This window comes from Zea mays, chromosome 5 (genome assembly GCF_902167145.1).
Source record: "Zea mays cultivar B73 chromosome 5, Zm-B73-REFERENCE-NAM-5.0, whole genome shotgun sequence".
Taxonomy (NCBI): Eukaryota; Viridiplantae; Streptophyta; class Magnoliopsida; order Poales; family Poaceae; genus Zea; species Zea mays.
Genome location: NC_050100.1, coordinates 224,295,951 through 224,365,144, shown reverse-complemented (window position 1 = coordinate 224,365,144; position 69,194 = coordinate 224,295,951). Strand labels below are relative to the sequence as shown.

General features: G+C 47.4%; 5 protein-coding genes across 7 annotated transcripts; 1 reads left to right on the top strand and 4 right to left on the bottom strand.

The window, feature by feature from the left end:
- The first annotated feature begins 21,850 nt into the window (after positions 1-21,850).
- On the top strand, positions 21,851-26,921 carry LOC100193323 (P-loop NTPase domain-containing protein LPA1 homolog 1). 2 transcript variants are annotated; one of them, XM_008682914.4, is made up of 8 exons: positions 21,851-22,068; positions 22,382-22,543; positions 23,504-23,787; positions 24,046-24,127; positions 24,609-25,028; positions 25,167-25,907; positions 26,107-26,211; positions 26,336-26,921. In XM_008682914.4, the coding sequence occupies exons 1-8, from the start codon at positions 21,895-21,897 to the stop codon at positions 26,600-26,602; spliced, it is 2,235 nt and encodes a 744-aa protein (XP_008681136.3). In that variant the 5' UTR covers positions 21,851-21,894; the 3' UTR covers positions 26,603-26,921. The 2 variants fall into 2 exon arrangements, with proteins under 2 accessions (XP_008681136.3, NP_001345634.1); NM_001358705.1 differs by lacking the exon at positions 21,851-22,068 and adding an exon at positions 22,080-22,303 and having other exon boundaries at positions 26,336-26,830.
- A 323-nt stretch (positions 26,922-27,244) lies between these two features.
- On the bottom strand, positions 27,245-39,965 carry LOC103627898 (pumilio homolog 1). Its single transcript, NM_001358704.1, has 11 exons — positions 39,664-39,965; positions 38,681-39,378; positions 37,433-38,267; positions 36,788-37,340; positions 36,564-36,705; positions 36,342-36,449; positions 36,020-36,232; positions 35,835-35,945; positions 28,148-28,342; positions 27,841-28,015; positions 27,245-27,728 (listed from the first exon to the last, which is right to left on the bottom strand). The coding sequence occupies exons 2-11, from the start codon at positions 39,317-39,319 to the stop codon at positions 27,697-27,699; spliced, it is 3,003 nt and encodes a 1,000-aa protein (NP_001345633.1). The 5' UTR covers positions 39,320-39,378; positions 39,664-39,965; the 3' UTR covers positions 27,245-27,696.
- Positions 39,966-40,827: 862 nt separating this feature from the next.
- LOC100193002 (uncharacterized) lies at positions 40,828-43,447 on the bottom strand. Its single transcript, NM_001366986.1, has 5 exons — positions 43,069-43,447; positions 42,149-42,223; positions 41,981-42,047; positions 41,522-41,539; positions 40,828-41,438 (listed from the first exon to the last, which is right to left on the bottom strand). The coding sequence occupies exons 1-5, from the start codon at positions 43,389-43,391 to the stop codon at positions 41,337-41,339; spliced, it is 585 nt and encodes a 194-aa protein (NP_001353915.1). The 5' UTR covers positions 43,392-43,447; the 3' UTR covers positions 40,828-41,336.
- Positions 43,448-43,829: 382 nt separating this feature from the next.
- On the bottom strand, positions 43,830-46,684 carry LOC100217160 (putative protein S-acyltransferase 15). Of its 2 annotated transcripts, none has more exons than NM_001359649.1 (7): positions 46,361-46,684; positions 45,781-45,873; positions 45,583-45,684; positions 45,437-45,505; positions 44,587-44,685; positions 44,407-44,502; positions 43,830-44,238 (listed from the first exon to the last, which is right to left on the bottom strand). In NM_001359649.1, the coding sequence occupies exons 1-7, from the start codon at positions 46,634-46,636 to the stop codon at positions 44,149-44,151; spliced, it is 825 nt and encodes a 274-aa protein (NP_001346578.1). In that variant the 5' UTR covers positions 46,637-46,684; the 3' UTR covers positions 43,830-44,148. The 2 variants fall into 2 exon arrangements, with proteins under 2 accessions (NP_001346578.1, NP_001136997.1); NM_001143525.1 differs by having other exon boundaries at positions 45,349-45,505; positions 46,361-46,655.
- A 12,497-nt stretch (positions 46,685-59,181) lies between these two features.
- Positions 59,182-60,768, bottom strand: LOC103627897 (cell number regulator 13-like). Its single transcript, XM_035959344.1, has 2 exons — positions 60,346-60,768; positions 59,182-59,812 (listed from the first exon to the last, which is right to left on the bottom strand). The coding sequence occupies exons 1-2, from the start codon at positions 60,751-60,753 to the stop codon at positions 59,600-59,602; spliced, it is 621 nt and encodes a 206-aa protein (XP_035815237.1). The 5' UTR covers positions 60,754-60,768; the 3' UTR covers positions 59,182-59,599.
- Between the last annotated feature and the right edge of the window lie 8,426 nt (positions 60,769-69,194).

Genomic DNA, 69,194 nt, shown 5'->3' with positions numbered 1-69,194 from the left:
TCCTCAACAACTGACGGCGGGAGCGGAACGAGGTGGAGCAGTCACGCATACCCGAGGGAAGACACGAACAAAACCCTAGTCCAATTGGACCGAGACCGCGTGCTTTCGGGCGCACGATCTGGAAGGTGCCTTTTCCCGTTAGGGTGTGCGCACCCTCCAACATCACCAAATAAGATGGGATGACCATATCCCGATGTTTGGTTGGAAGACTACTGCCTTACCTATTGCATGACATGAATCAAGGATAATCCCCTAATCATTCAATTCCTGCCCATCCACCTCACGGAGGGGGCAAGGGCATGGCTCGAGCACTTACCGAGCAACACCATCAACGACTCAGCCAACCTCAAAAAGGCCTGTGTCGATAACTTCCAGGGCACATACAAACACACTGAGAGCTCTTGGGACCTCAAGCGGTGTGTCGAGACGAGTGGGGAGACTCTCCGAGACTACATCCATAGATTTTCCTAGAAAAGGAACGAATTTCCCGACGCCACCGACGCCGACGTTGTAAGTTCCTTCACCTATGGCACCATGATCGAGGCACTCGTACACAAGTTCGGTTGCGATCGACCAAAACCACCACCGACCTCCTTGACATCACCACCAAGTTTGTCGCTGAGGAGGACACTGTAGGGGCATTTTCCGCAAGGGAAAGACCCTACGTGACACCGACGAGCCAAGCGACGCAAAGAAAGAATGACGAGAGCACGACGAGAAGCGTTGAAAGGGCAACCACGCCCATCACAAATGAGCAAGAGGTCGCCACCGCTGATCGCACGTCCAAGCAACAGGCAAAAATAGGCGGCGACCACTTCCAAAAGCTGATGGATGCATCGTGGTAGAACCAATGTTACCTAGTCCCCCACAAAACTCAGAGGGTGCGAGCTCCTTAAGCGCTTCATCACCAATCCTCCACACAAGAAGACGAAGTTGGAGAAAGCCACCTGTTGGAACTTGCTCTCAACTGCAAGGAGGCCAACAAGGGTGAACAATGGTGACAACAGGGTTACGGGCTAGGAGGCAATAGCTCTGTTAATCTAGCCTCTCACGGGCACTGTGCGGGGGTATTTATAGGTATCTGAGTGCCCAGCGCCTTGTGTTAAGGACGCATGTGCCCTCAGACACCTAGTTTATCCCAAGAATATTCCCATAAAGCAGGGTTACAAGCTGTAATTACAAGAATGCCTTTACAAATTAGGCCCATAACACAAAGGCGGCCCCGCAGGGCCCGTTACAATGGGCCAGATCACACGTGGGCCTCAGAGCTGGACGAGGCCGCGCTGCGGGATGACGTCGCCGCACGCCTTCGTCTGGTGCCGAATGGAGCGAAGGGTGTCCCTGCCCGTTTTGTCTCTGTCAGACCAGCGACTGCAGCGAAGGCCTCGAGCGAAGGGTGGCGTCTTTGCCTTCGCCCCAACATTTGCCCTCCGAGGGACCAGTTCGACAAAGTCACCTGGTGCCGAAGACGTCGCTAGATGGCGGAGACGCTGCCCTCGCTCGAAGTGGTTCCGCGGGGGTTTTCGATGTGACCGTTGATGGACGGCGTACTGTTGGATTGCGGGTTTCCCGAAGCGCCGTGCCCTGTCGGATTGCGGGTTTCCCGAAGAGCCGCGCCCTGCCTATAAAAGGGGGCGGGGGTCGGCGCTTTTTGAACTTTGCCTTCCGCGCTCCGCGAAAACCCTAGCCGCCCGCCGTCTTGCTGCTCGTCTGCCCGCCGTGCTCTTGCTCGCCGGAGATCTGGCTCGAGTGAAGCAGACCGCCCGCCGCCGCCGACGGTACGTAGCAATGCCGTCCTCTTCTTCTTCCGCTGCCACTACGCCGCCGGCCGCCGCCTCGTCTGAGGAGACGTTGAGTAGCTTGATGGTGGAGGAGTTGCGCGCCGACGACTCTGTTGATTTTGGTGTGTTGCGAATGACGTCAGCCCGCGTTGAAGATATGCAGCAGTTGGGCTACTTTAGCGGCGGAGTTGCTCGTGCTCCGGGGACGGAGGAAGTCCCCGAGCCGGAGGGTGAGTTGGTCGTTTTCGAGGCGTTCTTCGTCGCCGGTCTCCGCTTGCCTGCGCACCGGTTTGCTGGCGAAGTCCTGCGTAGATTCAACGTTCAAATACATCAGCTGACACCGAATGTCGTGGTGGCACTGTCGAAGTATGTCTGGGCGACGACTTCGTACGGCGGACAGCCGTCGGTTGAGGTTTTTGCGAAGTATTATTGTTTGCATTGGCAGAAGAGGATGATTGGGGACGAAGTTGCCTAGTTCGGATCATGCACATCCACGCCGAAGACCGGCAAGACCACAATGCAAGTAGTGGAGTTGGTTCCGTGCGCCCGCAACAAGTGGGGCAATTGGAATGAATTTTGGTTTTACGTTGTTGAGGGTACTGTCGAAGGCCATGAGGGACTCCCCGTGTCTGAGATGTGCTCTCATTATTACTCTGCGTATCCGCCCTTTGAAGTGGCAGAGGAGGATGCAGACGAAGGGGCCCTTCGGTGCGCCGCCGGTCAGAGCAGTGGGCGTGATTTAGTTGAAGAGTTCGTGGCGTACGGGGTGTGGCCCTTGGCGCATGGCTGGGCGCTGGGCGAAGTGTGCCCTCGCCAGATGCCTTTTCACGGAGGAAGGGTGGTGCGAAGTCCTGCCTTCGCACTGAATCTGCGAAACCGCGACCCGACCGCCTTTGTGCGCGATGCGGAGGACGGGGCGGTGTGGCTCGTGGGACGTTACGTGCCGAGGACGGAAGGCCAGCGTAGCTTTGATATCCGCGGGTCAAATGACCGTTTGAACAGGGTCTTCGAATTAAATCAATTACCGTACGACGGCTATCCTGGTCAAGACGAAGCAGACCGCCGTGGGAAGAAGCCGGCGGTGGAGACTGGAGACGACCCTGCGCCGGCGGCCGCCCCTTCCTCAAAAAAGAGAAAATTAGGTACTGCGATGGGAGGACTTGGGGTGTCTGATAGTTTTGCTAGAGAGTTGATGAGGACGTGTGCGGCCTCGGGGGAAAGGATGTCTTCGCCCGAGCTCCGGGAGTCTTCGGCTCGGATGCTGAGGGTTACCGGGGGTTGCTGGCCTAGGAATGTTCCTATCCCCTGCGCGGCTGACGAGGACTGTTTTACATCTCGTATGGTTCGTCAGTGGAGAGTTTTTCCTTACGGGCGGAATATCAGTGTTGTTGTGTGGGCAGTGATGGACAAGGATCGCCAAGGGGCGGCGCAAAAACGCCAGGCGGCTGTCAGGCTGCATGAAGCTAGGCCGAAGCGGCAGCGGGGGGCTGCGAAGGCTGCGGCCTCCGGCGGCGAAGGCGGGCGCCTCTGCACCTAGCAAGGCACCGGAGGCAACGACGGGCGCCGGAGGCTCCAAGTCAACGAAGGTGGTGCCGCCGGCCAGCGGAGTGGCGGAGGCTTCGAAGGCGGCCCGAGCGTTGCCGTTGTCGGGCAAACGTGTTGCCGACTTCGGCACCGATATTACTGTGGACGACTATCTTGGTGGTAAGTCGTTGGCCTATTATTATTATTATTATTATTATTTATTTTTTTAAATTCGTTGATGCGTTGCAGGGTCGGACGAGGGCCAGCTTGCTATAGTTGCGCCTGGCGCGGCGATCGCGACGGCTGCCATAGTGCCGAAGGCGAGGGGCGAGGCTCTTGGCGCCGGAGGCGAGGTGTCGGCCCTCGCGGTGGTCAGGGACGAGGCGGGCGCAGCTGAAAGGGAATTAGGCTTACACCTAGTCCCTAATTAATTTTGGTGGTTGAATTGCACAACACAAACAATTGGGACTAACTAGTTTGCCCAAGTGTATAGATCATACAGGTGTAAGAGGTTCACACTCAGCCAATAAAAAAGATCAAGTTTTGGATTCAACAAAGGAGCAAAGTGGCAACCGAAGGCCCTCTGGTCTGGGAGCACCGGACTGTCCGGTGTGCACCACCGGACAGTGTCCGGTGCACCAGAGGACTTCAACGCGAACTCGTCACCTTCGGGAATTTTCCAGGCCGGCACGCTATAATTCACCGGACTGTCCGGTGTACACCGGACAGTGTCCGGTGCTCCAAGGAAGCGCGGCCTCAGGAACTCGCCAGCCTCGGGATTTCACTTCAGTCGCTCCGCTATAATTCACCGGACTGTCCGGTGTGCACTGGACTGTCCGGTGTACCAGCGGAGCAACGGCTACCTCCGCGCCAACGGCTCTCTGCCGCGCATTCAATGCGCGCTCTGCGCGCGCAGATGTCAGGCGCGCCCATTCCGGCACACCGGACAAGGAACAGTAGATGTCCGGTGTGCACCGGACACCCAGGCGGGCCCACAAGACAGAAGCTCAAACGGCTAGAATCCAACGGCAGTGATGACGTGGCAGGGGGCACCGGACTGTCCGGTGTGCACCGGACTGTCCGGTGCGCCATCGAACAGACAACCCAGCCAACGGTCAAGTTTGGTGGTTGGGACTATAAATACCCCAACCACCCCACCATTCATTGCATCCAAGTTTTCCACTTCCCAACTACTACAAGAGCTCTAGCATTCAATTCTAGACACACCAAAGAAATCAAATCCTCTCCAATCTCCACACAACGCCATAGTGACTAGAGAGAGTGATTTGCTTGTGTTCTTTCGAGCTCTTGCGCTTGGATTGCTTTCTTCTTTCTTGATCCATTCTTTGCAATCAAACTCACTTGTAATTGAGGCAAGAGACACCAATCCTGTGGTGGTCCTTGTGGGAACTTTGTGTTCCAAGTGATTGGAAAAAAGAAAGCTCACTCGATCCGTGGATCGTTTGAGAGAGGGAAGGGTTGAAAGAGACCCGGCCTTTGTGGCCTCCTCAACGGGGAGTAGGTTTGCAAGAACCGAACCTCGGTAAAACAAATCACCGTGTCTCACTTGCTCATTCGCTTGGGATTTGTTTTGCGCCCTCTCTCGCGGACTCGTTTCTTTATTACTAACGCTAACCCGGCTTGTAGTTGTGTTTATATTTGTAAATTTCAGTTTTGCCCTATTCACCCCCCCTCTAGGCGACTTTCAGCAGCGACCCGCCGGCTGAAGGGAGTGACGGAGGCGCTGAGTCAGGCGACGGAGGCGCTGAGTCAGGTCCGCTGAGCTATACTCTCTCCCCCCTTTTTTTTCAAAGGCGACGGCCTTACGTGTGCTCTACAGGTGGCTGACTTCACCAGCCGTACTGCGTCGGGGGCCCTTACGGCAGCTTTGTCTGCCGAAGTCGAGAGACTTCGGACGCAACATGCTGACGCTGTCCGTGAAAAATCGGCCTCCGACAGCAAGTGCCGCAAACTGGCGGACAAGGTGGCCACCCTGGAGAAGGAGAAGGCTGACCTCCGGCGCCAGCTGGCGGGGGAGAGGAGGGAGGCCAACGAAGCCATCGCCAAAGAGCAGGCTGCGCAGGCGGAGGCCAAGCTGGCGCGGGCGGAAGGCAATATTGCCAAGGAGCTCGCCGGACATCTGCAGGAGCGGCTCACCGCCCTGGAGAGCCGCGCGAAGGGGGCCGAGGCCGCGATGCGTGCGGAGGCCGAACAGACGCGCACACAGCTTATGGATACATATCGTGAGCTGGGTGCGCGGACCGGTGACTTCGAGGTGCCGGACCGAGAGCCCGGGCTTCGCTGTCTGGAATGGGTGCAGGAGGAGCTGCGAACTCCCCGCTGTCGTGGGCGGGTTTATGTCGTACGCCTCCCTGGTCACCTGCGAGGGGGCGGTGAACGCACTCTCCCGCGAAGGGTGCCGACACTTCGAGGTCTTCGACCAGGCAGATGAAGATTTTGAGCGAGATGTCTATAAGGTCGAAGACCCCGTTGTGAAGGAATCCGTCGGGGCCCTCTACGACCGGATGTGGGGTCCGCACGGTCGTGAGGTGGTCAGGGAGCGGGCCGAGACTGCGAGGGCTCAGGTAACGTTGTTGTTTGTTTGGCGTTTGCTGTATGTAGGGTGTGCTTGTGTTTGCTGAATTTTGTGTGTTTTGTCTTAGGCGGCGCGTGGCGAGCGGGTGGACGACTTCGGGGCTCTGAACAGCGCGCTGCCAGACCCGGAGCCGACCCCTGCGGAGGCTGTGACTGGGGTCGCCCTGGAGCCAACCCCGGAGACCGCAGCGATCGCGACGGCTGCCCCCACATCTGCTGCGGCCGGCGAAGACCTGCCCCCAAAGGTGGCCGAAGGCGCCCCTGATGCCCCCGCAGCTGCTGTGCCGAGTGTTGAAGATCCCGCGGCGGTGGCGGTGGAAACAACGGCGGAAGCAGCGGCGGAGCCAACGGCGGAGGCTCCCGCAGCGTCAGGGCCTTCGCAGGTGGCGTAGTGGGTGTTTAGGGTTGGGGAATTTTGGATGTTGTGCTGAATTTTGGTTGCTGCGCAGGTTCAAGATTTTGGGCCTGCGCACGCAACCGCTACTACTGAGTTTTTGGCGGCTTCGACCGCGGAAGGTGGTAATGAATATGGTGGGTCTGCATCTGAGTTTTTTGATTTTACTGACTCTGGGAGCTCGGTTGAGTGGACTGGGGAGTCGTCGGAGGAGGACTTGGATTATTTTGCGGCCTTGGACGTGGCTGCGGCGGAGGCTTCGCCACACGCCGCGGACGCGCCAGACGTGCTAGGCCCTAGCACCGGGCGCCGACGACGAAGGGCGGTTGCAAAGCGTAGGGTTAGTACGGAGGAAGGGGCTCGGCTTCGCGTGAGTAGGGCTGGTCGGCAGGAGCTGTTGTCTTTGCCGGCCGCCGCGAGTACAGGGGAAGGGGAACTGCGAAGTCTTTTTGCGGGTGAGGAGCTTAGGATAATGTTGTTTAATTATAGGGAGATGGGAATTATTCCTAAGGTTGAGCCGATGTAGAGCGTGACACCCTCGCTTGTATATGTGTAAAGGCTTGTAAGATGAAGTTGTGTGCCCTCGCGTGCCTGTGCCTGCGAGGGCGTTGTGTACTTTGTCTGGTATGGTTGGTTATGCTGTGCTGGTGTGATTATAGTCGGTCTTAGCGCGGATGGTTTGATGCTGTCGTTTCTGCTTTTGTTGTACTAGTTCGGCTGCGCCCTTAGGCGGCTTCTGCGTGGATAGCCTTCGCGGTAAACTTCGGTTTTTTTCGCACTTGTTGTGCTAGTCCGGCTGCACCCTTAGGTGATTTCTGCGCGGAGTCTTTGCGATAGACTTCGGGTTTTTTCGCACTTGTTGTGCTAGTCCGGCTGCACCCTTAGGCGACTTCTGCGCGGAGTCTTTTGCGATAGACTTCGGGTTTCTTCGCACTTGTTGTGCTAGTCCGGCTGCACCCTTAGGCGACTTCTGCGCGGATAGTCTTCGCGATAGACATCGGATTTTTTCGCACTTGTTGTGCTAGTCCGGCTGCACCCTTAGGCGACTTCTGCGCGGATAGTCTTCGCGATAGACATCGGATTTTTTCGCACTTGTTGTGCTAGTCCGGCTGCACCCTTAGGCGACTTCTGCGCGGATAGTCTTCGCGATAGACATCGGATTTTTTCGCACTTGTTGTGCTAGTCCGGCTGCACCCTTAGGCGACTTCTGCGCGGATTTGTCGCACGCGAGGGTGGCTAGCGCTTAGCCTCGCGGTGACCTTGAATTGGTCGAATGTCGAAGGCCGTCGTCGCGGTCTGTTTTCGACGCATGTTTTTGCGGGGGATTTTTCACACATATATTACATGGCTCCGCCTCGTTAAAAACCTCACCCCCCCGGGAGGAAAAGAGTGCGGGCCGGTACAGGATTGTTTTTGGCGAATTACAAGGGCAAGATCAGCCCCGATGAGTCAGACAAAAAATTTGCGGGGGTTGTCGATATTCCAGGAGTGCTCCAGGTCCTCGCCGTTTGGCGTTGTGAGCCTGTAGGCGCTGGGGGATGCTTTCGTCTTGACTATGAAGGGGCCCTCCCACTTGGGCTCCAGCTTTCCCCTGGACTCCGTCCGAGCTGTTCGGACGAGTACGAGGTCACCTTCGCTGAACTCCCTCGGGATGACTGCGTGGTCGCGCCATGCTTTGGTCTGGGCTTGGTATTTGTTTAGGGCCTGTAGGGCGAAGACCCGGTCTCCGTCAATGAGATCTTTTGAAGTTGGCTCGTCCACGTCGGGGACGGCTGACGGAACTGTACGCGGGGACCCATGCTTTATTTCTTGCGGGGTCATGGCCTCCGATCCGTATAGAAGGCGGAAAGGAGTGAACCCAGTCGCCCTGCACTCAGTTGTGTTTAGCGCCCAGACTGCCTCAGGTAATAAATCGGTCCATCTGCCTTTTTTTCATCGAGGAGCATCTTCTTGACAGCTGTGAAGATTTTCCCATTGGCGCGCTCCACGACCCCGTTGGACTGCGGATGATAGACTAAAGCGAAGGCAAGCTTGGTGCCAGTGGAAAAACAAAAATCTTTGAAATCTTGGCTGTCAAACTGCTTGCCGTTGTCAACTGTTAGCTCGGACGGTACTCCGAAGCGGCAAACAATGTTTTGCCAGAAGAATTTCTGGGCAGTCTTTGATGTTATTGTAGAAACAGCCCTCGCTTCGATCCATTTGGTGAAGTATTCGACGGCTACGAAGGCGAACTTAAGGTTCCCCTGAGCGGTGGGCAGGGGCCCGACAATGTCCAGGCCCCAGCGCTGGAGAGGCCATGTATGGGCAATCAACTTTGTATACTGCGAGGGGTTGCCTGACCGAGGAGAAAACTTTTGGTAGGCTTCGCAGGACCTTGTGACCCGATTTGCGGCGCAGATCATTGCGGGCCAGTAAAACCCTTGGTGGATCACCTTGGCAGCTAGGGCCCTTGGCCCTGCGTGCGAGCCGCACGTGCCACTGTGGACTTCACGTAGGATCTGCATGCCTTCGGTTTCGGTGACGCACTTAAGCATTGGCTGACTGACCCCTTTCTTGTAGAGTTGGCCCTCGATCAGTGCGAAGTCCCGGCTTCGATGTCTGAGGCGCTTGGCCTCGCTGACGTCGGTTGGATGATAGTACCCCTGTAGGAACAGGGTTATTGGTGCCCGCCAGTCTTCGGTCATGATTAGGTTGACTATGCGGTGGCCCTCGCTATCATTAGTTATTTGGAGCCCTTCGGGGCTCCGGACGGCTGGCGTGCCGATGGTGTGAAAGAACACGTCGGAGGGCAAGGGCTCGCCCCTGGCGGCAGCCTTGGCCAATGCATCGGCCTCCTCGTTCTTGGCCCTATCCACATGCTGCAAGGTGAATCCCTTGAACTGTCTCTCGAGACTTCGGATAGCCGCGAGGTATTGCATGAGCGCGGGGTCTTTTGCTGCATAATCTTTCTCGACCTGGCCGGCAACTATCTTGGAGTCTGTCTTGATGATACATGTGGTGACTCCGAGGGCCCTTAGCTTGCGGAGGCCGAGGATAACCGCTTCATACTCTGCTATATTGTTTGTGCATCTGTCGGATTCCAGAGCGAAGCTGAGGCGTGCTGCATATCTGTGTTTGACTCCGGCTGGTGAGGTGACGACTGCAGCGACGCCTGCCCCCGCATGGCACCATGCGCCGTCGCAATGGATGGTCCAAACCTTCTCTGTGGACGGGTCCGGCTGTGTTATTGGCCCAGTCCAGTCGACGACGAAGTCTGCCAGGACTTGTGACTTGATGGCTGTCCTGGGTTCAAAGCTGATGTGGTAGCCGGAGAGTTCGGCTGCCCACTTGGCAATCCTCACTGATGCCTCCGGGTTTCTGAATAGTTCGCCGAGCCCCCTGTCTGAGGTGACTCGGACCTTGAATGCTTCAAAGTAATGGCGCAGTTTGCGCGAGGACATAACAACTGTGTAGGCGATCTTCTCCAGCTCTGTCATGTTGCATTTGGACGGTGTCAGGACCTCGGAGACATAGTAAACAGGGCACTGTCTAACTGCGCCCTCAACTGTCTGCTCCTGCACTAGTGCCGCGCTGACCGCGTGCGGCGAAGCCGTGACATAGAGCAATAGGGGGAGCGAGGAGTCGGGGCTTGTGAGGATGGCCAGCTCCGACAGGTACTGTTTTAGTGAGGCGAAGGCCGCTGCTTGCTCCGGTCCCCAGGCGAAGTCTTTCGCACCGCGGAGTGTTTTGAGGAAGGGGAGACTTCGCTCGGCGGACCTGGAGATGAATCTGTTGAGAGCGGCCAATCTGCCTGTCAGACGCTGGACGTCCCTGGCGGACTGCGAAGGCGACATGTCGACGATGGCCTAGATCTTGGTTGGGTTGGCCTCGATGCCGCGGTGTGACACCAGGTAGCCCAATATCTTGCCCTGGCGAACACCGAAGACGCACTTTTCCGGGTTTAGGCGGAGTCGTGCATCTCGCATGTTCGCGAATGTCTCGGCGAGGTCGGCGAGATGGTCCTCCTTATTCTTGCTGGCGACGACGATGTCGTCCACATATGTAAATATATTTCTGCCAACCTGCCCTTCGAGTACTGTTTTGGTGAGTCTGGAGAAGGTGGACCCGACATTCTTGAGTCCCTCCGGCATCCTGATGAAGCAATAAGTGCCGAAGGGTGTTATAAAGCTGGTGCTAGCCTTGTCTTCCTCCTTCATGTATATCTGGTGATAGCCGGAGAAGCAGTCGAGGAGTGACATGACCTCGCATCCGGCCGCGCTATCGACTATTTTGTCGATCCGCGGTAACGGGAAATTGTCCTTTGGGCAGGCCTTATTGAGACTGGTGAAGTCTATGCACATCCGCCATTTCCCGCTTTTTTTCTGCACCATTACGACATTGGAGAGCCACGTGGGGTAAGCCACTGGCTCGATGAATTTAGCCTCTAGGAGGCGGTGCACCTCCGCCTTGGCGGCCTCTGTCTTTTCGTCGGACATTTTGCGGAGCCTTTGCTTTTTTGGTCGCACCGAAGGGTCAATTCCCAAGCTGTGCTCAATTATGGATCGGCTGACTCCGACCAGGTCTAGGGCGGACCAGGCGAAGACATCTTTATTCTTGGCCAGGCAGTAGAGAAGCTTCTCTTCTTCATGTGAAGTAAGGTCTTCGCTGATAGTGACTGTCTGCTTGGGCGTGGCCTGATCAAGGGGGACAGTCTTGGTCCCGTCTTGGCTCTGCAACTGTGCCTTGTCGTGCTGCTTATCGGTTGGGCTGGCGGGCGCAGGGACCTCGCGCTGGGTCGTGAGACAGTGTACGTTCCTCTGACCAGGCACGAAGTCCCGCTCTATGTTGCGCGCCGTCTGCTGGTTGCCGTAGATCGTGATAGCGCCTAGCGGACCTGGTATCTTCATACATAGGTACAGTCCGTGGATGGCAGCTTCGAACTTATTGATGGAGCCCCGGCCCATGATGGCGTTGTATGGATATACCATGTCGACAATATCGAAGGTTACTTGCTCACTTCGGGCATTGGGTGCTACACCGAAGGAGAGGGGCAACTCTATTTTGCCAACGGGAAAGGTGCCTTTGCCGCCGAAGCCATACAACGGGTTGTCCGAAGGCTTGAGCAGGCTGTGGCTTATACCCATGCGGTCGAAGGCGTGGAGGAAGATGATGTCCGCCTGACTGCCGTTGTCGACTAGGACTTTGTGTAAGTCCCAGCCTGCCACGCTGCAATTGATGACCATAGCGTCGATGTGGGGGGCGCTGCGCAGGTCGACGTCTCGTGCGTCGAAGGTTAGCGGTATGTGGGACCACTTCGTCTGCACGACTGGGCCAGTGACGGCGACATGGTTGATGCTGCGGTAGTGGTCCCGCTTCTGCCGCTTGGTGTCGAAGTCAGTGCTGGACCCCCCTGTTATCATGTGAATGACTCCGCGATATGGTTGATCGGCGAAGTCTTCCTGCTTTGGGGCATGGGGGATGTTTTGATGTTGCTGGTGTGGTGGTGGGGGTGGAGGAGGTACGATTTGTACTTCCTGATGGTGTTGGTAAGCGTGGTGCGGTGGATGCGGAGCGGGGGCGTGGATATATGGTGGAGGGGGTGGCTGGTAATTATGCGCGACAATTCTGGGATTGTCGGCTGGCTGCGCCCGCGCCATTCTGTCTCTGGTGGCCTTCGTTTCGGGGCAGTCTTTGGTTTGGTGGGCGCAGTCTTTGCCGTGGAAAAGGCAGTAGAACCGGCGCGGCGGCTGCGCGCGCCCTCGGCCCCTGCCACGAGTTCCGTTTCCGCGGCCCTGGGGGGATATTCCTGGTGACGAGGGGGGTCAGCAGCAGACTGCTGGTTGGCGATGTTGTGCACTTGCTGCTGACTGCGGCCATCTCGACCGGAGTCTGGCTGCGGAGTCCTCGTCCACGTGCGGCTGGACTGCGGGGCATCTTTGGGCTTCCGCTGTGACTCAACCTTGCGCTGGTGGAGCTCTTCGGATTTGGCATATTTTTCAAAGAGCTGATATAGCTCCTGGAGGTTCTTGGGTGGATCTCTGATACAGTGGCTGTAGAGGACGCCGGCCCGAAGGCCACTGATGGCGTAGTGGATAGCGATCTGATCATCGACGGAGGGCTGCTGTGACTTGAGTGTTAAGAATTTGCGGTAATACTCCCGCAGAGTCTCCTTTTCCAGCTGTTTGCAAAGCGAGAGCTCGGCCAAAGCGTCGGTGTCTGGACGGTACCCTTGGAAGTTGAGAAGGAACTTGTCCCTGAGACTTCTCCACGAATCAATGGACAACGGAGGCAATCTGGTGAACCAGGTGAGTGCTGGGCCCTCTAGGGCGATGATGAAAGACTTCGCCATTGTGGCGTCGTCCCCTCCGGCGGATGCAACGGCGACCTGATAACTCATTATGTATTGCGCCGGGTCGGTGCTGCCGTTGTACTTGGGATATGCCCCTGCTCGGAAGTTGGCTGGCCAAGGCGTCACTTGCAGGTGTGGCGCCAGGGGACTTCGCTCGTCGAGGTAGTTGACCCCTTGGAACGGCGCGCCGTGCTGGAAGGTGTAGTCACGCTGGGGGAAACGCGGGTTCTCCGGCTGTGCTCGGTGTTGCAGGGGTGGTCCATGCTGCAGGCCGAGGTGGCCTTCGCGCGTGTCTTCCGGTTGTGCGCGCTGCTGGCTGGGTGGCTCTTGCTGCAGGCCAAGGTGGCCTTCGCGCTGCATCAGCGCGATCTCGCGCTCGAGGTCTTGGGCCTTCTGTTCCTCGTCGCGTATCATTTGCCGCACTTTGGCTAGTGCGGACACACGCTGGCGCTTGGCCTCCAGTATCTCTTCCTGCCTCTGGAGATTGCGGTTCTTGAGGCGCAGGGCGCGCAGCTGTAGCTGTTCTTCTGTTGAGACGCCGAGGACCTCGCCGTCCTCGGTGAGGTCCGCGCCTTCCAGTGGGGCGAAGCCTGGGGGCGGCTGCGATTGTCCTTTGGGCCCGCAGGTGCGGAAGGTGTCGTCTTCGCAGGTGTGGGGAACATTGTCTTCAGTGGGCTCTTGGTGGGTGGATTGGGTGAGGACGAGGGCCTTGCCCTTTCTTGCGGCCAGCAGTGCTGCCTTCGCAGCCTCGTCAGCCTTCGGGTTAGCTCTCTTGGGTGCCATCGCGGGTGGTTTGGTCGTAGCGCCCCACGGTGGGCGCCAAATGTTGGAACTTGCTCTCAACTGCAAGGAGGCCAACAAGGGTGAACAGTGGTGACAGCAGGGTTACGGGCTAGGAGGCAATAGCTCTGTTAATCTAGCCTCTCACGGGCACTGTGCGGGGGTATTTATAGGTATCTGAGTGCCCAGCGCCTTGTGTTAAGGACGCATGTGCCCTCAGACACCTAGTTTATCCCCAAAATATTCCCATAAAGCAGGGTTACAAGCTGGAATTACAAGAATGTCTTTACAAATTAGGCCCGTAACACAAAGGCGGCCCCGCAGGGCCCGTTACAATGGGCCAGATCACACGTGGGCCTCAGAGCTGGACGAGGCCGCGCTGCGGGATGACGTCGCCGCAAGCCTTCGTCTGGTGCCGAATGGAGCGAAGGGTGTCCCTGCCCTTTTTGTCTCTGTCAGACCAGCGACTGCAGCGAAGGCCTCGAGCGAAGGGTGGCGTCTTTGCCTTCGCCCCAACACCACCAAGGTGGCGGAGCAAGACACCACCACCGAAGACTTCCCCGAGCTGACGAGATGTCTCATGATCTTCGATGGCCCTAAGGCGTACGACGACAAGCGTCGCCTCAATATGGCATGCCAAGAGGTACACGTCGTGGATCCCGTCGTCCCCAAGTACCTCCGGTGGTCAGAAACACCGATCACCTTCGATTATTCCTTGTAACACATGTAAGCGTTACAACAATAGTATTATCATGGTTTGATTATCACAACCCATAGAAATAGCCAGTATAAGGTTTTCAATTATTAGTAAATCTATAAGTAGTTTACAAATCCACTCAACCTCAATAGAGGCGATATATAATATTGTGAGTTTTGCTTTCATAGTTGACCTTGTTAAGATGGTCTGCTTGCAAGACTTCTATGAAACATCACCACCTTCAAGTGAGAACACATATCAACTTGTGGCATACATCTCATCAACATCAGATATTCGATTTGCATCAAAATAACTAACTAGTACCTTCATGTATGTGGTATTGTGAATGCCAAGGCTCATTGTACCTCTCAGATAATGCATTACTCTCTCAAGAGCACAACAATAATCATCTCCGGATTCGACACAAATTGGTTTATCTTGCTCACAGCAAACGATATCAGGCCTTGTAGTGCTAGCTAGATACATAAGGAAATCGTTTATTTGGGAGTATTTCAATTGATCCCTTGCTATTCTTCGGTTTTGCTCAATAGTACAATAGGGGCATAAGGCATAGGAGTAGCTTAGTAGTCACTAAATCCAAAGTGACACAAAAACCTTTTACATATAATGAGATTGCACAAGTGTAACCTCATCATTGTCTTCTCTCATTAGCTTGGCATTAATAATAGCATCACCTTCTCTCAAAATTTTCATTTCAAAACTATCAAACAAGAAGTCCTTCACTTCCTTGATCACACCAATGCTAATTGCAAAGATCACTATGTCATCAACATACAGACATAAAACCACACCTTCACCCCCACCATACTGATAGTGCATACATTTGTCAGTTTCGTTCACAATAAAGCCAACAAATATTAAAGTGTTGTTAAACTTCTCGTGCATGGCATTCTTTGTGTGCTTGTTTTAGGCCATACAAGAACTTCAATAACTTACACATTATGACTTCTCATGATATTGCTTACATGGTTGTCCGAATCAAGCGATAGACAATGACAAGAAAGGTATTGGAGATTGAAACAGATTAGAGCAAAGAGAGTTAGGAAGCTAGTTAGTTTTTTAACGATTAGGGCAAAAACAAAATGAGAGGAAATCAGGTTTAATCGGTTCTAGAATCCGGCTAAACGGTCTATTTTTTGGGTATCAGTCTTTAAAATGTTGTCTTCTTCATTCGAACTCTAGATGAAACTATTTACATGTGTTTTTTATCGTCTTCACGAGAGGAATGCAATGGCAGAGTCCATTATGCCTTTTGATAATTTTAGCTATATAAATATATGTATGAATGCGATTCTTTGATAATGCGTTTAAAATTGTGTGTAGATTAGAAAATACCGCATCCGTTTTTGAATATTTATCATTTAATAGTTTATTTTTTAAACTAAAATGCAACAAATAAAAAAGAACAGAGTGAGTGCTACTTATTATATATCTTCTTCCACCGTGTATTCGGCAGCACTAGCACCAAGGTAGTGTAAGGCTATATCCAGCAGCTTAATCATCTATATATCCATGTTTCAACTCTAATATATCAATAGTACAATCTATATTACAGAACAGTGTAAAACAATGCTTTTGATTAAACTATGGATAGACGGTTGCAGACGTTGTAAAAGAACGAAGCACAACAGCCTACCAAGATCGATATGAGCCGCTTATTGGAGTAGAATAAAATATGTATGACGCGTTTGGTTACAAGAAACAAATCTAAGAGAACATATTCCGACTAATAGCTAGCTGTAGTACCGCTGCAAGATAAAAAGGAGAAAGAATCGCAGGCAACAAATAACAAAATGTACATCTACTTCGTCCGTCCAAAAAGAATAAAGTTTGAAAATAGCCAACTTTCTCAAATCTAATCTATTTTATAGAGATAAAAACTAAGATTTATGTCTCCAATTAAATTTACTATGTTCTATAACCAATTTAATGCTATCTATTCGATGTAAAAGTGCTAGTAATTTTTAATGTGTTTTTGGTTGATGAGTGAGAGAGAAATGAATGACTTCATTCCTAATTTCTGGACGTTTGGACTTTGGTTTCCAACAAAAGAGGAGTGAATCATGAAGTCTATATATGAAAATTTATTATAAATAGTTGGAATATTCTTGATCCACCAAAATGACAGGATGTGAACGTTCTTCTCTTTCGGACGCGAGCACTCTTCTCTCCTCTACATTTATATGATTCTCCAATCAAACAAAGAACAGAGCGGCTCTACTCTATTCTACTTTTTAACCAAATAAAAATAGAACGACTGTGTTATGCTTGTCAAACGCAGAATATAACAGTTTTATTCTTAAAAACTGGAATAAAGTTGTTCGACTCTCTAATCTAACGCATCCTCATCTATTTTTTTCCCCTTCCAATGTCGGTGCGGGGAAGGACGAAGGAGAAAGGAAAAAAACGAACATGTGCTGTTTTCTCAACGCAAAGGAACTGGTACCCCGCCAACGCCGTAGGGGACCCCGCCAACGCCGAGCATCCACCACTTCCATCGTCCATTTATTTCCTCACTTGTTCGCTAGGGAAGGAACGCTACTCGAGATGCCACGCACGTCGCACGACAAAATAAAAAGGCTAGCTAGGGCCAGGCCAACCTAGGCTGTCTATCTAATCCACCCCGCCCCCACAAGTATGTGGAAAACTAAATCAGTAATTTTTGCCGTTATTGAAATTTTACCAAAAATTAAATCTAAACGGAAACGGTTAACAAAAATACAGAAACGAAATCAGTAGAAAAATCAAATTCTAAATCAGAAATAGAAACGGTTTAGGTCTTTTCCAACCGCTTCCGGAAATTACCGTTTTTATTCGGCATTTTATCGTCGGTAATAAATTAAGCATTTTTCAAAAAAATATTAAATCTAAACTGATCTTTATAAATTCATAATAGATTCATCTTAGCTTATAAAAATATAAAATTAATTTTATTGTTTTCCTAAAATCAAAATCTATCTAATGGTATATAGTTTAGAATTGTTTGAAACTTTTATAAATCTTACTTATGTTTTCTTACTTGTTGCCCGTGCGTTGCTACGGTTTTTATATATATCATATAGATAGACCTCGTTTAAATGACACACTTATTCAAACACAATTATATTTTTTATTTTTGAATTTTTAATATTTTTTACAATTTCAATTCTTTAATAACCAAACTGAACCTGCACTACAGTGTCCGAGCAGTATATATTTGGTGAGGTGACACCAAAACAACAAGCAGGTAGATGCATCCCACATGGTAAAACAATAAAATACAAATGGTAATTTAAAAGTTCAGCCACACAATATTATGTACATAACAGCAGTGAAAGTTAGCCACATCTAAATATGTAGTACAACTGGAACATTGTGACGTTCCAACGACATGTAAATACATTTAACAATTCAACATAAGAGTGGAGAGTGAACACTGTTTCAATAATAATCAACCTAGTCACCGATTTAAGAGTGCACATATAACTTAAAACAATGGATAAACATAAATGGTGCATGAAGATATATCTTAAAATACGCCTTTTGGTTCAATTGAATCTATTTTTTTTTTTGCTTCATGAGTTCCATCAACTAAAGGACCCTTTCAGGTTTACCACCCTTATTCAATGCTTCCATCAGGGATGAACAGTCAATATAGCATCTAGTTGTGTGCCATTACATTCCATCTCTTTGAATAGGTCACATGGTCTCTTCCAGCTCCCTTATGAGTTATGATCATATGGAACACGGGATTAAATAATAATTTAAAAGTACTGAAATATTTTATCATCCAAAGATTCTTACCATCATCACTATAGGCTTTAATCATTGTCGTATATGTCAACACATCAAGGAAGCAACCTGATTCACTCGAAATTAAAAGTAGATGCTGCTTCAGTTAGTTTGCCCTAAATTAAAGCCATTGTTAGAATACTAATTCTTTACAGTGAACCAGAGAGATAATCCAGCAACACTTGCTTGTTTGACATATGAGAAATCACGAACCAGTAGACTTCCTTGGTCAAATGAATTTTTAGGTCCATCATGTCTTCAAAAAATTGCAGAGACTCTACATTCCTTCCCCATTTACAAGATCCACTAAAGAGTATATTGTAAGTCACAATATCTAGTTTCACATTGTGTGCCCTCATTTCACATTGCCTGCCCTTATTGACTTGTACAACACCAAAGCTTTCTTATAATCTCCCAAACTTAAATAACTTCTGATGCCTGAGTTGTAAGCAACTGTATTTAGTTGGATCCCTCGATATTTAGTTGCTACAAGAATTATGTCAATTTTAGTTACAGAAGAAGGGTACACCGATCAATAGTTGGATCCCTCGAGACTTAAATGCTCCAAGGGCAAGTACCAAGGCAAGGGAGAATCTTCAGCAAGAACACTTCAGAACATGTGCTAGCATAGCAATACTCTCATACCTTTTCCCCATAAGTCAGAACTTGTCTTTATCTTAGATGCTATAGATTACAAAATAGGAAAAGTGTGTACTGTAAAGAACACTTTAGGGAAACATGTCATACAATTAGGATTTGATCAGGAGCAAGAACATTGTACCCTTGATTTCAAGTTCATCAAAACTGCAGATTTGGTTGCTTCTTTGTCATGATGAAGTTGTTCTTGTGTAACTATAGGACATAAAAGATGGAGAAAAAAGGAATGTGAATGATAATGGTCAATCCAGAATAGTAACAGTACAATTGGCAAGAAAGAAACCTTTTACTGGAGTCGCAATCTCCAGGAGTTCCCCTGCTGCCAAATCTAACCTTCAATGAAAAGTCTAGGCTCTGTTGAATGATAATGTTTTTTTAAAAAATCAACCAGTTGCATTAAAAGTCTAGGCCATCCTTGGGCAGGAGATGCAGACTCAGCTCGGGACAGGAGACGCTGTCACGCCTCACCCTTGGGGAAACCCCCGAGGGAGATGTAGTCACGCTTCGCCCTCGGGGCAACCCTCAGGCGAGAGACGCAGTCTCAACTCGGGACGGGAGACGCTGTCACGCCTCGCACTTGGGGCAACCCCTAGGGGTGACGCTGTCACGCCTCGTCCTCGGGGCAACCCTCAGGCGGGAGACGCAGTCACACCTCGCCCTCAGGGCCTATGGTCTTTGAAAGTCGCCTAGAGGGGGGGATAGGTGAAACATGAAATTTATAAACTTAAACACACACTAAGCACGTGGTTAGCGTTAGAATTAAATTCGATGTGAAAGATTGTTTCTCTTGCCACGAGTTGTTCAAATGTTGCGGATAACGTTTGGGAGCAAACTCAAATCAATATTGGCAAGGAAACCTTAGAGAGAGGAAAGAGGGCAAACAAATCAAATAGAAATCAACACAAGTGGACACGGTGATTTGTTTTACTGAGGTTCAGTTCCAAATAACCTAATCCCCATTGAGGAGGCCACAAAGGTCGGGTCTATTTCAACCCTTTCCCTCTCTCTCAAACGGTCACTTAGACCGAGTGAGCCTTCTCTTAATCACACGGGTCACTAAGACCCCGCAAGAACCACCACACACTTGGTGTCTCTTGCTTAGCTTTACAAAGCACTTAAGAATTGGAATGAGAAAGGAAGAAGGCAATCCAAGCAACAAGGGCGCAAATGAACACAAAAACTCTCTCTCTCCTGTCACTAAGTGGTGGAGTTGATTTTGGGACTTGGAGAGGATTTTGATCTATTGAATGTGTCTTGGAGTGGAGTCTTTTGCTCTTGTATTGAATTCAGAATACTTGGATGGCTTTGAATGAGGTGGTTAGGGGTATATTTATAGTCCCCAACCACTTCCTAGCCGTTGACAAAGTCTGCTGGCGATGGGTGCACCGGACAGTCTGGTGGCGCACCGGAGAGTCACTGTTCACTGTCCGGTGCGCGTCACGTCAGCGCGCCCGTTAGGGTTTGGAGTTGTTGACCGTTGGGGCACTTTGTATTTTTGCTGCACCGGATAGTCCGGTGACCTCTGACTTCTGCGCGGCACTATTCACCGCAGTCGATCGTTGGCGCGCAGGGAGCCGTTGCTCCGCTGGCTCACCGGACAGTCCGGTGAATTATAGTGGAGCGCGCCCAGAAGAAACCCGAGAGTGACTGGTTCGCTGACTGCCTGGTCTGATGCACGCGTGACAGTGTCTGGTACGCCACTTGGCAGCACACTCTCAGTCTTGCTCTGATTTTTATTGAGTATCTAACTAAATTTCTTTCTTGGTTTGTGTTGAGTCTTATGCACCTGTGATAAATAATATATAAACAAACTATTTAGTCCACGTAGTTTGTGTTGGACGTCAACCACCAAAATCGATTATAGGAAATGATTAAGTCCATTTCCCTTTCAGTCTTGTCGGACAGGCTTGGTCCCGCGGTAGAGCGCTGCTCAATTTGTTTGGCATAGTAGGGGAGGGTACCACAATTTCAGGGTACCGACAGTAATACTTAGTTCGAATGCATTGTCTTGGGAGTTTTAGCCAAAGCAATTTATCATATTTACTCCCTCTGTCATTTTATAAAAGTACTTAGGATTTTAATAATAACATCAATTGGTATCAAACTGACCATAAAATATATTCTTATAGTATATAAATATATTAAAAAGCCATGGATGTTAGTAAACATTAAACTTCATAAATTTTGAGAAACCAAACCAAGAATTGTAGATAAGTATAGGCCTGTATACGGGGTGGTGAGCTAGGCGACCGCCGAGGTCCCCAAAATGTTGGCCCCCTACTAGCCCCCCCCCTACTATGTATATATTTAATTATAGTGTTTGGTAATTTAATCAGTCTAAATAAACAACATTCGCTTTGATAGTTGATCGGTCCCAACACGTAAGCCAAGCTACGATGACATTCACGTATCTATCTATCTTCTATATTAAAGCGTCGGTTTTTCTAGTTCCACGACGATTTCCACCGTCATTATGTATCTCATATTTAAATGAAAAATGCTAAAAATGTACAGATGAGGATAAACCAGGATTATTGGCTTTAAACTCACATTCACACCCAATTAGCTAATAGAATGCACATGTCTTTATGTTTTATATTCTACATATAATCATAAATAGAAACCGTAGCAATTTACAGACGCTTTAATAGTACACGTTATACGCCATTTTCTATTTCCCAAGTGCCCTAATTCTTACCAAGTAATTACGGTTATATGAGAGCCAAGCTACGATTACGTCCACATATACAGTTATATCATGTCATCAAAATAAAAAATATTCATCGATATTAATAATACACTCGATATATTTGTATAAAAAATATTCAACGAAACTTTATAAAATGATCCAATGTACCAAGTAAGTTTTATTATTTTAGTTAATAGTGTTTTTAAACCTTTCAACGTATATTTTTATAACTATATATATACATAGGTAAAAGTACCTACTTAGAGCATCTCCAACAATGCCTTAAACTAGTGCCTCAAATTGAAATATAGGGCTTTACACAGGAAAAACCACTCCAACAGTGCCTCAATTCAACAAATTTTGTCAAAAAACTATAGGACACCCTCTCAAGTGCTTCAAATATACTACACCGTAGTGGGCTGCCCTATAATCTAGATTTGGGGCTTTACTGTTGGAGCGATGTGTTTTGTTGGTGCCCTAAATTCTATAAAATTTACTTATTTTTAAATTATAAGGTATTTTTATAGGTCACGTTGTTGGAGATGCTCTTATAAGTTTTCGCTCAGGAACCTGAAATTTAGGAACGGCTCTGGATACGTACCAAAATCACATGACCTGCAAGTGCATCTGCCTAATCACTACTTGTGCGCCGCGCGTATGTATGTGTATATATATAGTCAACCATCAAAGATCTGTCACGCACGCATAGCATGGCGTGGCAGAACCGCCATTGAAGCGGGAAGAAATTCGAAGAACCCTCGAAATCAGGAGAAGGAAACAAATCATCCTCCCATCCCGAGAAGAGATGGCAACACCAACAGCCAACAGAAGGTGGGGGGAAGGGGACACCGAGGCGGGCAACGGGAGCAGGTCGGGTGGGCGGTGGGGGGAGGAAACGAACAAGGCCGCGCGGTGCGCGGGCCGCCATGTGGACGCCATGCGCGGACGCGGCGTGGACGTCGTGACGACGCGACACCCGCCGCTCCTCCCGGCCCGCACCGCCATGGCCCCGCCGCCGCCGCAATGCGCCTCAAAACGTCCCTCCGCGCCTGCCCCCGCCCTCCAGGTCCCCCGCTCGCCGCCGACTACCCTGATCCGGCCGCCGCTCGTTTCCTGATCCGGCCTCCCGGCACCCCCGTTGCAGGTAGGGGACATGGCGGAGGAGGCGTCGCCGTCGCCGTCGCCGCCCAAGTTGCTCTACATTGCCATCGCCGACGGCGGGGTCCGCCGGGCGTTCCGGTACACGCGCCCCGTGCTGCAGAGCACCCTGCATCTCATGGGATGCAAGCCTCGCCATGCCTTCAAGGTCCCTCTCTTCCTCCCCGCCTACTCACCGCTTTCCTGCTCGCTCTTGCGTGTGATCTTGCTTGCTTTCCTCCTACCTTTCTTTAAGCTTGGGTTGCTACCATGATTGAGCCGGGCTTTCTGATCCTCTCGTGCGGTGCGGTAGATCCCTGCATCGAAAGCTTAGCTTGCCGCTTAATTTCTGGGGGGGCTTGGCTGCTCGGGCGTGGATCGCCTTTTCTTGCTGCATGTCCACTATTGCGCTCACATGTGTGGTTTGTGATCGGCGATTTTGACATGAAAAAAGGTAACATCTTTTAGCCTCCTGCTGCCAATGCGCAGATTTGTTCCTGGCTCGATCCAAAATCCCCATCTATTCACGCCCTATCCTTTTCCTCTTTGTGAAGGAAGATGAGAGGGCTCTTCCAAGCGGCTCAAATTCTGCATCTTTTGGAACCCTAAAAATTTGCACCTTTAGTTCTTGTTCTTGTTTATCACCAAGTGATACGACTTGCTTGCTTGTGGGGTCGCTATCATCTTAGATATACTGTCATGCCACTGTTGCCTGTTAGTTCGGCTGGTGTGAATTACCGTTGCTTTCTCGGGATTATTATGTTCGATTGACAAAGACAAGGCCATGTTACGTGATGTAGACGCGTTTTCGTATTGCCTTCCCATGACGCATGATCTTTTTTTTTGGCTTTCGGACCCTAGTTTGATGGGTACACGATTCTAGCTAGTATCTGGCAATTGACTTGAACGGGTATCAGGTTCCCACCTTATTTTTACTCTGATTTGGTCGTGGCTGCCAACTGTTTGACATCGTTGGTTCCTGACGGTCCAATTGGAGTGTGCAATCAATTACAAGACTTGTGAATTGTGATACCTGCTGCTCTTCAGACGACTATGTGAACCGCTGTTCCTTTCTAGACTAACTATGGTAATAAACCTTTTTTTTTCTAAATCCTTGTTGCCATAACAGATTAGCAAGAGAGTATTCAATGTGATGAAGAGTGAATTCTTGGCCACATCAAAGTCAGATGGGGCAACCAAACAAGAAAATTATCCTGCCTTTGGCCTTGGAGATGGTACAGATACTCCAAAAATGTTGGAGAGAAGCAATAGCAGCGTACCATTTGAATTATACAAGAACCAGACTACCGTTGTTGTTTCAAGAGAGGAGTTTGTAAGTGTTGTATGTGATGCCCTCTCTTTGTACAAGTATGTTGGACCCAACCAGAAAGCTGACCTGCTTCTTGCTTGCAGGTAAAACAGCTTGCTTATCGCTGTATTTATCTGTCCATTTAATGCACATATCCATCACATCAATTTCCATGCATGTTTGGCATCCCTCTTTAAGCGAAAGATATTTGCATAACAAGCGATGTATTTAACCCTCTACAATTTATCATAGCCACTCCAAAGCGACAATTTATCACAGCCACTCCAAAGCAACCTGACAGTAATTGATAATGTTTTCTTTTGGTAACATTTCCTTCTTTGTTTTCCAACTTTTCCGATCAGAATTAAAGAGAGAAAGGAATCGGTGGCAATACTCTTGTGTGGGACAAGTGGATGTGGCAAGTCCACTTTATCATCTTTGCTGGTATGTTTAATATCATCTACAACATTTTCCCATTTCTGGATTACCGTTTTTTGTACCATATCAGCAATCCAGTAAATCTGCTATGGTCCATGCATTGCCTGTTTGCTTGGTTTCTGGCCACCGCAGCCTGGTCCAGGTAGCTCGCTCAGATGTCGGATTCTAGACACCTGGTGCTGGATCTGCTGCCTGGCTGGCATGGCATGGCCCAGGTTCTGATCCAATCACACATTCACATCCCCAGTAACAAGTGTCCATTATAAACAATCAACTTTGAAGCATCTAACCCCTTTTAGCTTGCTGTTTAGTTGCTTTCAGAACTTTTTTTTATCAAACTCAACGAAATGAATGTGGCGCTCGTGTTGGGTTTCAACTCTAGCCTACCCCATCTTCCTTGGGACTAAAAGGCTTTGTTGTTATTTTTCGTCAAATTAATGAATGAGATGAACAACTGCTGAATCCTTGGGGTTTTTTTGTTCACCAGGGTAGTAGGTTGGGTATCACGACAGTAGTTTCTACTGATTCCATACGACATATGATGAGAAGCTTTGCAGATGAAAAACAAAGTCCTCTTCTCTATGCATCAACCTACCATGCAGGTGAATATTTGGATCCTATTGCAGTTGCTCAGGCAAAGGCAAAGCGCAATGCAAATAAACCCACAGTTGTTTCTCATCCAAATACCAGTGGAGACAAAGATGTGACTTCAGGTGACAAATCTCAGCATGGATCTTCAGAATTACCTCCTAGAGCTGAATTGATTGGCAACAAGCAAATGGCAGTAGAAGGCTACAAGGCGCAAAGTGAGATGGTGATCGACAGCCTGGACAGGTTAATTACATCCTGGGAAGAGCAGAAAGAATCTGTGATTGTTGAAGGAGTGCATCTAAGCCTTAACTTTGTGGTACGTATTAGTCAAGAAACAGTGCAGGGGTGAGGGGTATTTCAAAAAATTGTTTAGTTTATGTTGTTTTCCGTTATTTAGTTATATCTCATTTCTCGTAGCCACTGATTAAAGTCTTCTTCTGCTGTTAATCAACAGATGGGATTAATGAAGAAACATCCTTCCATAATACCATTTATGGTATACATTACAAATGAGGATAAACACATGGAACGATTTGCTGTACGTGCAAAGTACATGACTCTAGACCCAGCAAAGAACAGATACATCAAATACATTCGAAATATTAGAGCTATCCAGGAATACCTATGCAACCGAGCTGACAAGCATCTTGTGCCGAAGATCAACAATACCAATGTTGACCAGAGTGTGGCTGCTATACATGCAACAGTCTTCAGCTGTCTTCGCAGGCGAGCAGCCGGGGAGCAACTGTATGACCTCAACACAAACACTGTTGCTGTAGTGGATGAGGAATACAGGAACCAGCGTGCAGCTAACACCTTGGGTTCTAAGGGCATGTTTCAGTTGATCCAAAGGAAGGGGTCTTCAAGGAATCTGATGGCACTTCTTAACACCGACGGTTCAGTCACCAAAGCTTGGCATGTAAGTGCAAGTGATGGCAATGGGAATCTTAATGGTATCACAAACAACAAGAAGTCTCCTGAAAATCCTATGCTGGATCCCTCACAAATCGGGAAGGCAGAAGCCGTCAATCTCCAGTTTGGTCCTTTTGGGATCAGTGCCTGGATGAGTGACACGGGTGGAACCAGCCATACTGGGAGTGTGGAAGACCTGAGGCCTGATAGTGTGGAGACTGGTGGTAGAAATTATTCGTCGTGCTGCAGTTCGCCAAAGATGTCAGATTCCACCTCGAAGGAGGTATGCTCTGATCTATCAGAATTATGATTTGAGTACTGTCAAACTTTGGGTGTCCTTTTCCATCACAAATGTTATGGTGCCTACTGACCTTATCTATTATAGATTGAACTTATTTATTAGAGAACTTCAAATTGTTCGCATATGAAATGATATGCCATCTGCAGTACCTACATACTAACAGATGCTTTAACCTTAGCAGCTTATGGAGGACTACTCAGTCTATGGCAGTGACGAAGAAGCTGACGACCCTCGTGATGCTGAAACTGATGATGACCTAACTGATGAAGAAAGAGACATGCACGAGGTATGGACGATTTATCTCAGTGTCCGACATTTTTTCCCCTTATTATCTAGTTTCACCACATCAATACACTGCAAATTTGAAGACAATGCTGAATGTTCTCTCGCGCATCACCGGATGCTTGCAGATAGATGCAGGCTCTGTAGACGAGCACTCAACCAAGTCGGATGAGGAATACGAGGACTTAGCCATGCGTGATGTGATGGAGAATGGTGACTGGTCTGACGACGACCAAGCTGTGGGCAAAACCAAGAACTCACCAGCCCTGGAGAGCATCCATGGGAGTGGGGCAGCTGAAGATGATGGCATAAAGAGCCGGTACCACCACAACCTGGACCTGTTCCTGAAAATGTCCAAGGAGGTAGCTGGCACCAGAATGCCTTGCGCGTCATAGTGCCACCAGGGTGGAGAGAAGGCCGGCGACACGCTGCTCTGGTCCCAGTGGGTGGTATGTTTCTTGGGCACCTGCTTTTGTGATGCTGTGAGCTTGTGCTGTTGAGTGTACACCGGTGGCTGTGGCTTTGTAGCATGTACCTGTCCAAACTACAAAATGCTCTCACCTGGTTGTAAAGAGAGGACCTGATGCTTTGTCATATCATGTAGTAGGAGTATTATGTTTGACAATAATGTCCTGGCCCTGCTGCTGATGAAGTCACCTCACGTGAACTATGTGCCATATCATGCATGTCCTTTGGTTGATCAATGTTTACAAAGATGTGTCGTAAGACTGTCTTCAGCAGTTCAAATAAGACCATCTTCAGCAGTTCAAATGGTCACTCAAAAACACTGTTTGCACTATAGACTGCACTGTTCGTAGAATAAAATTTAAATATAAAGATGAGTAGTAGGTTGCTGAAGATAACCAAACACGAACACATGTAAAAATTTGCATGAAGTTGTGAACATTATGCCGTTAATGTGGCATCATATGTTATAAATGTTTTAACTACAACATTTGATGAACAATTATGCCAGCGTTGAGTGGTGGGAAACAACTGATATTTGATGAGCTGCCTAGACGCAGGCATTTCACAAGTACCAGGAAACATGCATTTAATTTCATTTCAGGAAAATGTCAGTAAACTCAAGGCAGGCTTTACAGAGATTAGCATCACCATGAACATTAATACATTATACATTGACTAATGAAACCCAAGGAAAAAAAGAAAGGATAATCTACAGCTGCCCTTGCTTCCCATCATCTATGATCCTAAAACATTTATCCATCTGCTTCAAGAGGGGAAAATAAACCACACAAATATACAACTCTTCCCTCAAGGACAAGCAAAATCTCTTCATCTTTTCTCATTCTTTTTATTTATTTCCAGCGGCTATCCTTTATTTACATCAAAGGATTTGGGAGCCTTTTTTAACCTCTCCGTCGCTCAATATTACCGACTACTGGTAATGGTAAAAAGCTAGGCCTCGCTATCCCTGTCTGTCTGTACAGGTGTTATTCTGCGACCTGTATATAGCTTTATTGCCATCTCAGCAAGAGGATGGGGCACCAATGCGCCGTTCTGAAACACGATAAAAAACACAAGCAAAACGCAAGCGGTTCAGAGGCCAGGAAAGGTCAAACAAGGAACAATGGCTATCAGTATATAGCTTTGGGTGTTAGGATTTATTTACCTCCTGCAGCAATAAGCTTCTCAACACGTGCCACGATATGCTTCCCATAGGTGTATCTTTTCAGTGCATTCAAGTGGACCTTGATACGGGAAAGAATCAATTCACGGTTCTGGTCATCACATATCTCCAGAACCTTCTGCACCACATAGTTTGCGAACTGGTCTTTCATCATTGCCTGGGGAACATAAGTTCACATTACAAGTGTTGTTAGAAACTTAGAATGTATGAAATTCAACCCTGCAGCAGCAAATCCTGGTACTGTTTTTTTTTAAAAGGAGCATGCTCAGTCCAATTGTTGAAAACGAACCTGTAACGGCTCATTCTCATCAGTTGTGCCAAGCATTTCAGTGATCAGAATCTGACGTTGCTCAGGATTACCAAAAGTAAGACACTTTTCAACAACATTAGAAGCAAATTTCTGCTGGCTCATTTTCACTATCTGTCCAGCGAGTTGTGTAATTATTGTAGAACGCTCTTCTGGTTTCCCATGCTGCAGGACATGCTGCAAAACAAAAAATGGGATTATAAAAAGCTATCTCTCAAAAATGGATGAACTAACATGTAGCGTAAGGCAACGGCAAGTCAGTACAGAACATTGTAACATAATACAACACTTTAAAACAAAAGAAAACGACTGAAAGTCAAATACCACTTGTTAAACTGTGACAGAGTCAGATGTCCCTTCCGCTCCCGCCCCTTGGCCTCCCCCAGGCCGACGCCTCAGCTCCTCCTCCCCACAGCCTCACGCCGGTCTATCTTCCAAGGTCGCCGGCCACCACCCTTGCTCCCCGTCGTCAGCCTCCTCTCCTCCTTTTCCCACCCACCCCTCTGCTGCTCTTCCTGGAGGCTGCTCGAAGGCTCAGCGATGGTGTGAAGACGAAGGCCCTGACGCTTCATCTGCTGCTTCTTTGGGGTAGCAGTGGATCGCGTCGTTCTTATAAGGAGGTGCTGATCGCAGAAAAGCCCCCAGACCCCCGCGTTGGCGATGGTGGCTGGGTGAGGGTTGTGGGACAACGGGATCATCGTCGGAGATCCTGTCTTTCAAAGCCTTCTTCTAGTCCTGTCCCTGTTGACCTGCGTGGAAAGTGTTTCAATTGCTTCTCGCCTTCCCACTGTGCGGCCGTGTGTCGTAGCCTGGTGCGGTGTTTCCTTTGCCGATTGTCTGGGCACCATGTCCACGTGCGCCCAGGTCGGAGGACGGCTCTGCATTCTCCTAGACACGCGTTGGGGTGGCGCCCAGTTTCAGGGAACCCTCACCAGTGGAGGCTTCCATCTGTGCTATGGAGGGTAACTCTAGGGTCGGCGGTGCTGGCAATGGTGGAGGACTAAAGAAGCGCACTCGCCGGGGACAAAGACGCCGGAAGAAGGTCCTAGGTGGAGGTCAGGATGTTCATGGCTCTTCTAGTCGTGCTTCGCCTCTTCCATCATCTTCCTCCCCCTCGAAGGATTCTGCCCCTCTTGTGAGAATCTTCGGGCGTTCAAGGATGGTTGATCGGGCTGAAGATGACCTTCATTGTGCGCTGGTCGTAACCGTTCTTGGCCAGGAGAGTTCTGACTGCGCCGCGGAGGTCCTGTATGCGCTCGCCTCGAGGCTTGGCCTTGCAGCTGATGAGCTCCAGCTCCGGCGTGCTGCATCCAATTCTTTCATGGTCTTCTTCCCCTTTGAGGATCATGTTGTTCACGCCTACAATGGAGGACAATCTCTTTTCATCCCATCTCGGTTGCATCTTAAAAGGTGGTCTCGTCAGGCATTGGTCGCTAACGGCGGCGTCCTGCATGTGCTCCTCGACGTTGAGCTTAGTGGTCTTCCTACGCATCTCTAGGGAATTGGTACGGCGGAGCATCTTCTCAGTGTGCACTGCTTAATTCAAGGTCTACACCCGGATTCGATGGATGGGGTGGACATGTCTGGTATTGAAGCTGAGGGCCTGGAGTTTCTCTCCGGTGTGTCTTCCTTCTGTCTTGGACCTCCATGTGGAAGAGCCGTCGGTTATTGGAGAGGATAGATCATGTTTCCCTCGCACATTGGTTTACCCTGTATCAGTGAAGGTTGGATGTTCAGATGACTTATCAGTTGATAGCCAACCCTGTCTTCTTCACCGAATGATGATGACGAAGACCGCGATCTGAAACACCACAGGCGACAACCGCGTTTGCAGGACCGTCAGCCTTCCTCTGTTCGGACTTCGGTGCTTGATCGCCTGGGACCTCGTTTTGCTTCGTCTTCGGCGGTGAGAGAACCAGTTGATGCCGCTTCTCTCCCGAACGCCTCGGTTGAAGAGTTGTCGGCGCCTGTGTTCTCCCCTCTGAGTGACCCCTCGGTTTCTGTTGTGGGGAGACCAGTTGATGCCATTACTCTCCCAACAACCTCGGTTGAAGAGTTGGTGGCGCCTGCGTCTTCCACCATTCCTGGGTCCTCTCTAGCGGTGGGATATCCCTTGCTGAACGCTTCGGATGCCGGTCCGCTGCCCGCATTTATGTCGTCCACCCAGCTGGCTTCTTCTGTTCCAGATGGTGAGGTAGGGGATATTCAAGTTGGGTTGGCTGTTAAATCTTCTTTGGCGCCAACTTCTGGTTCTGGGCCTGCTTGGTTGATTCCTGCTCCTTCTGTGGCGGAACAGATGGAGTTTGGCTCGCTGCTGGCTAGTTCTGGTTTGATGATGCTTAAAAATCATGAGGATATCCTTTGCATTGCTTCTGTGGGGACAGGCGATCTGGCCTTGAATTTGGCTATGGAAGCCGGTGATCTGTGTGATCTGTGGGCCTGCAGAATCAAAGCTAAACCCCCTTGCTTTAAAGTCTATGTCCGAAGAAGGGTGCAGGTTCAGCCGCCACAGTCTGAAAATAATGGGCTTTCTTCTCCCTTGCTGAAATTCAAAGAAGGGATTGCAAAAAAAGACTGATGGATTATTGCCCCTCCCCTTAGTCTGCCAAACGAAAGAAGAAGATGCCAAGCAACTTTCAGCTGATGCAAAGTAGGAGGGTGGCCAAGATGCCACCTGAATTGGGCTCTAACTCTGCTGCACACGTGTGTAGGCTCTTGGGTTTTTGTGATGAACAAGAAAATATCTCCTTCCAGGATGCAAGAAAAGTACGCTAAACTGTTTGATTCAGCCCTTTCCAGGGAGCACATTGCTGCTTTGGCGGCCTTGTTTGGCTGGGAGGTGCCTCCACTCGGGCAGACCTGATCAGTGTAGTTTTGGTGGAGCTGGTAGCTGGTCTATTTTGTTTCCATGGATTGTAGCGGTTTTCTGATATGGAATGTGAGGGACCTTAATGATAGTGCTAAGAGACTCTGTTAAGTCTCTGTTTTTTTACATCCAACCTTCTATTGTTTGTCTGCAAGAAACCAAGTTGTGCTCCATCTCAGATTTTGATATTCTTTCCATTCTTGGTTTGGGCTATAGTAATTTTGTGTATAACCCTGCGCATGGGACCAGGGGGGGTATTCTTGTGGCATGGCGCGATGGATCCTTTTCCATTGGTGCCTCGGTTATCAAGGACTTCTCTGTGTCAGTACAATTTCAGATGATGTCTGGTCAACTTTGGTGGTTCACAGGTGTGTATGGGCCTTATCAGGACAATCTCAAACAAGCTTTTCTCCATGAGCTGAGAGAGGTCAGGAACAAATGTGGGGGCCCATGGATCATTGCGGGTGATTTTAATATGATTTACAGATCGGAAGACAAGAACAATTCCAATGTAAACCAGACCTTGTTGGGTAGTTTCAGAAACTCAGTCAACTCCTTGGATTTGAAGGAAATTCTGTTGGCTGGAAGGAGATTCACTTGGTCAAATCAGAGGGAGGATCCTACTCTTGTTAAGCTAGATCATGTATTCTGTACTAGCAGCTGGGAAGAGTTTTTCCCGGATCGTATGCTCTATAGTAATGCCACCGAAACCTCTGACCATTGTCCTTTGATTCTCAAGCTCAAAATGGACCTCAAGGGAAAGCGCAGGTTACACTTAGAAAGTTTGTGGCCTAAATTCCCTGGGTTCTTGGATGAGGTTGCTGCCTCTTGAACCAGCCAGTTCAAGGCTCCTGCCCTCTAGAGAAGGTGTCTTTGAAGCTTAAAAGATTGTCCAAAAGATTGCAGTACTGGGGGCACAAAGTGGTAGGCAATGTTGGGTTCCAATTTGGATTAGCTCGGGTGCTGCATAGATTGGAGATTGCTCAGGACAGCATGGTATTGTCAGAAGAAGAAGAAGTTTGGTCATTGAGAAAGCTGAAGCAGCACAGCCTTGTCCTTGCTTCTCTGGAAAGGACAGTTGCTCGCTTGAGATCCCGGATCCATTACTTGAAGGAAAGAGATGCCAACACAAGGTTCTTTCATATGCAGGCTTGTATTCGGAAGAAGAGGAATTTTATTTCCAAATTGGAAGATGATGGAAGGATTGTTACCAATCATGGTCAAATGCAGGATGTGCTGGATGGCTTCTTTTCCCAATCTATTGGGTTCTGAAATTCAGAGACCATTCACCCTTGATTTGGTAAATTGCCATAGAAATGCAGTTGATCTGAGCGCCTTGGAGACTCCTTTTCTGAAAAGGAGGTTCGGGACACGATTGCAAGTCTTCCTTATGACAAGGCCCCTGGGTCCTGATGGGTTCATAGGGAGATTTTATAAAGCTTGTTGGCACATCATTAAGACAGATATAATGGCTGCCCTGGAATCTCTTCTTCATGGAAATGCTCACAAACTAGAGCTGCTGAATTCAGCATATCTCGTGTTTATCCCTAAGAAAGTGGACGCCTTGATGGCTAGGGATTAAAGACCAATTAGCCTAATTCATAGTTTTGCTAACCTGGTCACCAAATTGTTTGCAAACAGGCTTGGTCCCCACCTTCAAGAGTTGGTTGCAGCTAATCAAAGTGCTTTTGTGAGAGGAAGATCGATTCAAGACAACTATATGATGGTGCAACATTCAATTAAATCTCTCCATAAGAAACGGGTCTCAAGTTTATTTTTGAAGTTGGGACATTTCAAGAGTCTTTGACTCGGTTTCTTGGGCTTTCCTTATTGAGGTGCTTTCTCATCTTGGTTTTGGACCTATTTGGCGTAATCTGATTTCAAATATGTTGGCCTCTTCTTCCACTCAAGTACTGTTAAATGGGTCTCCTGGAATTTCTATCAGGCATCGGAGAGGGCTTCGCCAGGGGGGCCCTCTATCTCCTATGTTGTTTGTTCTGACTATGGATGTCCTCAGCAGTCTGTTTATGCGGGCTGAAGTTAGAGGGCTGCTTCAGAGTCTGCAGGGAGCAAATGTTCGAAGCAGACTTTCGATTTATGCTGATGATGTGATCCTTTTCATCAAACCTGTTGAGGAAGATCTAAATTGTGTTAAGATGATATTGGACTGTTTTGGATCAACTTCTGGTTTGGTGTGTAATATGCATAAAAGTTGTGCCATCCCAATAAGGGGCAGTGAGCAAGTTGTGCAGGAGGGCTGTAATGTTCTGCATTGCAGTTCAGCCTCCTTCCCTTGCTCCTATTTGGGGCTTCCGATTTCAGACAAGAAGCTAAGAAGGCTAGATCTCATGGCATGGATTGAGAAGATTGCAGATTGACTTCCTAATTGGAAGGGCTGACTGCTAAATCTTGCTGGAAGGACAGTGTTGGTGCGATTTGTTCTTTCGGCCATCCAAATTTATCTCCTCATTGCCATGTTATCCCTAAGTGGGTGATTCAGTCGATTGACAAGATTCGAAGAGGATTTTTATGGAAATGGAGGAAGGCTTTGAATGGAGGCAATTGTTTAGTCTCTTGGGATATCATCACAAGGCCACTAAAGCTAGATGGACTTGGGGTCCCCAACTTGTATTTCCAAAGCTGGGCTCTGCAAGCTAAATGGTTGTGGTTGGAGAAAACAGACCCTAACAAACCTTGGCATGGGCTAAAGTTGCCTATATCAAAATAAGTCAGGAAGTTCTTTCAATCTTCGACCATGACTGTCATTGGAAATGGGAACAATACTCTATTTTGGTCGGACAGATGGTTAGACGGTCGTTGCATCAAGGACATTGCCCCAGTAGTTGTCTCTAAGGTCGGTAGGAATGCTTTTTCCACTAGAACTGTGGCCCAAGCTATTAGAAACTTGCAGTGGATTAGTGACATCATGACTCCGCTTTCCTTGATTGGGATTCAACAGTTCTTGCTCTTATGGGATGTTATAAGACGAGTGGTGTTAACACATGAAGCTGATAGACATGTGTGGCTGCATACCTCCTCTGGTCATTTCACCTCTAAGTCATGTTACAAGGACTTTTTCATGGGATCCATTACCTTTGAGACATGGAGGAGGCTGTGGAAGTCTTGGGCTCCTCCAAAATGCAAATATTTCCTTTGGCTGCCAATACGGAATAAATGTTGAACACCTGATAGACTGGAAAGAAGAGGTTTGGATCACCCAGTGTATTGTCCCTTATGTGATCAGACACAGGAAACCGTCCAACATCTCTTGTGCATGTGCGTCTTTGCAAGACAGTTTTGACATACTATCCTTTCGCCTTTGGGGTTCGGTAATCTCTCTTCGTCTGGAGATGAGATCTCCTTTGCAAATTGATGGAGAAAAGTTGGTAAGAAGGTGCATAGAAGCAAGAGAAAGGGTATGAACAACGTCATCATTCTGGGGGCCTGGTGCCTATGGATTCACCGTAACAAGGCAGTCTTCAATGGAGAGAACCCTTCTTTAAGCACAGTACGATTTGTTTTCTTAGACGAGTTGGTGTGTTAGAATAAGGCTGGAGCTAAACATCTTGAGAATTTAGGCCTAGAGATCGCCCTTAATACGGCCAGGGCATAAGTTTTAGTGGAGTGTGGAGTCTCCCTGCAGTGCAGTTTTTTGTTGCTGTGACCTCCACTGATTTATCAGCCCTGATTCTCAGCTCTAATAAAGACTGCAGTATTACTGCAGAGCAGATTGTGTGTGGGTGTGTTTGCCTTCTTAAGCTTTGTATCTTGGTCCATTTTGGACATTTTTCTTCTCTAATTAAATGATGCGCAGCTCTCCTGCATTCGAGAAACAAAAACAACAATAAGTAAAGCCAGGGGCCGACCAAGAGGGGGCAAAGTGGGACATGCCCCCCCCCCCATTCTTTACAACAAGTTATATCTAGTGCTAATTTATGGTTAAGTAAAGAAGAATTGAAGTTTTTGGCCTTTTGGGTGGGATGAAACAATCTTGTCTTGGGACTTTTCCAACTCCCCTCCTCTCGGTCCAGTCCTCGCATCTATCCGTCTGGTCCAATTCTTTCTAACGCCGCTCGAGTCGGTCTGCCCCGATACCCCCTTCCCGACGCCACCCGTCGTAGCCCCTTTCCCAACGCGCGACGCCACCCAACCCCACCCATTCCCGGTGCTCCTGTCCTGCTTGTTGTCATCGTGACACCGGCCCGTATGGTAGGTCCGGTCTCGCTCGTCGGGATGATGCAACCTGTCCCCGATGGCCAACGAGCTTGGCGAACCAGCAAGCCCTGACTCTCAGGCAGAGACATCGCCTGACCCCGTCCGTTTACCAGCGCCCTCGACCTTCGAGGAGGTCAACATTCAACATGGCATAAACGCCTTTGATTCGGCCAACAAAACTTAGAGATATGTTTGCTTTTTTGTTCATATAGTTTTTCTTCTTTAAATGTGTATCGTGTTTTGATATGAAAGTTGAATCCTATGCAACACTGGTTTTTACATTATTGCTTATTTTATCGTGTGATCTTCCCCCCCCCCCCCCCCCCCCCGAATTTTGGTTCTGCGTCCGCCACTGAGTAAAGCCACTCTAAGTATCATACAAATTTTCAACAAACTAGAAAACTTGGTCATAATAGGCAAGATTTTAACCACCTGTTGTGAAATTCGTAAGCTAATAGGCACAAAAGATAGTGTTAAAACGATTGACAGAAGAATGGTTCAGTGCCTTCAATAGGTATGGCATGGACGAAGCTGAGGTCTAACTCAGGGAGTATATCAGAAAAAGATCAGGAAATAATAGACAGTTACCTGGATTACATAATTACCATACTGGTCCTCTGTTAAAGTAACCACGGACTGCATGATCTCTTCCATCATGGCATTTTGTGTGCTTTCATCATCACAATGCTCCAATACCCTCTGGCAATTTCCAAAAACACATTTAGAAAAAACTCTATAAAAATGGTAAAACTAGAGGAAGGTTGATGTAGCACCTGAATAACACGGCAACCATAGGGATGCATGGAAAACTCCACCACATGTCCGTAAAAAGCAGAAATGATGAATTGTATCTTCTCCTGTGGGATGCATTCTATACATTTTTGGACGACATGGTTGCCATTCTGATCACGAACACATTTCATGATAGATCCATCAAGCTCCAAAGCTATTTGTGTTTGTTGCTCCACTTCAACAACTTCCAAAGCCTACAGAAAAACAAGTACCCTCCTAAGCCTCAGCAGAAGTTATTTTGATCACTAGATGACTGGGTTTAAACTAAAAGGGTGGAAACATTTCTTGTAGCAGTATACAAACCTTCTGAATCACCCGACAGCCATACATTTGAAGACTCAGCTGTAACACATAACCCTTGAGCAGGGTTGCCAGTTTCTTAGTTTGTGTTTCAGTCCCGTATTCAAAGAACTGTCAAGTTCAAGCAATTACTAATTTAAAAAATAAGTTCTCGGTTATAAAATGAATATGCAAATCGTCTAAAAACAAACCAGAATCGTTCTGTTCCAAATGAGGGTTGCTCACCTTCTGTATAACATAGTTTCCGAAAACATCAGTCATCAAAGTGCGTGCATGGGGAAGGATCTCAGGAAAAATCATATTCTTCTCTTCAATTGAAGCAGTTTCTAATTTCTGCTGTATAAAGCGACTCCCATACTGATCCGAACTGAAAGGTCAGAGAGAAACCATATTAGCTTCATATCAAAACAAATGAACTTGACACTGTTGGAATACCAAGGAAATAGTACCTGAACTCTACCACATGGCCTATAATATCTAACAGCTCAAAAGATCTGGATTTGTTAGTTTTGAATTCTTCCAGCAGGGAGGACCCATAACCATTATCCATCAGACCATTCTCTGAATTCCATGATCCCAAGGATCCTCCAGCAGTGTTCCTCACCGCTGGAAGTCGAGTCGGCCGATCTGCTTGCCTGACATGGCCTCGAGGAGATGAGATATACTGACTAGATGGTGGGCTTGTTAGATAAGTCATTCCAATGCCAAATGCAGGATCGCTGCCATAGATACTTTGATTAAGAGCACCAGACTTGCCCAGGTATGGCATCCCATACTGTAGCTTTTGCTGGGCAAATAATGTCCCAAGGTAAGCCTTTTGGTACCCAGGGCTATCCAAGTGTCCTGAGCCAGTAAAACCCCTCCCTTGGAAAGGACTCATGCTTGCAGCTGCACCAAGGGGGGAATCAGAGTTTGCTTGCAAGTATTGTGCATACATTGTCTCCTGTTGGCCCTGGTAACCCGATACCCCATTGTTCGAAAGAACATTGCCATAGTCACCATCTGGACATGAAAATATGGTTCAAAAGGTGAGCGAGTGAACAACAGACAGACAAGGGGAGAGGAAGAGAGATGGGGAAGGGGATTAAGGGTACCAGGATTCAATTGATTGTTCAGCATGGATGAAGTAAAACCGCCTGCATGAGTCTTCATATATTGCCCAGATACATCAATGCCATGGCTATCACCATTCAAGTTATGGTAGTGAGAAACTGATCCAGGTGAGCTCATCAAAGATCCTTTCTTGTTTAAATTACCATGTGGTGGCTGCATAGAAAACTTGATATTGCTATGAGATGCCAGCTTACTAGCATGTGAATTACTGAAGTTGCTCCCCCCATTTGGAAAAACTACATATTCAGGGGCATTAAACGAGCCATCATCGGTATTTTGACTTAAAATTTGTGGTGAAAATTGCATGTGTTCCTTTGGTACATTAAAGAGCACATCTGTCTGGTCACCAAAGTTCTGGTAAACATGATTCTGAGCTTGATTTTCCACAATTGACATCTTATTTCCAGATAGGTTTAAGCTAGACAGAGTTGCCGCAATGTCAGCATTATCATGATTAAGTGAAGCAACAGCTGCAGCTTCAACTTTTTTATCAGAACTCCCCATCCGAACTCCAACTGGAGGAAGGCAAGGACTTGGAGTTCTACGTATCAGCTGGGGGTCAGGGGTGGTGCTTCTTGAGATAGATGAGCCTACTGCTGAAGCAAATGTATGAGACATTGAAGAACCAAGACTTTGCACCCTGACCAAACTGGGTGAAGTGGATCCAGATCGCAGGCCATTCATGGATTCTGATCTATGCTGCAGTTGTGGCTTGGGTGAATCAGATGACCTGATTGGAGTTGGGCCCTCAAGAGCATTGCGGCTATTAGAACGTGAAAGGTGACCGGCTGTAGCAGCAGTGCGGCTAATATTTTCCTGCCATTGAAACAATTGTGGATGAGAATAAAAAGAAAAAAAATGAAAACACAGTAATAAATATAGTGGCGATAGATTGTAGCGGTAGACTATCAATATCTGTGTATGAAGTTTCATATGAATACAATCACCCTGCCATCCATCCAGTTCAACAGTGAACATAACTCTGGTGGATTTTAATGTTACTATAAGTATGATTTGCAGGCGAAGTGAATAATCTTCTATTTTCATATATGCATTCCTTCCCAAACAGATCAAAAGAGAAAGTCACTATGTAATCAGTGAGCAAAAAAAAAAGTTTGCTTATACTGAAGATGGGTACTATAGTTCCATTCAAGAACATGTGGTTCTGCTGAAGATGTAACTACAGCAACAAAATGAAATCAAAATGAACGATGCAATATGTTCCAAACCTGCAATGCATCAGCAAAGCTCTTGCGCCGTGATCCATGGCCACTGACATCTGACAAGCCGATGAGCCCATCAGCGCCTCTCCCGAGCCACTCCGACGACTGCTGCCGTGCGAGCCCATTCCTTTCACCCCTCCCCACTCTATGATTCAGCAGCGCCTTCTCTCCATGCGCCCCTGGCTGCACCGAGAACAGCGAGTTTCCACTCCCGACCTCCGAAGGCCTCCTCCTATCCCCGATACCTCCAGACACAGCCTGGAACCGCTGCGCCGCACGCCAGTCCTCTTTGGAGACCATTGGTGGCGGAAGCCTTGGGTTGAGGTGCTCATTAGAATAGTAGTACGACAGATATGCCGGGTGTGACCTTATCTCCTCCTCAGTGAGCATGTCAACACCAGCATCAGTCCCGCCGCCGCCGCCGCCATCACCAAGGCTGTTGGCGTGAAGCTGCGGACCAGGGAAGAGCGCGCCAATGGCTGTGCGAGAGCCCTCGACTGTGGGGGGAGCGCTGCCGCTGCGGAATATGCTGAGGTCGTCCGTGGGGGACGTGTGGTTTTGGTCCATGAGAACTGCCTGCAGGTCACGCTCGAGGTCCTCAAAGGTGGGGCCAGCCACCACCGCTGCCGCTTGAGATGGAGCCATCGCCGTAGCCCTCTGTCTTTGTTTCAACGTGCTTCCTTCCTTCCTGGTTTCCTTCAATCCTAAACCAGTAAGAAGATGGTGATCAGTACCGCCTCTGCCCCCACCCCCCCCCCCCCCCCCCCCCCAAAAAAAAAAACTTGTATAGAGTGGAGTTGTAATCCGAAGGTATGCATGAAAATTGAACTGGAAGAATGATCGATGCATCTTTATGAGAAATCATGATTACAGACCACATGAAATCGTTTGAATACCAGGTTCATCCGTTAATTCTATTAAAAAGAACCGGGATTACAAGTCCCGCCTTTAAGAAAAGGGAAGTACAGGGAGCTGGCGCATCAAGTTACCTCGGACAGAAGAAACAGACCAAACCAAAACACTAAGCCACTGGAAACCTAGCTTGCAGGAGACTCCGTAGCAGCGGCATCAAACGGGCAGCCGAGCCTGACCGAGCACCTCCAGTCCACTACGGAGCTGCCGGCCGCGGTCCCATCCGTGGATTCCGATCGAGGATTTATTTAGGGTTTTGGGGGATTTTCCGGAGGGAGGGCTGGGGCGGCTGCTGCGGCCGGAGCGGGGCGAGGTGAGGTGAGGCGGCAGGCGAGAGCGAGACGAGGTGAGGCGAATGGGAAAGGAAGGGAGCGGAGGCGGAGGCGGAAAGCGACGTGGGGCCTTTTCTTCCTGGAGACCGGTAGCCCGCCTCCCCAACTGCTCCAGCCAGCCGTCCGGTCCCTCCCCCAGCGCGAATCTCAAAGCGCCGCCTTGCGCTTGTGGTACTCTTTCGGATGAGTCGTCGTAATAAAGGCAGATGAGGTGTATGACGCAGCAGTACGCATCTCGGAAAACCCAGCGTCAATTTTAGAAATCGATAAAATCTTTTAAAAATCATTCCTTTCCTTTTTTCCGCTGGAAAAAAACGATGGTTTAATCTCCCTCTCCCTGTTCTGTTTCTTGTCCAAAAACGAGTGCGTTGCAATTGGTAGTGTTGTGTCGTTTTCCTTCCTTTGTCCGAGCTGTGGCTGACAGGTGGGTCCATTGAAAAAAAATCCATGTCTATCCCTGCTGCTACTCCGATTGACGAGCAAGTCAAAACGAGGATGAGGATTACGACAATAATAATGATATAATATCTGAGGGAGCTTGACCTAATAAGCGACTTTGCATAGTGCGTTGTGATGATAAAATACTAGTAACGCCCAACACAAGAAAGTGGCGAGGAACTGCGATGGTGTTAAGAAAACACGGCGCAAGAAAAGGCACTTGTCATTGCTTGTGGTTGAGAAGAAAAAAGAAGATATATATTCTTATCATCTCGGGCAGGCAGACACCTGCTCCAATCTAAATTATAATACGTTTCAGTTTTTTTAAAATGTATTGTTTTTTATTATGTATCTATACATAGTGTATATCTGAAGTTCTAAACATAGTGGATCTAAAAAGGCCAGAATGTTATTTAGATAGGAGTGAGAACATAGTATATGCAGGAGCAAACCAAGAAAAACAGGGAAACCTGCTGCCACTTTCCCAGCTGGCTACAATTTGTCTCTTGAGAATTCAAGAAGCAAGCTACAAGACAAGCTAGTGTTTGTAAACAAGACCAGTGTTATTTTGACAACCCTAAAGCAGAGATTGTACTCGCTATGCTAATCTTCATATCCATGAACAGTGCTACCATCCAGATCCAGTGGCTAATGGCAAGGCCAGTCAGTACACCGGCAATAAGTCCTGCCGTGCTGTGCTGGATTATTGCTCATACAGCAGCAAGTTCCAGTTTTAATACACACACATGGATACATCAAGGACATCGCAGATGACTGGTAGCCCAATTCCTTCATTTTCCTGATCGCGACACCAGGGAGAGAGTTCATATATGGAAGACGAACCGGCGATTTTTCAAAACCTCTGATCATGGATGGTTCCTAATATATGCAAGACGACCAAACACCTGGCCCAGACGCCCAGTCTAGGACTATGAGCAAGCGGCAATACTGAGGTCGCTGCGCTAAAAGGACACGCCGGATCATTCCTCCTGCTCGATCATCCTCCGGACGTCATCGATCACCAGCCAAGACTTGTGCCCGCCGCCGATCACCTCCGCCTGTTTCCGGGAGTCGCTCCACAGCTGCGTAGGACAAAGGACCGTCCTCAGGATAGAGGGTAGCGCGAGACGGAAACCACGGACAAGGGAACAAGCCTCAGTTGTACCTGTATACAAGGCATCTTCTGCTCGAGCCCCGCGGTGCAGATTTCACAAGTCCCAACAAAAGGAGCCATTAGCGTGCGTGTTAGTTTAACAAACGTACTAGGGATCTGCTTTGTCACTTGTGTATGCACGCAGTTGCTGCAGACAAGCTAACGATGAGGCCAAATGCATCATGTGAGGATATTTGATATTGTACTCTAATACCAAAGCTGAAGGATAAGGCTAGGGAATGCAAGTTGATAACAAAGCCGGCAACTGATAACAAAGTTTCCAGGGCCAATAAAGCGGAGGCTTCCAGTTTCAACCCCAACAGGGAACCAACCACAACAAAGGAATTCTAGAAGCTGCCCGGAGAAAGAAAAGAAAAAAAGACATGCATCTACAAATGGCATAAAGTTAAGCATAGCTGGGTGTAAATGTTTTCAGATTTATTTACTAATACAGTTCAAGGGTAGGCTTACTGTTACTCCAGCGCGGTTCACAAGCTTTTGTGGAACACAATTCACATCGATGCAGTAGAACCGGATTCTGCATATTAAGTTGTAACAGAGGTCATCAATTTGTCAAAATAAAATAAAAAAACAAACAGCTAGTGTAGTTCTGTCAATCTAGGGGAAAAACTCTCTAACCTTGGATGATATTCTGCTGCCAACTTCTCAAGCTTAGGCTTCAGATATATACATTTCCTGCACCAACTCGCCATCCTTCATAACACACAGGCTAGTATGAATTTGCTGACAGATATTAAGAAAAGTTTGGACAGACGCAACTACCGAAATTACTCGAAACACAGTTCCATATCAGTACCATATTTCTCTATTATAGTATAATGGACCTACTGTTGATTGGTTGATGTGGAAACAATAATTCACACATCTGATACATTAAAAAGTTGTATAGTTGAAGTATTTCCCTTGAATCCTACATATGACGTTTGTTAGAGAGAGAGAGAGAGAGAGAGAGAGAGAGAGAGAGAGAGAGCAATGAACATCAAATTGAACAATGATGCTGCTATTTATTTATATGGTAAAGATACTACAGGAGAGCATAATGTAGCCATAAGCTGCAACTCATCCACTCAAGAAAAAAAATGAAGTTGGTTGAACATTTGATTCTTTTCCCTTAGGCCTCAGCCATAAATAGCAGTTCTACATCTACTGCCAATAAACAAGCAGATAGAAATGGAGATGAGGAACAGACAAAAAGAAAAGGCCACAGGTATGCATTTATCATTCATGCAATACGCCGCCGATGAAATTCATTGACCCAACGGCAATGACGCAGACTGTATAACCATTAACTAAGTAAATTTCCGGTTACCAAATACCAAGTCCGTGCCAGAACCTAAGAACAAACGGACAAAATTGTCCCTTTTCACTTCATCCAAGATGCTAAATTTGCACTACAGAAATGACTGCCTAGGAACAAACAAACAAACAAAACCTGCGAACGCTTGCACGACCATGATCCCGCTCTGTTGGAGAAATTACAAGCAAACTTTAACAAGGCCACCCTACAGGCACAATCCAATCTAGGAAAGTGGGGTTACCACAGCAGGACGATGGGGAGCTGGAGCTGCCGCGCCTCCCCAAGGACCCAGTCCAGCTGCTGCTCGCTGGCGATGGGTTCCAGCTCCACCGACACGGGCCTCTCCTCCTCCTCCGTGACCCTCTCCCTGGCCGCGGACGCCGCCGGAGCCGCGCGGCGAGGCCCAGGCGGCACAGAGATCGCGGCCCACCGGGAGGACGGTTTGGCGAGGAAGCCGATACGGAATGGGGCCGGACCATGACCCGGACGGATTCCAATTTGTCTGTGGGCCGGCGCCGCTTCGCGGACGGCGGCGGCGGTGGCGGGAGATGCGGCGGCGGCCATTGCCAGCGTGGGAGCGACAAACGTGGATGCTTCGTTTCGTTTTGACCCGATGCTGGATGCTGCTGTGATCTGTGAAGAAAGCCGCGTACTTGTTTTCTCCTATTCGCCGACTTGAGTGTCAGTGTGTCACTGCGTGTGGGCCCAGCACTACCTGAAAGAACAGGAAAATTTTGCAAATGCCTACCTACCATTTAAATTAATACAGGAACATTAACCCACATTTTGTTACATAAAATATGTATATTAGAAACATTTCTCTTCAATCGTACACAAGCTAGTTTGAGACTCTAATTTTCCAAAGAATTTCTATTTTTTAAAGAAAAAAATAATTTTACTTGTAAAAATAGAAATACTTAAAAAAATGAGGTTACCAAACTAGCTCTAAGGTTGTCTTTTTTTTAGTTAGATGGAACGGCACTTTCGTGTGGCCTAAAATTTGGGATAAGTTGCAGCACATATTCACATTAACTTCACGATCCAATGTTTCAGTAGAGTAGGTTCGGCCTCAAGAACAACTTTACTCGTACAACAACAAAAAATGAACAAAATACATGGAGACTGGGAGAGGGAGAAAAAGCTTTACATGCTGTTACAAGATCGGGAAGAACTGAAGGTTTCTACAGGTGCCCTAGCTAGCAAGACGCAAGAAAGCCAATGCAACAGGATTGTAGGCCTACCGGAGCAATTTGGTTACAAGAATGAACAGGGAAATCTACACGGTAGCACGTGGTAACTGGAAATGCTGCTGGCGCATTCATCAGTTGTTCGTGATTTGGAACTCGGTGCCATCGTTCAGATGCCCCGTCGCAGTAGGGCAAAGCCAGCAAAGAATGTTTGGACCCAGGATCTGTTACAGATCAGATGGACCAAAGATTGAGTCAAATGGAACATCGACAAGGAATAAAATTGAAGTGTGTAACTGATCTAGCCCTCAACACAAAACTTGAAACCAGCTGAAATTTTTAAGTTGGGTCATATGGAGAAGTTTTGGATGTTCTTCTTTATGTAATAGTACCATTTGAATGTTCTTCAGTATTCCAAGATCAAACCGGTGGCGGTACTTCTGCCCACTCTTCTTTGCAAGCCATCTCGCTCTTACTGCCTCCCGGTACTGATGCAAAGAACCAGAAACAATTAAGTGTGATGCCAGGAAACTATGTGGTGGATGGACATGGAATTCCAAATAGTAGCTTACCTCTATGGTTGTCATGTTATGACACAATAGATAGATGTGCCAGCCTAGTAGAGAACCTATTGTCAAGCTTAAGAAGAACAAGAGGACACCTGCCAAGATCTGCATTTCCATGATACCCATTTAAAATAGACCATAGCCTGGTCCTTGTATAGAAAACAAGACGACGGACCCCCCCCCCCCCCCCCCCCCAAAAAAAAACATATTACAAAATTAAATAGACAACGACCACTGAGCATATTAACTGAGTCACAATCATGTTCATAACACCACAACATGGCTTGCTAGAACAGTATAGAAAAATGTTTTGCTTCATCATTATAGCATGTGTTTGTACAAAGCATAAATATATTGGACCGTTTCCATCTACAATGCAAGTTACCAAAGTCTGCAGCTAATACTTGTACTGTACAATTCTCATTGAGTTAAATGACATGATGAACTGCTGACAACTTGAAAGAGTTCTACAAGAGAAGGGTCTACTTTGTCATGCGATATACCGCTAGGAAACAACTTTTCATGACCATTTCCCTCAGATCCTGGTAAGACAAAACATATTTATATGTTCAAGCAGCAAGCAAATGCCTCCACTACATTACTGGTGTCTGCTATACCCAAACTAACTTTGTGGTAGTGTAGATAAACAGAACCCGGAGTTAAACTATATAAATATGTACATATCATAACAGCAGAAGTCCTATATTGGTGAATCTCAGTATTAATTTGAAGAAACAGCACATTTCTGTAGGGCTGTGGTATAACAACCTGATAATGGAATGAATATTTATCAAGAAAGAGACTGCTGATGGCATAGTGAGAGCTCCTAGCTTAGGATAGTGGTCAGGGCACTCACATAGAGTATTTTCACATATAGAATATCAAAGTCATGCTCTTTCAGAAGTAGATCGCATAGAAATATCACCTGCAAAATATTCTGACGCAGTTGCAAACATCACCATTGAAGATGTACCAGTTTCGGTGCAGTATATAGTCACTTACAAATGAATAAAGAGACCCAATAGTTGCATTTAGGACACAAATGATGAAGGCTTTGTAGTTCGCGTATCCTACACAGTTGTTGATCCAGACACAGTGATGATCCTGCCATTAACAATATCACTGTGCCTTTTGATAATTGCAGAAGCATATGTCAAGACATACGCAGCATCGGCATCGACAAAGATGGTGCACACCTACCATTTTCAGAACACACCTTCTGCAGACCTTGCAGTGGTGGGTACGAGGAGGCTTGAACATGCAACATTTATCACAATACCTTGATTTCAACCCCTGATGCAACCAAATACATAATCAGTGTGTGCCACCAAACAAATAGCACAAGCAGTGCATCAAGCATAATTGGAGAGTAGGAGTAGCAGCCAAAACTGCCGAATCCAAAGAGCAATGCCGTGACATAAACAAATGAAGAAACACGTGTGACCATCAGTGTGTGCACATGGATCTCGTTTGGTTCAAGGTGATAGGTTCATTTCTGAAAATGATCAAGTTTCAAGGTGATCAGACACATGAGCAGCATGCAGATACCAAGTAAATAGCAAACCAAACCCGGAGTAGCAGCTAAACTGATGAATCCAAAGGGTGCTACTGTACAGAGATAAACACGTGTGGCTATACTAGTGCGAAAGAGGCATTTTTCTACCAATCTACGTTTGCAGGTGTTTCGATTAACAAATAATCATGAGTTCACCACGGTTTGAGGTCGATAAGGAAGGAGGACAAGGAAAACAAGAGAGAGATCTCGGTTAGCTCTCCCGACCTGTCCCTGCGCGGCTTCGGCGTCGGGGGCGAAGGCGGGTGGGACGGCGCCCGGGTCGGCGCCCGCGGCGCAGACGAAGGCGAGGAAGCACGCGGCGACGGCGAGCGAGACGGCGGCGGCGTGGGCGGCGCCGATCGGCGTGGCGAGGCCGACCCAGTGATCGAGGAAGACGAACACCGTGGAGTAGTACACGAACACCATGACGGCCACAGTGCCGAGCACGGCCGGCGAGGCGACCGCTGTCGCCGGCGCGGGGCCGCCCCGTCTCCGCGCCATCCCCTCCGGTGGCGGTGCGCTCGCCGCCTACGATCTGGCTCTCGCCTTTCGTCTCCTCCGGAAGCCTATCTCTCGTTTGAGGTCGCCCTGGGCCAGATGGGCTGTGGGCCTTTTCTGAGTTCCTTGATAACTGGGCTGTGTTGCTATGGGCCTCCTGACCGCATGGCTGGGCCAAAAAAAACTAGGAATTCCTTGCTTGGGAATTACCGAACCAGCTACCGATGCATGCATGCATGTATAGATGGCCAATCGGGCCGCACGGCACGGCACCGGCACTAGCACGACCAGGCACGGCACGACAGGACACGGCACGGCTAGGCACGGTAGAAGATCCGTGCCGTGCCTGTTAGTGCCAGCGTGCTGGGCCCTCGGCCCAGGCACGGCACTACCAGTGCTTAACCGTGCCGTGTCGTGCCAACAGGCACGCCAGCACGCCAGTGCTAGTGCCAGCACGGGCACTATGTGTAAAAATACCAGCAGCAGCATTCAAACAGCATAAGTGAATAATAGATAATTTTATTATGACTTCTAGCAATCAAACAGATACAAGATAATTTCAAACAACATAAAAATGGTCACAAAGAGAGTAAGAGACTAATCAAACACCAATTTTATGAGGTGTAGTGCAATGGCTGCCTCGTTAAAAACCTGTCTAGGTAAAACTCACCCTTGTGAGAAACCCTAGACAGGAAAAAAGAGTACAGCCCAGCTCATTAAAAAGTTTATTGTCCTTACAACAAAGTCCAGTCCAGGTGCATAATATTACAGTCCCATTACAGAAATGGTCACAAAGAGACTAAGAGAGTAAGATACTAGAGACTAATCAAGATAAAGATTTTCAAATGTTTCTTCAAGCTCTTTGTCATCCACCATGTGTTGCATCCTTGCTTCAACATCCTCCCAATCTTTAATGCATGTCAACATCTCAACCACATCAGACTTCAATCTCCTCCTCCGCTCGTCGATGATCCTGCCAGTTAAACTAAAAGTGGATTCTGAAGAGATGGTAGACACAGGAACAGTTAAAATATCTTTAGTCGTAATTGACAGTACTGGATAAGTGAGTTTGTGTTGATGCCACCAGTGCAAGATGTTGAAATCATCAGTTAACTGGTTGACAGTGTCACAATCTAAGTAAGAAATGAGTTCAGAAGCAGTAGAAGCTGAAGAGCTTGCAGCATGCAGTAGAGCAGTTGCAGAGGTATCTCTAGCAATGTTTAGAGTAGAAGCAAAAGAATGCATACCAACAGAAGTACCCACATCATCAGCATCATCATAAATTTCATCCCAAGCAGACCGTTTCTTACCAGACAAGTTAGGAGGGACAACCCTATTCAATCTAACAGATCCATATTTCTCTTCATATTTATTATAAACATCAGTAAGCTTAGCTCTAGTGGTAACCTGATAAACAGCATAATTTGTACTTGTCAGGTTCATTAATCTTCTAAGCACTCTACTAAAACCTTTCATTTTAGCTCTAGGGTCCAAGATGAATGCAAAAGAGTAAAGTAAAGGGATGTTCCTCCAATATTTATTATATTTATCTACCATAGGTTGAATGACACCTCTGATGTGAGTGTCATTAGCATAGTTCTTTAGATGTATAGCAATCTTAACAAGAAAATGAAGCATAAGTGGAGATGTAGGATAATAAACACCAGACAATGCAACTGTAGAATCATAAAATAGCTCAAGAAATTTAAGTACTTTATCTCCAATAACCCAATGTTCATCAGTTAAAATAAATTGATCACCTTCAGCCCTAGGATAGTTTGCATGAATGAAAGTAGTGAAAGGTATCCTATGAGGAAACAAATGCTTAAGCATCAGATATGTAGAGTTCCACCTAACCTCCATGTCTAACTGGAATTTTCTAGGCCTAATATTAGTAGCAATGCAATAACTTTTATAGGCAGCAATTCTCTGATTAGAGGAGTTTAAAAAAGATATTGCAGTTCTAAATGTTTCAATCAAGTTCTTAAGAGAATCTAGGGCCTCTTTGACTATCAAATTGATTATATGACATGCACAACGCTGATGCAAGAACATTTCAGAATCTGCCCCATTATCAATACCAAGATATGGTGACATTATAGGTCTAAGCAACCTCATGGCAGCACCATTAGATGATGCATTGTCTAGGGTAAAAGCAAACACCTTATTAGTCAAGCCATAATCAGCAAGCACACCAGCAACACGATCAGCAATGTTTTGTCCATTGTGTGACACATCAATAAGCACTAAAGCAAGCACCCTTTTCTCTAGTTGCCAATCAGGGTTTATGTAATGGGCAACAACACTAAGGTAGTCCTCTTTGGCATTACCAGACCAAATGTCAGAGGTCAAACACACACAATTAACATCAGAAGAAGAAAGAGTCTCAACAAGCTTAGCCTTTTTGTCAGTGAAGTATTTAACCATGTCTCTGGTGGTGGTTTGCCTAGAGACAGGCACAAATTTAGGATTATGAGCAGTTCTAATGTAGTGTTCAAATGCAGCATTTTCACCCAAACTAATAGGAATTTCTAGCCTAGCAAGCAATCGAACCAATTCATTACGTGCAACCATAGGACAGTACTCCCAGTTACGCATACTACCATCAGGATTAAAAGATATCTGAGACTGAGACATGCGGGTTTTCTCACGCCTCCTGGGACATCTATCTCTATGTCGGGTCAGGTGGCCAGTGCCACCACTAGAGAGAGCAGAATATTGCTTAGAGCAATGTATGCACTTAGCTGCAAACCTAACCTTCTTACCGTTCACGAATTTGAAAAGTTTCTCGAAATCTAACCACACTGCAGAAGTAGAAGGACGACATCGCTTGGCACTGTGTTACCCTACTTTGTTGTGCCCTTGATCACTTCTTTTACCCACTAATGTTCTAATTAATCATAATGATCTGCATAGGTTAATTTTGATGGGACCCAATAGGTTACCCTACTTTGATTATCTTTATACCTTGTTTACCACTGAACTTTTTGGGTAGTACTTGCTAGTGCTTTATGTGGTTTTGGGTATGAAGATACATTATTCATGATTATACTTTTGTTATCCGTTGTTATTTACTGTTCATGATAAGATCATTATGTTAATTGGAACATGGAGCGACCACCCGGGAAAACAGTGCTACCACAAGGGTTTATGGACGCCCTTGGCTGATTAATTAGGAAAGCTAGTGGAGGACTACCTTACCCGAAAGGGGCAAGGGCAGTAGGGGAGTGGTCAGTGTAGGGAGGTCCTTGGTTGATTTTGCTGCGATGGCGGTCAGGCAAGAACCCTGCATTGGAGCTTCCTATAAACTGTAGCGGGTTTTCTGAAGCTAGTGGAACTTTGTAAAGGCCTCGTAGTGTTACCCTGCCTCGCCTCCTCGGTAGAGGTGTATGGGAAGTCGCGATCCCTTGGCAGATGGGTAACATGACTTGTGGGTAAAGATGCACAACCTCTGCAGAGTGTAAAACTGGTATACTAGTCGTGCTCACGGTCATGAGCAGCTCGGACCCTCACATGATTAATTTATGGAACTTAAATTCAATTTGTCATATGCATTGTATCGCAGGTGATGTTGTTACTTCTGTTCTACTATTTAATTGGGTTGGTATTTACTTATACTTAGTAATTGCTAATAAAATTTTGACCAACTTTAAAAGCAATGCTCAGCTCTAACCATCCTCTTTGGTAAGCCTTACACTTCACGTGAGCTCCCATCTTTGGCGAGTTCATGCACATTATTCCCCACAACTTGTTGAGCGATGAACGTATGTGAGCTCACTCTTGCTGTCTCACACCCCCCCACAGGTCAAGAACGGGTACCGCAGGATGAGGCGCATGGAGGATGCTGCGATGTGTTCGTGAGAGGTCTAGGCCGTCGTCTCCCAGTCAACTTTGGGTTGTTGGATCGTTGTCTCCTTATAATGTAATTATTTATTTTGTATAGAACTTCTGTTATGTAGTAAAGATGTGACATTCGATCCTGTGCCATGATTCATCATATGTGTGAGACTTGGTCCCAGCACACCTGGTGATTATGTTCGCGCCCGGGTTTTGGACCCCTAAAATCCGGGTGTGACACACCCGTACCGCTCACCTCGGCGTGGACGTCAGTCTTATGGCAATCCCGACTGCAAGACCAAGATAAATCTAGAACCATAGATCGTTAGAGTTGGATCTTGTAATTAATATAAAATATATATACGTAGAAGCTACAGTTTTAGCGTTGGCCTCGCTCTTAGTTAGTCTTAGTTAGACAGGGTAGTTTGATATATCCTGTGCATTTATGTTTGTCATGGTGAACTATGTTTGATTTGGATCTTTGTAATGACTGTCACCAGAGTGTGGGTACCCCCCTACATTTTGGTTTACCTATTATGTTAATGGAGTTAGTTATCTAGTTGGGAAACCTTTTATTCCACTTTCCTCTTTATCTGAGAAGCTGTGTTGGTCTGTGTTGGAGATCAGTGAAGATGCTCATCTGTTCAGGGTTGTGGGGAATTCTATACTCTTCTCTTATGCTGCAAGATTTGCAAGATCAGTTCTGATGTGTGGTTGCATTCTACAGATGTCAGAGAACAGGCGCAGAGGAGGAAGGCGTGCTCAGCAGGAGCAAGCCGCTCAGCAAGAAGAGGTACCCCATCAACAGCAGCTGCCGCCCCCGCCCCCGATGTCGATCGAGCAGATGTTTCTGATGCAGACTCAGGCAGTCCAAGCCATCGGTCAGACTCTGGCTGCCATTCAGTAGCAGCAACAGCAGGCACCACCTCAGCCTCAGATGCCTCAGATGCCCAGGGACAAGCGTGCTGAGTTCATGAGAGGTCATCCACCAACGTTCGCTCACTCTTCTGACCCCATGGATGCTGAAGACTGGCTGTGCACTATGGAGTGGGAGTTGCATACCTCTCAGTGCAATGACAGGGAGAAAGTCCTGTATGGTCCTCGTCTGTTGAGAGGAGCAACTCGGTCATGGTGGGAGTCTTATCTCGTCACACATGCCAACCCCGACACCATCACCTGGGAAGAGTTCAGAGGTAGCTTTCGTCAGTACCATGTTCCTGCAGGTCTGATGACAGTGAAGAAAGAGGAGTTCCTGGCCCTCAAGCAAGGGTCATCATCTGTCAGTGAGTACCGGGACAGGTTTCTGCAGCTGTCTCGCTATGCTCCTGAAGATGTCAACACCGACGCCAAGCGACAGTACTGTTTCCTGAGAGGCTTGGTTGATCCTCTGCAGTACCGGCTGATGAATCACACCTTCCCGACATTCCAGCACCTGATTGACAGAGCAATCATGACAGAGAGGAAGCGTAAGGAGATGGAGGATCATAAACGCAAGATCAGTGGACCCCAGCCTGGAAGCAGCAATCGTCCTCGTTTCTCAGGCAATCAACCTCAGCAGTTCAGGCAGAACCAGCGTCCACCTCAGCAGCATCAGCAGTTCCAAAGGCAGTATCCTTAGCACCAGTATCAGAATCGTCAGAACAATCAGTCAGGAGGAGGTTAGTTTCAGAGGCAGAATCAGCAGGCACCTCGTCTTCCTGTCCCAGCCGCTCAGCAGAACAGTCAGGCAGCACCAGCTCAGGTTGGAAACAGGGCATGTTTCCACTGTGGAGAGCAAAACCACTGGGTGATGCAATGTCCGAAGAAGGCAGCCCAGCAGCAATCAGGCCCCAGTGCCCCAGCAAAGCAGAACGTGCCTCGGCCTGGATCAGGCAACCGCTCTCAGCCGCGCTACAACCATGGGAGACTGAATCACTTGGAGGCTGAAGCAGCTCAGGAGACCCCCGGCATGATAGTAGGTATGTTCCCAGTCGACTCCCATATTGCAGAAGTGTTATTTGATACTGGAGCAACGCATTCTTTCATTACTGCATCATGGGTAGAAGCACATAACCTTCCAATTACTACCATGTCAACCCCCATTCAAATTGACTCAGCCGGTGGTAGAATTTGAGCCGATAGCATTTGTTTGAATATAAGTGTGGAAATAAGGGGGATAGCGTTTCCCGCCAACCTCATAGTAATGGGTACTCAGGGAATAGATGTCATCCTAGGGATGAATTGGCTAGATAAGTATCAGGCAGTTATCAGTCGTGATAAGAGGACAATTAAGTTGGTGTCCCCACTAGGAGAGGAAGTGGTGACCGAGTTAGTCCCGCCTGAGCCAAAGAAAGGAAGCTGTTATCATATGGATGTCGATAGCAGTGAAGCAGACCCAATTGAGAGTATCAAGGTTGTGTCTGAATTCCCAGATGTGTTTCCAAAGGACTTACCGGGTATGCCACCAGAGCGAAAAGTTGAATTTGCCATAGAGCTTCTTCCTGGAACCGCCCCCATCTTTAAGAGAGCTTACAGAATTTCCGGACCAGAGTTGGTTGAGCTTAAGAAGCAGATTGATGAGCTGTCAGAGAAAGGTTACATTCGGCCAAGCACCTCACCTTGGGCCGCCCTGTCCTATTTGTGGAAAAGAAAGATGGCACCAAAAGGATGTGTATCGATTATCGAGCTCTGAATGAAGTCACAATCAAGAACAAGTACCCTTTGCCCAGAATAGAAGACTTGTTCGACCAGTTGAGAGGAGCCAGTGTGTTCTCCAAGATAGATCTGAGGTTAGGTTATCATCAGCTCAGGATCCAACCTTCGGACATTCCGAAGACGACATTCATTACCAAGTATGGTTTGTATGAGTTCACTGTGATGTCTTTTGGTTTGACCAATGCACCAGCCTTCTTCATGAATCTGATGAACAACGTATTCATGGATTACCTTGACAAGTTTGTGGTGGTATTCATTGATGACATTCTGATTTATTCTCAAAGTGAAGAAGAGCATGCAAATCATTTGAAGATGGTATTGCAGAGATTGCGAGAGCACCAGTTGTATGCAAAGTTAAGCAAGTGTGAATTCTGGATTAATGAAGTCCTATTCTTGGGTCACATAATCAACAAAGAAGGATTGGCTGTGGATCCGAAGAAAGTGGCAGACATTCTGAACTGGAAGGCGCCACCGCCAACAAATGCTCGAGGAATCAAGAGCTTCATTGGAATGGCCGGATATTATCGGCGATTCATTGAAGGGTTTTCAAAGATTGCGAAACCAATGACAGCGTTGCTAGGCAACAAAGTTGAGTTCAAGTGGACCCAGAAATGTCAAGAGGCCTTCGAAGCGCTGAAAGAGAAGTTGACTACAACCTGTTTTAGGCTTGCCTGATGTGCACAAGCCCTTCTCGGTGTATTGTGATGCTTGTTACACATGTTTGGGATGTGTGTTGATGCAAGAGGGAAGAGTTGTGGCTTACTCGTCCCGACAGTTGAAGGTTCATGAGAAGAATTACCTAATCCATGATCTAGAGTTGGCAGCAGTGGTTCACGCACTGAAGACATGGAGGCACTATCTGTATGGACAGAAATGCGATGTTTACACAGACCACAAGAGTCTGAAGTACATATTCACTCAGTCAGAGTTGAATATGAGGCAACGAAGATGGTTAGAGTTGGTCAAAGACTATGAGTTGGAGATTCATTACCATCCAGGCAAAGCAAACATAGTGGCAGATGCTTTGAGCAGGAAGAGTCAGGTCAATCTTATGGTCGCTCGTCCGATGCCTTATGAGTTGGCCAAGGAGTTTGACAGGTTGAGTCTCGGATTTCTGAACAACACGCGAGGAGTCACAGTTGAGTTGGAACCTACCTTGGAGCGGGAAATCAAATAAGCGCAGAAGAATGATGAGAAGATCAGTGAGATCCGGCGACTGATTCTAGACGGCAGAGGTAAAGATTTTCGGGAAGACGCAGAAGGTGTGATATGGTTCAAAGACCGCTTGTGTGTTCCCAATGTCCAGTCTATTCGGGAGTTGATTCTCAAGGAAGCTCATGAGACAGCCTATTCGATTCACTCTGGCAGTGAGAAGATGTATCAGGATCTAAAGAAGAAATTCTGGTGGTACGGAATGAAGAGGGAAATCGCAGAGCATGTGGCTATGTGCGATAGTTGTCGACGGATCAAGGCAGAGCACCAGAGACCAGCTGGATTGTTGCAACCGTTGCAAATTCCTCAGTGGAAATGGGATGAAATCGGTATGGATTTGATAGTCGGATTGCCTCGCACTCGAGCCGGCTACGATTCTATTTGGGTAGTAGTGGACCGTTTGACCAAGTCAGCCCACTTCATACCTGTTAAGACCAAGTACAGCAGTGCAGTATTGGCAGAGTTGTATATGTCTCGGATCGTTTGTCTTCATGGTGTGCCAAAGAAGATAGTGTCAGACAGAGGAACGCAATTCACCTCTCATTTCTGGCAGCAGTTGCATGAAGCCTTGGGCACACATCTGAATTTCAGTTCAGCTTATCATCCGCAGACAGATGGTCAGACCGAAAGAACCAATCAAATCCTTGAAGACATGTTGAGAGCCTGTGCGTTGCAAGATCAGTCCGGATGGGACAAGCGATTGCCTTATGCAGAGTTTTCCTATAACAACAGTTACCAGGCCAGTTTGAAGATGTCACCATTTCAGGCGCTCTATGGAAGGAGTTGTAGAACTCCGTTGCAATGGGATCAGCCTGGAGAAAAGCAAGTGTTCAGGCCAGACATTTTGCTTGAAGCTGAAGAGAACATCAAGATGGTTCGAGAGAATCTGAAGATAGCACAATCAAGGCAACGAAGTTATGCTGACACAAGAAGAAGAGAGCTGAATTTCGAAGTCGGAGGCTTTGTCTATCTGAAAGTGTCACCGATCAGAGGAGTCAGAAGGTTCGGAGTCAAAGGCAAGCTAGCACCCCGCTACATTGGTCCATATCAAATTCTCGCCGGGCGTGGAGAAGTGGCCTATCAGCTCAGTCTGCCAGAAAATTTGTCTGCTGTGCATGATGTCTTTCATGTGTCTCAGTTGAAGAAATGCTTGCGTGTGCCAGAAGAGCAGTTGCCAGTTGAAGGTCTCGAAGTCCAGGAGGACTTGACCTACACAGAGAAACCAGCGCAAATCCTTGAGACCGCAGATAGAGTCACCCGAAGGAAGACCATCAGAATGTGCAAAGTCAGATGGAGTCACCACTCTAAGGAAGAAGCAACCTGGGAGCGTGAAGATGATCTGATGTCCAAATACCCTGAGCTCTTTGCTAGCCAACCCTGAATCTCGAGGGCGAGATTCTTTTAAGGGGGATAGGTTTGTAACGTCCTGAATTTTGGGGTAGATTTTTTTCTTCCTTTCCCTCACCAAATTCAGGCGTTACCCTTTCCTTTTCCCTTTTCTCCTCACTAAACCTTGATCTTTTCCAAAGTTATAGCGGGATTCGGCTTGGGATCCCGTGTAAAGCAAAACCCTAAAATACTTTATTTTGTCTGATGCACCATGCCGAACCATGCATACTTTTTGATTGTTTAAAAATGTGAATGCATTCATCTAGAGAAAATAGATTTTAGAAAAAAGAAAACCTTTTTCTTCTCCTCTTCCCCCTCCTTCCCCATTTTTGGCCCAGCCGCCCCCCTTCCCCCCCCCCCCCCCCGCCGGCCCAGCCGCGCCCCCTCCCCCTCCACCGTGGGCCGCCCCGGCCGGCCCAGCCGCCCCCCCCGCGCGCCCCATTTGGGCCCAAAGCGGCCCAGCCGCCCCCTCCCCCTCCTCTCAAATTCTCTCTCTCCCCTCCCTTGTGGGCCCCGCCCGTCACCCCTCCCCTGCCCTAACCGCGCCCCCTCCCCTAGCGCCGCCGACGCCGCCTCCCTCCCCCAGCGCTGCCGCCATGCCGCCCTCCACTGCCGCGGTGAGGCCCCCCTCCCCTCTCCTCCCCCTTCTCCCTCCCCCTTCCCCGCGCCCGTGCCGCCCGGCCCCGCCCCCGCCTCGGCGACCCGCCCGTCCGGCTCCCCGGCGAGCCGCTCGGCGACCCCGGCAACCCGCCCCGTCCGCGCCCCCCGCCAGCCCCGCCCGGCCGCCCCGGCGACCCGCCCCGCCCCGTGCCCGGCCGCCTCGTCCCCCGGCGAGCCGCCCCGCCCCTTCCCCCGCCCTCGCCTCGGCCCCGCCCGGCGAGCCGCCCCTGCCCCGCGCCCGTCCGCCCTCGGCGAGCCGCCTCGGCCCCGCCCGGCGAGCCGCCACCGCCCCTCCCCGCGCCCGGCGAGCCGCCCCCGCCCCGCCCCGACCTCGCGCCGCCCCGGCGAGCCCGTTCCCGCCCCGCGCCCGGCCGCCCCGGCGAGCCCGCCTCGCCCTCGCGCCGCCCCCCGGCGAGCCGCCCCGCCCCGGCTCGGCCGTGCCGCCCTGCGCCGCCTCGGCCCCGGCCGTGCCCCCCGCCCCGCCCGTGCTTCGCCCCGCCCGTGCGCCGTGCTCGCCCGCCCGCCCCGGCGTGCCTTGCTCGCGTCGTGACGGCCCCGGCGCGGCCCAGCGTGCCTATGGCGCACGGCCTTGAGCTCGGCTAGCGCGCGGCCCCGACGTGCGCACGGCTAGTTTACGGCGCATGCGTGCGGCCTTGCGCGTGTGCTCGCGTAGTGCGCAGTGCCTTGGCACGGCCCGTCGTGCCTTCGTCTACCCCCAGACGTCCCCGTCTACCCCCCTTTTTATATTTCATGCGTGCTAATCACATTGTTCATGTTAATAAGATAGGAGTCTCAATTTAGAAATTGGTTACGTTTGTTAAATTGTATAGCTAATCGTCTATCTCATTTAATGTTAATCTGCTAAAAGTGGTCACGTTTCCATTAGTGCATGTAGCTAATCCTTATTGTTGAAGCTAAGCAGAACTAGAGCACATAACGTTTAGTTATTCGTTTACCCATAGTGCGCCTCGAGCATAAACTTTAACCCCTGCGAGACCTTTCCCCATTTCTTTCTAACCATGGTAAATGCATTATCATATGTCATATTCTATGCATGTTTAATCTACTTGTTCTCTTGTATGGTGTACTGTTGGTTTCCTAATTTTAATTGATGGATGTATGTATGTTTGCACCCGCATAGAGAACGATCTGGTTGAAGAGCCCGAGGAACTCGCAGGAGAAGCCCCTGAGCAGCAGTCGGTTGGTGGAGGCAAGTGTCCCTTGACCTATCTCTGTCCTATACATTCTTTAATTCACCTCCCGCATTTCACATTTATGCCTAAGGATGTACTAGCTTTGTTATCCATATCCTTGTTTACCTATTTGGGTTGGATTATTATTGTTTAGCTTTATGCTATTGCTCAACTATAATCAATGAACATGATGAGATTATCTATGATACGCTGTTTCCCCTCTTCTTATTATGATGTTCTACTTGTGGCCTTTAAGGGGGCTCGAGCGGTTTCTCGAGTGCCTCTCCGTAAGGACCTGTTCTATGGATGACCGCCCGGGAAAACAGTGCAACCATGAGGGTGGAATGGGATGCCCTTAGCTGAATAATTAGAGGACCTGGGGTGTAGTTCGCTTAGCCGTTGTGTCGTCAATGGGGCTCGGTGTATGCGGATCGCTCTGCCAAGCTTGGGTTCGCCCCCTTGGGGAGGAGTGCGGTGCATTTAGAAAACCTAACGGGCGGCTACAACCCCGAGAATCTTTGTAAAGGCTACGTAGTGATGCCCTGCTGGGTCACCTTGGTAGTGATCAATGGAGAGTCATGATCTCCGGGCAGAAAGGGAATCACGGCTTATGGGTAAAGTGCACAACCTCTGCAGAGTGTTTGAAAACTGATATACCAGCCGTGCTCACGGTTATGAGTGGCCAAGGGAGCTCCAGTGATTAGTGGTACTTGATTAGAGACACTTTGGTTTACAGGTGGCAATGAGATTGATGGTTCTGGTTATGACTATGGTGCTGGTAAGTGGTATTCTTTCCGTTTGGAAAGGGTACATCGGGCTAATAACTTAGGTTAATGCTAAAACCTGGCTTTCTATTAGTAAATAATAATCTGACCAACTAAAAGCAACTGCTTGACTTACCCCCACATAAAGCTAGTCCACTACAGCCAAACGGGATACTTGCTGAGTATGTTGATGTGTACTCACCCTTGCTCTACACACCAAACCCCCCATCCCCAAGTTGTCAGCATTGCAACCATTGCTCAGGCAAAGATGAAGCTGTGGAAGGAGACTTCCAGGAGTTCCAAGACTACGACGAGTTCTAGGCGTGGGTTAGCGGCAACCCCCAGTCGGCTGCCTGTGAAGGCCGCGTTTATCTACGTTTCTTTTCCGCACTTTGATTTATTGTAAAGACTATGTGGATGTCTCAGACATCATGATGCAATCGTCTATTATTTCCCTTTTTAATACTATTTGAGCACTGTGTGATAATGTCAATGTTATGTAACTGCTGTGTACGTGAATTGCTGATCCTGGCACATACATGGTTCGCATTCGGTTTGCCTTCTAAAACCGGGTGTGACATGGAACATTGGTTAAATAACATTAGTAAATAATAACACAAGGGAATGTTTTATAGTACTTATTAGCAGCTCCGTGGTGTGCACAGAGTGAACTGTTCTTTCCCATTTTACTTCCATTTGTCAACGATAATATAATTTCTCTTTCATCCTTTTTAATAAAAAGATATGCACATGATTCATGTTTATTATTGCGTACCAGAATTACATCAAGGCAATGGTCAGTCATAGTTCTGATGATGCACAGGAGTCAGATCTCAAACACTCGCAACCCACACTAATTCATATTCATATATCAGATTGATGTTAATCCCGAGGGGAAAATGGTCATGTGCACCATCTTCCACGACAATAACATATCATAAAGAAAAGGATCATTAGAACTAACAAAGCTAGTTTACTAACCGTTGTGTGCTGCAGGTATCCTTTTGCTTCTTAGGATATTCATCGTTTTGCTTCTTAGGATAGTCGCCATCATCATCAAACGATTTTGCAGTCTCTCCTTTGGATTTACTGTAGTTTGAACCCTTCTTTTCTGGAGCTTTAACATTTGTTTCTTTCTCTAGAATTGTAGATTCCACAGTTTTGGTTACTCCAAGCAGGTGTTGGATTACCTCACAAGAACCCAAATCCATGTTGCTCTATGACCTTTCAAGTTCAACCTGAAGCTTCTCACTTTCCTTTTGGAGGGCCTCATTGAAAGGCAAGTTTGGATACAAACATGACAGAGTCTTCTTGAGCACAATTGTAGGATTCGTGCAAGGGTCAGGATTCAACAGAGCATCTTGCACTTTCTTGTCTTCCTCGTCAAAGGAATATTCACATTGGTCCCTCTCAATATACTCAAGCCGATCCTAGGAAAAGAAAAGATGAAGAATAAGATAAACATGGTATAGTTAAGAAAATAAAAAATGGTATTTCACTGGAGCAAAACAATTGGCAACACTATACTATACAAAATTCAACTTAACCTACAAACTGTCTACAAGTTCACTTTGCAAGTGCGTGAACAATGAAAACGACAGCATGAAGAAGTACCCAAAAACATCAGAGATTCTTGGTCGTGCCAGCTTCATGGCCAACTAACAGAAAACAAGAATCCAATCAGATCATGCAGAAAAACCACCCCTAGTGATTATTAGAACCTCAAAAGAAGAATAGGAGATATTCTAGGCACCCCGATCGATACCAGTAGTCCAATACTCTAGTAGAACCAAAGAATGGTGCGCCTAAACCAGAATATCCCCATCAGATAAGAATCCAGTGTTTCTGGTTGAAAAAGCCAACAAGGCCCACATCCAGTCTAGGAGCCTACCCGAATGTGTGAGAAGAATGTAAACAAACAGCTTGGGTAGAAAAGGGAGAGAGATGAAAGCCGATTACCGACCCGAATGCGGGCATTGTCGACGAGCGTGATGAGCAGGACGAGGCGGAGGTAATTGTCGATCTCGCTCTGCGCCTTGCGGAACTGGTAGACGATGTTCCAGCCCATGGCGAGGAGGTAGAGGTAGGAGCGGTCCTGGCAGGAGTTGACGAGCAGGTAGCCCCAGCGGAGCGCGTCCTCGAGCTGCTCCAACGGCTCCCGCATCTCCAGGTACTTCCTGAGCTCCGACACGTGGAGCTGCTCCAGCAGGCCGCCGATGAGCTTGAGGTGCTGCGCGAAGCGGCGGCAGTTGCGCTTGTGCAGCCGCGTCGTGGACGCCGCCCTGACGATGAGGGAGATGAGCTTGACGGCGTCCAGCCCCGTGAGTTGCGCGATGTTGGAGAGCTCTCCAAGGTTGTCCCACGACGCCATTGCGACCTCGGCTTAGCTCCCGAGTCAAGCAACCACCCGATCTCGGTTTCTGTCCTCGGCTAGCCGACGGAACGGCCGGGAAGCCTTTGGGCCGGGCCACGTGAAAGGCCTGCGAGATCAAAGAGCCCTACCTACCACCGGCATTGGGCATGGTGCTTCTCCCCCTCGTCCATGGCCATGCTAAGAGCTTATGCTCGAACCTGCGCCCTCGGCTCCAGAATTCCCGGTGAACAGGGCGCGGCGGGGCAGATCTACGAGAGCGAGAATAAATGCGCAGATGAAAGTGTGGGGGCGCGACATGCGGGGGAGCGGAGCCGCGGTTGCGTTCTGACGTTGGTTTCGCGGCGGGGGAGGCGGAGCGGCGGGTGGGATTCGCAGGCGGGGGCAGTCTACACTGCCCCCTTAATAGCTAGTACAGATAGTTTAAACATGAATAAATTTAATATATGTATATATACAATACACAATAGCCACTAGTCCTAACAATTAACATACATATGTGTTAAATACGTAATAAATATTAACTTATTATAAGCTAATCCTTTTAGTTTAGCCATATATATACAACTACAAAACAAATTTTCTTTTTGTTGGGGGTCATGCCCCCTTCTATGCCACTGGGACTAATGTTATGATTCTAGAGAGGAGAGAGATCGACAGTGCCAACGATGCGAATAAGAGGGGAAGTGAGTGAAGTTGTCGCGATGGGAGGAGGGAGGCTAGAGGTGGCAGAGTCGTGAGGGAGGAGGTAGGCTAGGACTGTAGGGTCACGGAGGGAGGGTGAAAGTCGGCTAGAGGGGGGTGAATAGGCGGAATCTAAAAATTATAAACTTAAGCACACGCTACAAGCCGGAGTTAGCGTTAGAACGAATATTAAGTCCGGGAGAGGGGAAAACAAATCAACCAAGAAATAAAGCGGATGACACGGTGATTTGTTTCACCGAGGTTCGGTTCTAAAGAACCTAGCCCCCGTTGAGGTGGTCACAAAGACCGGGTCTCTTTCAACCCTTTCTCTCTCTCAAACGGTCACCTAGACCGAGTGAGCTTTCTTCCTTGATTTCTCGGGTCACTTAGACCCCGCAAGGAACACCACACAATTGGTGTCTCTTGGTTCGCTTACAAGGCTTTTGAGAATAAGAATGAGAGAAAGAAGAAAGGCAACCAAGCAACAAGAGCAACAAAGAAACACAAGAACGATCCTCTCACAAGTTCTAAAGCACTAGAATTGAATTGGGGACTTTGATTGAATCGGTGGCTTTGATTTGTGTCTTGGAGTGTTGCACTTTGCTCTTGTATTGAATGGAGATTGATGAATGCTTGGATGGATGGAGTGGAGGTGGTTGGGGGGTATTTATAGCCCTCAACCACCAAAACAACCGTTGAGGGTGGCTGCTGTCGATGGGTGCACCGGACAGTCCGGTGCGCCAGCCACGTCACCCAACCATTAGGGTTCGGACGCAGACGACCGTTGGAGACTTTGTCTTCTAGTGGCACCGGACAGTCTGGTGCCGCACCGGACATGCACTGTTCACTATCCGGTGCGCCTCTGGCCTCTACTTTGACTTCTACCGCGAACTGTAGCGCTGTCAGGGGCACTGTGCAGTCAACCATTGCGCCGAAGAGCCGTTGCTCCGCTTGGTGCACCGGACAGTCTGGTGGCACACCGGACAGTCTGGTGAATTATAGCGGAGCGGCGCTGGAGAAACCCGAAGGTGAAGAGTTTGGAGTTGTACGGTCCTGGTGCACCGGACAGTCCGGTGCGCCAGACCAGGGCACACTTCGGTTTCTTTTGCTCCTTTCTTTTTGAACCCTAACTTGATCTTTTATTGGTTTGTGTTGAACCTTTATGCACCTGTAGAATACATAATCTAGAGCAAACTAGTTAGTCCAATATTTATGTTGGGCATTCAACCACCAAAATTATTTATAGGACAAGGCTAAACCCTATTTCCCTTTCAATCTCCCCCTTTTTGGTGATTGATGCCAACACAAACCAAAGCAAATATATAAGTTCAAAATTGAACTAGTTTGCATAATGTAAATGCATATGTTACTTAGAATTAAACCAATTTATACTTCTATTAGATATGCATGGTTGGTTTTCTTTTATTTTAACATTTTGGACCATGCTTGCACCACATGTTTTGCTTTTGCAAATTCTTTTGAAAAATCTTTTCAATAGTCTTTTTACAAATAGTCAAAGGTATATGAATAAGATTTCGAGAAGCATTTTCAAGATTTGAAATTTTCTCCCCTGTTTCAAATGCTTTTCCTTTGTTTAAAACAAAAACTTCCCCTGAATAAAATTCTCCTCTTAGTTTTCAAGAGGGTTTTAATAGATACCAATTAGAACTTATACTATATATACTAGTTTTGAAATTATACCAATATCATACCAATTTGAAATATATCAATAACAAGATACCAATTGAAAACTTTATTTCTGAATTTTTGGTGGTGCGGTCCTTTAGCTTTGGGCTTAATATTTCTCCCCCTTTGGCATTAATCGCCAAAAACAGAGACTTTTGAGAGCCCTTATTACTTTCTCCCCCATTGGTACAAGTAAATATGAGTGAAAAATTATACCAATTGTGAGAGTGATGTGGAGTGATGGCGAAGGGTAAATGATACCGATAGAGTGGAGTGGAAGCCTTGTCTTTGCCGAAGACTCCATTTCCCTTTCAATCTATGACTTAGCATAAAAATACACTTAAAAACACATTAGTCATAGTCATGAAAGAGATATGATCAAAGGTATATAAATGAGCTATGTGTGCAATGTTTCAATCAAAGTTCCGAGAATCAAGTATATTTAGCTCATTCCTAAGTTTGCTAAAGGTTTTCTCATCTAATGGATTGGTAAAGATATCGGCTAATTGTTCTTTGGTGCTAACATAAGCTATCTCGATATCCCCCCTTTGTTGGTGATCCCTCAAAACGTGATACCGAATGTCTATGTGCTTAGTGCGGGTGTGTTCAACGAGATTATCCGCCATGCGGATTGCACTCTCATTGTCACATAGGAGAGGGACTTTGCTCAATTTGTAGCCATAGTCCCTGAGGGTTTGCCTCATCCAAAGTAATTAAGCACAACAATGGCCTGCGTCAATGTACTCGGCTTCGGCGGTAGAAAGAGCTACTGAGTTTTGTTTCTTTGAATCCCAAGACACCAGGGATCTCCCTAGAAACTGACAAGTCCCTGATGTGCTCTTCCTATCAATTTTACACCTTATCTAGTCGGCATCGGAATATCCTATTAAATCAAAAGTAGATCCCTTGGGGTACCAAAGACCAAACTTAGGAGTATAAACTAAATATCTCATGATTCGTTTCACGACCCTAAGGTGAAATTCCTTAGGATCAGCTTGGAACCTTGCACACATGCATACGGAAAGCATAATATTCGGTCGATATGCACATAAATAGAGTAAAGATCCTATGGATTTACCTCCGTGTAGAGGTCGAGATGTCCATTTGTTCCCATGGGTGTCTTGATGGGCTTGGCATCCTTCATTCCAAACTTGTTGAGTAAGTCTTGAGTGTACTTTGTTTGGCTGATGAAGGTGCCTTCTTGGAGTTGCTTGACTTGAAATCCTAGGAAATATTTCAACTCCCCCATCATAGACATCTCGAATTTTTGAATCAAGATCCTACTAAACTCTTCGCATGTAGATTTGTTAGTAGACCCAAATATGATGTCATCAACATAATTTTTTGCAATGGTTTTAGTAAAGAGAGTAGGATCGGCTTTAACGACTTTGAAGCCATTAGTGATAAGAAAATCTCTTAGGCATTCATACCATGCTCTTGGGGCTTGCTTGAGCCCATAAAGCACCTTTGAGAGTTTGTAAACATGGTTAGGGTACTCACTGTCTTCAAAGCCGGGAGGTTGCTCAACATAGACCTCTTCCTTGATTGGTCCATTGAGGAAGACACTTTTCATGTCCATTTGATAAAGCTTAAAGCCATGGTAAGTAGCATAGGCAAGTAATATACAAATTGACTCAAGCCTAGCTACCGGTGCATAGGTTTCACCAAAATCCAAACCTTCGACTTGTGAATATCCCTTGGCCACAAGTCGGGCTTTGTTCCTTGTCACCACACCATGCTCATCTTGCTTGTTGCGGAATACCCATTTGGTACCTACAACATTTTGGTTAGGACGTGGAACTAAATGACATACCTCATTTCTCGTGAAGTTGTTGAGTTCCTCTTGCATTGCCAACACCCAATCTGAGTCTCTTAGTGCATCATCCACCTTGTATGGCTCAATAGTGGACACAAAAGAGTAATGTTCACAAAAAATGAGCGACTCGAGATCGAGTTGTTACCCCTTTATGGATATCACCAAGAATGGAGTTGACAGGGTGATCTCTTTGAATCGCTTGATGGACTCTTGGGTGTGGCGGTATTTGACCCTGATCATATTCCTTGTCTTGATCAACTTCAACTCCCCCTTGATCATTGTCCTCCTCTTGAGGTAACTCATCCTCTTGATCTTCATTTACATTATCTTGAGCCTGATCCTCATCTTGAGTTGGTGGAGATGCTTGCATGGAAGATGATGGTTGATCTTGTGCTTATGTAGACTCTTCGGGTTTCTTAGGACACACATCCCCAATGAACATGTTTCTTAGCGCGACGCACATAGCCTCTTCATCATCTAGCTCATCAAGATCAACTTGCTCCATTTGGGAGCCATTAGTCTCATCAAACACAGTGTCACAAGAATCTTCAACTAATCCAGTGGATTTCTTGAAGACTGTATATGCATTTGTGTTTGAGTCATAACCAAGTAAAAAGCCTTCTACAGCCTTAGGAGCAAATTTAGATTTTCTACCTCTTTTAATAAGAATAAAACATTTGCTACCAAAGACTCTAAAATATGAAACATTGGGCTTTTTAACGGTGATGAGTTCATAAGATGTCTTCTTGAGGATTCGGTGAAGGTAAAGCTAGTTGATGGAGTAGCAGGCGGTGTTAATCGCCTCAGCCCAAAACCGGTCCGGAGTTTTGTACTCATCAAGCATGGTCCTTGCCATGTCCAGTAGAGTTCTATTTTTCCTTTCCACTACACCATTTTGTTGAGGTGTGTAGGGAGAAGAGAACTCATGCTTGATGCCCTCATCCTCAAGAAAGCCTTCGATTTGAGAGTTCTTGAACTCCGTCCCGTTGTCGCTTCTTATCTTTTTTATTCTTAATCCGAACTCATTTTGAGCCCGTCTCAAGAATCCCTTTAAGGTCTCTTGGGTTTGAGATTTTTCCTGCAAAAAGAATACCCAAGTGAAGCGAGAATAATCATCCACAATTACAAGACAATACTTACTCCCGCCGATGCTTATGTAAGCGATCGGGCCGAATAAATCCATGTGGAGTAGCTCAAGCGGTCTGTCGGTCGTCATGATGTTCTTGTGTGGATGGTGGGTTCCAACTTCTTTCTTGCTTGACATGTGCTACAGACCCTGTTTTTCTCAAAATGAACATTGGTTAGTCCCAAAATGTGCTCTCCCTTTAGAAGCTTGTGAAGATTCTTCATCCCAACATGGGCTAGTCGGCGATGCCAGAGCTAACCCATATTAGTCTTAATGATTAAGCAAGTATCAAGTTCAGCTCTATTAAAATCAGCTAAGTATAGTTGACCCTCTAATACTCCCTTAAATGCTATTGAATCATCACTTCTTCTAAAGACAGTAACACTTATATCCGTAAAAAGACAGTTGTAACCCATTTTGCATAATTGAGATACATAAAGCAAATTGTAATATAAAGAATCTATAAGAAAAACATTGGAAATGGAATGGTCAGGTGATATAGCAATTTTACCAAGTCCTTTGACCAAACCTTGATTTCCATCCTCGAATGTGATAGCTCTTTGGGGATCTTCATTTTTTCTCATAGGAGGGGAACATTCTTTTCTCCCCTGTCATATAGTTTGTGCATCTGCTATCGATTATCCAACTTGAGCCCCCGAATGCATAAACCTGCAAAACAATTTAAGCCTTGTTCTTAGGTACCCAAACAGTCTTGGGTCCTTTGATGTTAGAAACAAGCACCTTGGGTACCCAAACACAAGTCTTGGAGCCCTTGTGTTTGCCCCCAATATATTTGACAACTACTTTGCCTGATTTGTTAGTTAAAACATAAGATGCATCAAAAGTCTTAAATGAAACATTTGGCTCATTTGATGCAGTGGGAGTTTTCTTTTTAGGCAATTTAACATGGGTTGATTGCCTAGAGCTAGATGCCTCATTCTTATATATAAAAGCAAGGTGAGCAATAAAATGAGACTTCTTAGCATGAACTCTCCTAATTTTGTGTTCGGGATAACCAGCAGGATATAAAATATAGCCCTCGTTATCCTGAACCATCAGTGGCTTTCCCTTTACAAAATTTGACACTCTTTTAGGGGCATTAAGTTTGACATTGCTTCCCTGTTTGAAACCAATGTCATCCTTGATGCAAGGGCGTCTCCCATTATAGAGCATGCTTCTAGCAAATTTAAATTTTTCATTTTCTATTTCATGCTCATTGATTTTACTAGTTAATTGAGCTATATGATCATTTTGTTGTTTAATTAGAGCAAGGTGATCATGAATAGCATCAACATTAATATCTCTATATCTAGTACAAATAGTGACATGATCAACAGTAGATGTAGAGGGTTTGCAAACATTTAATTCATCTATCTTAGCATGTAACATGGCATTCTCATTTCTAAGACAAGAAATAATATCATTGCAAACATTCAAATCTTTAGCCTTGGAAATTAAACTAGCATTTTCATTTTTAAGGCTAGAAATTGATTCATTCAATTTATCAATCTTAGTAATTAAATTAGCATTTTCATTTCTAAGATTGGCAATTGAATTATTACAAGCATTTAATTTCTCAACCTTAGCAAACAAATTAGCATTCTCAGTTCTAAGGTTGGAAATTGATTCATGGCAAACCCTAAGCTCTTTAGACAAATTTTCACATTTTTCTACCTCCTGGGCATAGGAATTCTTCAACTTAACATGCTTCTTATTTTCCTTAATAAGGAATTCCTCTTGGCTATCCAAGAGTTCATCCTTCTGATGAATAGCTCCTATCAATTCATTTAATTTTTTCCTTTTGTTGCATGTTAAGGTTTGCAAAAAGACTAAGCAAGTCATCTTCATCTTCACTAGAACTACCCTCATCACTAGATGTAGTATATTTGAGGGTGGTTCTAGATTGTACCTTCTTTTTCTTATCGTCCTTTGCCATGAAGCATTTGTGGCCGACGTTGGGGAAGAGAAGTCCCTTGTTGACGGTGATGTTTGCGGCATCCTCGTCGGAGGAGGAGTCGGTGGAGCTCATGTCGCCCTTCTTCTTGTAGTACTTCTTCTTTTCTCTCTGCTTCCCCTTCTTGTCTTCGCACCTGTCACTGTCACTAGATATTGGACATTTTGCAATAAAATGACCGGGCTTACCACACTTGTAGCACACCCTCTTAGAGCGGGGTTTGTAGTCCTTCCCCCTCCTTTGCTTGAGGATTTGATGGAAGCTCTTGATGATGAGCGTCATCTCCTCATTGTCGAGCTTGGAGGCGTCGATGGGGAGCCTACTTGATGTAGACTCTTCTTTCTTCTCCTTCATCGCTTTGAATGCGATGGGTTGCACCTCGGGTGTGGAGATGCCGCCTTGCTTCATGTTGACGATTTGTTTGGAGCCTTTGATCATCAATTCAAAGCTCACAAACTTTCCTATAACCTCCTCGGGAGACATTAGCTTATATCTAGGATCACCACGTATTATTTGAACTTGCGTAGGATTGTGAAAAAAGGTGATTTTAGAATAACCTTGATCATTTCATGGTCATCCCATTTGGTGCTCCCGAGGTTGCGCACTTGATTCACCAAGGTCTTGAGCCGGTTGTACATAGCTTGTGGCTCCTCTCCTTGGTTAAGGACGAAACGACCGAGCTCCCCCTCGATTGTCTCCCGTTTGGTGATCTTGGTCACCTCATCTCCCTCGTGCGCGGTCTTGAGCACGTCCCAAATCTCCTTGGCGCTCTTCAACCCTTGCACTTTATTATACTCCTCTCGACATAGAGAGGCGAGGAGTATAGTAGTGGCTTGGGAGTTGAAGTGCTAGATTTGGGTGACCTCGTCTGAGTCGTAGCCTTCGTCCCCCACGGATGGTACCTGCGCTCCAAACTCAACAATATCCCATATACTTGCATGGAGTGAGGTTAGGTGATGCCTCATTTTATCACTCCACATACAGTAGTCCTCACCATAAAAAACCGAAGGTTTGCCTAATGGGACGAAAAGTAAAGGAGCGTGTTTAGAAATGCAGGGATAGCGTAGGGGGATCTTACTAAACTGCTTGCGCTCATGGCGCTTAGAAGTGACGGACGCGGCGTCGGAACCGGAGGTGGAGGGCGATGAAGAATCGGTCTCGTAGTAGACCACTTT

What these genes read in the sequence shown, in the direction of transcription:
- LOC100193323 (XM_008682914.4), top strand. Translation starts at nt 21,895, where the DNA reads ATGTATGTGTATATATATAGTCAACCATCAAAGATCTGTCACGCACGC. An exon ending in GACCTGCTTCTTGCTTGCAG is followed by an intron (nt 23,788 to 24,045) that starts GTAAAACAGCTT and finishes TTTTCCGATCAG; the next exon opens with AATTAAAGAGAGAAAGGAAT. An exon ending in CAGATTCCACCTCGAAGGAG is followed by an intron (nt 25,908 to 26,106) that starts GTATGCTCTGAT and finishes TAACCTTAGCAG; the next exon opens with CTTATGGAGGACTACTCAGT.
- LOC103627898 (NM_001358704.1), bottom strand. Translation starts at nt 39,319, where the DNA reads ATGGCTCCATCTCAAGCGGCAGCGGTGGTGGCTGGCCCCACCTTTGAG. An exon ending in GCTTTGCTGATGCATTGCAG is followed by an intron (nt 38,268 to 38,680) that starts GTTTGGAACATA and finishes TTTCAATGGCAG; the next exon opens with GAAAATATTAGCCGCACTGC. An exon ending in ATGGTTGCCGTGTTATTCAG is followed by an intron (nt 35,946 to 36,019) that starts GTGCTACATCAA and finishes GGAAATTGCCAG; the next exon opens with AGGGTATTGGAGCATTGTGA.
- LOC100193002 (NM_001366986.1), bottom strand. Translation starts at nt 43,391, where the DNA reads ATGGCCGCCGCCGCATCTCCCGCCACCGCCGCCGCCGTCCGCGAAGCG. An exon ending in CTCCCCATCGTCCTGCTGTG is followed by an intron (nt 42,224 to 43,068) that starts GTAACCCCACTT and finishes TGTGTTATGAAG; the next exon opens with GATGGCGAGTTGGTGCAGGA. An exon ending in GCAGCAGAATATCATCCAAG is followed by an intron (nt 42,048 to 42,148) that starts GTTAGAGAGTTT and finishes CTTAATATGCAG; the next exon opens with AATCCGGTTCTACTGCATCG.
- LOC100217160 (NM_001359649.1), bottom strand. Translation starts at nt 46,636, where the DNA reads ATGGCGCGGAGACGGGGCGGCCCCGCGCCGGCGACAGCGGTCGCCTCG. An exon ending in CCGAAGCCGCGCAGGGACAG is followed by an intron (nt 45,874 to 46,360) that starts GTCGGGAGAGCT and finishes TGGTTGCATCAG; the next exon opens with GGGTTGAAATCAAGGTATTG. An exon ending in TACTGAAGAACATTCAAATG is followed by an intron (nt 44,239 to 44,406) that starts GTACTATTACAT and finishes GATCTGTAACAG; the next exon opens with ATCCTGGGTCCAAACATTCT.
- LOC103627897 (XM_035959344.1), bottom strand. Translation starts at nt 60,753, where the DNA reads ATGGCGTCGTGGGACAACCTTGGAGAGCTCTCCAACATCGCGCAACTC. An exon ending in TCGACAATGCCCGCATTCGG is followed by an intron (nt 59,813 to 60,345) that starts GTCGGTAATCGG and finishes TTCTTTTCCTAG; the next exon opens with GATCGGCTTGAGTATATTGA.